This window comes from Pipistrellus kuhlii, unplaced genomic scaffold, assembly GCF_014108245.1.
Source record: "Pipistrellus kuhlii isolate mPipKuh1 unplaced genomic scaffold, mPipKuh1.p scaffold_m20_p_14, whole genome shotgun sequence".
NCBI lineage: Eukaryota > Metazoa > Chordata > Mammalia > Chiroptera > Vespertilionidae > Pipistrellus > Pipistrellus kuhlii.
This window is the reverse complement of record NW_023425449.1, coordinates 40310918-40383006: the sequence shown is the minus strand read 5'-3', so window position 1 is coordinate 40383006 and position 72089 is coordinate 40310918. Positions and strand designations below refer to the sequence as shown.

Sequence of the window (72089 nt, the reverse complement as noted above, 5' to 3'; positions counted from 1 at the left end):
GGATTTCCCTACCAGAATTCTATGGACCTGACATTCTTTTTTTCCAATTTAAGAATCAACCAAAAAGGATTCCATTAAAAAACAAATATGCCTTGGAAGAAGCATTATCTGACCTGAGTTACCTTATCATATACAGAGAGAAAAACTTGAAGTAGAAGAAGGAGGAAAGTGAGAAGAAAAGAGAGAGGGGCAGGCTCACAATATCTAACCATCCAACCTCTAGACCTGTGCTGTCCAATATGATAGCTTCTGTTCACAGGTGGCTATTTAAATTCACTCAAGTTAAGCAAAATAGAAAACTCAGCTCATTCATCATGTTAGTCCTATTTCTCAGTAGCCCCATGAGGCTAGTGGTCAGTGCCGACACTTTGATCACTGTAGAAATTTCAATTGGGCAGCTCTAGTGAGTGACTCTTACAAGACCATATCATGGGCTTCAGAGGGGGTGAGCTTAAAGTAAGAGCTGAGCATAGTGTACTAGAGAGTTGTAGTATTATGTAGCCTTTCCTAGCTTCGACATGGAAAGATTAAGAACCAAGAAGCAGATATTTGTTGCAGACTAACTTATATGGGGAGAGAACAGCATGGGTCACAGAGAACAAGATCCAGACACGAGGAGCCTGACACAAGAGTCTCTTTCTTAGCAAGGCCACATGAAAAGAGTTCACAAGAGGAGAGTGACATTGACATTGAAACTCACTTTGTTCTGTAGAGCTGATCACTCTAACCATGGGTTGTGCACTATATGAAGTTCTCATGGCAGAGTGGCCTCAGCCTCTCATAGATTTCCTTGGACATCTTTATAATTTCCAGGTGATAGAACATCTCCATATATTTTATAGATAGGGTTGCTGCTGCCTGACCATAGAATTATATGAGAATCAAGACTGTGGAGGTTAAATTTAAAAACAACAACTAAGCAATCTGCCCTGGTCAGGAGTTCAGTTGATTAGAGTGTCATCCCAATATGCCAAGGTTGTAGGTTCGATCCCAGGTCAGGGCACATACAAGAAGCAACCAGTGAATACATAAGTAAATGGAACAACAAATTGATCTATTGATCTCTCTCTCTCTCTCTCTCTCTCTCTCTCTCTCTCTCTCTCTCTCTCTCTCTCTCTCTCTCATCAATCAATAAATGAAATCTAAGTAGCCGGAATTTGAACCCAAGTCTATGTGACTCAGAAGCACAAACTTTCAAATCACACCATGCTGTCTCTATGATGAGGAGAAATTATTAGGGAAGATTATTTCAGTCAGAAATAAGTTCAGGGAAGGCCACGTGGCAAGACCCTCTCTATGGATTTGGTGACGTCGGGAACTCATGGCTTATTCATAGTTATAATAGGCTCTGGACATCTATAGTTTTGCTAGATCTCAGGATCCCCTCCTGGAACTAAAGAGATTGGACCACATGATCTTAGGCCCCTTTCCATTCTACACAATTGTTTAACGCTCTTGGTTTCTATAAAGCATCCAGTGTGAAGCCTTTCTAAGTGAGGGTTGCTTTATTATCTAGAAAAAAAAATGGTTTTTATTGGTACCTGTTATTTTAATGCCAAGAAAGGACACCAGTACACATCAGCTAGCCACAAAATTGATGTAAACTCACTTAAATATGCACTCAAGGCAATTTCTTCATTGCATGTGAACCCTAAAAGGATTTTTTAATTAAAAATAATTTTAAAAATAAGACTATCATCAGTGTTTCTCAGATGCATCACCTGAATAGTTTTTGCATGTACATGTCATCTTCATGTCCATGTCAGGCTCTGCCCCATCAATTCCCCCAAGCTAAACATGTTTATGCTTGAAGCTTTTTCATGAATCCCAAGAAAGCATTTGAAGAACATTAAAAATCTTTGCCAAAAACTATAACCATCACCAAGGTTGGCCATAAACTTTCATTGGGAAAGTGATATCATGTATCTATATTACATTTTAAAAGCATGAATAATATATTATTCAAACATAAATGAAACTGTACTATATTATCAATTAGTTCCCAGTTTCACTGTAAGATTGAGAATAAAATGTCAGACCTCAGCTGGTGATTTACTTTTCAAACATCGTTATTCACAAGCCTAAATGCAAGCTGGTAACAGTTGCCAAAGCAGTTGCCAAGACTCTTTTACACTGGGTTTAGTATAGCCACACCAGGAAAGTGCCTATGAGGAATTTAATTAGCAAACGCCTCTTCCTCTTCAGCCCCCAATGGATAGATTTTCCTTTTACTCAAAGTCCCTAAAGAATGAGGTTCAATGGAATTGGGGTAGACACAGACATATAAGATAAACACACCCACCCACAGATGCCAGTAATTACACAATAATGAAGCCAGTTTGGGCGTTACAGAGAATCTGCCTCAATAGTTCATACATGTTTATTGAATTAATGTGAATAAATATGTAGCTAGAATGTTCTAGATATAAATAACAGATACATATAGGTACACAAATTATATATTTATTTGTTTATTTCTTTTCCTTCTTTCCTCTTCTCAAAAATAGGCAGTTTATTTTATTTCATTTTTTTTAAATAGGCAGTTTATAAGAAAGTTTATTGAAACAGTAAATTAGCCTCAAAGGGAAGATGACTCAGATATAAAATTGAAGGCATTTTAGAATTGTTAGCACTATACTTTTCAATTGATTCTGAGCTTCCAGGTAACCATGACAATAATGAATAATAATAAATTGCATGGCTTACATTATTCCTCTTCAAAGGGAATGCTTTTACTCTTCTAAATTCTAAAAACAAATAAATAAAAACCCACATTATTTGAGGAGGGGTGTTGAAATCATGTACATTTCTAACATTACAAAAGTTCTAATATAAGTGCTATACTTTGAACTTAATGTTCTTCGCATGCTTTACCCCCCCTTCCCATTTAGTTATTGCTCTTGTGCCCTGCAACTTATCTATTAGTTCCGGTAGATTTTTAATAAATTCCAGCATAATTCACAAGCTATGCAGGTAGCTTTCCTGCATTGATAATAAAGCCAGCTTTACTTCATCCTTCCAATCTGGAAGCACTTTTCTTTTTCTTGTCTAATTGCACTAGCTAGAACCACAGTTCGATGTTGCATAGAAGTGATGAGATCAGATATCCATGTCTTGGTTCTGGTCTTAAGCAAAAATAATTCTAGCTCTCACCATTCAATATAATGTTAGTTGTAAGGTGTGTTTTCATAAATGCTCTTTATCAGGCTAAGTTCTTTTTGCCCTAGTTTGCTGAGAGTGTTCACCAGGAGGTAGTGTTGCATTTGTCTCTGCTCTTGTACAGCTTTCTCACATATCTGCATCCATCAGCACTCAGCTGAAGACTAGAGAGGGGACCCTCTGCAGTGTTCAGGGTTCTCTCTGTCTGCTGCTCTCTGTGTCCAGTGCTTTACTCTGAAAACTCTAACCACTTTGGCCTTCTCAGACTCCCAAGTCCATTTCCCCAACGCAGGGAGAGCACCAGGAACACAACCTGGAAACGCTCTCAAGACAGTAATCCAGGATAGGGCTCTCCTGTGTTTCCTATCACGCAGGGGTCATTGTTCTTTGTTGTCTGATGTCCAGTGTCTTAAAAGCCATTGTTTCATGTATTTTGTCTGATTTTTAACTTGTTTCTGTGGGAGTTTATGTAGTCCTTGATATTCTATCTTTATTGGAATCAGCAATGTCTCTGGGGAGCTTTCATACATGCACATCCTTAGGTCTTCCTCTGTGCAGAAATCGTGGGCTAGCTCTTCAGAATCCATGTATTTTCAAAAGTTCCCCATAAATGTATTGACTCCTGGCTTGTGAGATACAGATTTACCACTTATTTTATATCTAAGGAAACCTGAGCTGTGTGGGGTAAGTTTCAGAGCATGACTAGGACCCTGGAACACGTTCTCTGTGCCGTTAGCCTTGACTTGAAGCATAGGTTTGCCCATATGTACAATGGCCATGTTGGCTACCTTAGCCCTGATGCTGGGAATGCTAACTGTATGCATTTCAGTTATGCTTAACATCTACATATGCAAAAGACTAACTGTAATAGCAATGAGGTTGCTCGGTAGAAATTGGACTTTCTTGCCCTATTGTAAATATTACATACCTTTAACATATGAGGAGAGGACAATGTTATATATATATATATATATATATATATATATATATATATATATATATATATAATCATTATCTTAAAGGGAAAATCGTCAGAGCTCTAGTGCAGCTCATATTCAGCAAGACTGCAATCCTTTTTGTCCTTTATGTGTTACTGGATGCCTAGCCAAGATAGCACACCTCACACATGTATTTCCCAAAGATGTTGGTTACACTTAGACACACTTTCAAGCACAGTTTGGTAGTCACCTGCTCCATGATGTCTTCTCACAAAATTCTAGGTTGCTTTCATTGTCCCCACTCCCAAAAGTTTATTGTGCATGGCACATAACAGTATTTTAGCCTTCTTCACAGTGCACTGAGAATGTGTATTTATATTAATGATGCTCATATCAATGCATTCTCATGTGAATTTCCCCAGGTACCCAATTTCTTGGAGAGTATTGATCTGATATATCCATTACTCCTATTCAGTTGCTCTGGAAATATTCAGAAATCTAGACTATATGGTAATATATATATTACATAATATGAATATATAATTTTGAATACATTCATGATTATGTAATTTAAGTATGCATATAATCTGAATATAAATTTATTTCTTCTCCGTTATTCTGTCTGGGAATATATGAGAAACAGATAACCGAGTTATATTAAGTTTAATTAATATTAAACAGCATTAAGTTGGCAAGTCCTCTGTCTCTTGTGCTGCCAGATTTCTGATCTCAAACTGGCTTACAAGGCTGTATATGTGGGGAGTCATTTCTATTTTTGATTCTTCAGTGATGAACACATCCTGATACTACAGCTCCAGTTTCTTAGGATTGTCCGTGTGTCCTCCAACACACCATTGGTTTTTAGGGAGTTAAGAAAAATCACCTCTGGCAGGGCCTTATCCCTCCATGCAAATGTTAATTCACTGAAATTTCATTCCTTTGTTCTTCAGTTCATATGCTAAATTATTTATAGCCTGTCAAACTTAATGCATAAGCAAAAGAATAGAATTTTTCTCTTGTTCAATAGTTTTATTTAATCCCAAGATCCACCTAACTTTCTGCCCCAATTATTGGCAGTCTAAAAGCTACTCACTCTATCTTCCCCATGGCCCCGAAGGTAATCTCCTAAATAAAACAGCAAGTGTTGGTATATTTTCAAGGTCTAGACTCCTTAGTGTTATTTATATATAAAATGTCAAGAGGAAGAAGAAAAGCAGGTTTGACACATCAGAAACGAAATTCCAAAATGGGACCTAAAGTTAGAATGGGAAATAATGTTCCTGTTGCAGTGTGGAGAATGTTTCTTAAACCCAATCACAAACAAGCCTCCAAGGCTGCTTCAAAACCAAACAAAGGCTGCATGTCAACCAAAGGATGACAAAACATTGGGACTCTTGTGGTAATGCCATGGAACCCTTCTCCCCAGGTGCAAATGCAAACTATTGAATAAAAATAAATGATGGAATTCATTGCTTCACTTTCATTTCCTCCATGACTTGATAATTCCAAGAACCTCGGTTTGCCTCTCTTAAATACCAAAACAAATGAGGTCTTGGATGCACAGATTTATCCAGAAACCCATTAATAGATTATGAAAAAAGAGGCAGAACCTTAGAGGCAGGCACCATGTGGCTCTCACATATTGAAGCTTTAACAGTTGTTATGGTCAAGAGCCCAGAGAATGCTGAAATCAAGAGCTTAGAAGAAGAGAAGAGTCTGTGATAAATAGAATAGCCCAATAGAAATAGTGAGAGGGGAAATTCTGAGCAGATTCTAAAAAGACCTTGTGACTCAAGACCTAGTTGACATGAGTCCACGTGAAAACCTGATTCCACCTCATTCCTAAGAAGAGGACTAAAGAAAGTAAAGCGCAGAAAGAGTGGCCTGGGCTCTGTAATTATGCAGGTAGTGGTTGCATGGTTGGGACCCAAGTTTGAATTTTAAATAGAGAGTATGATTTTATGATCCTAAGGTTCCTAAGGATCTTAGGATAACAAGTAGTTATGAAGCTACGATTTTCCTGTGGTGTATCCTGCTTCTTCCCCTGCCATTTTGAGAATGAAAGAAACTGATGGAATCATTAGCAGTTGCCTCTGTCCCACAGATGTCTTTGTCACCTTCTTCACCAAATCACTCCACATCTTGTTCTACTTGGTGACTGATGGGTGGGTTGTAACTGACAGAAGAATCTAAATTACCATCTTGTCAAACACAGGTTTAAACTAGGTCTGCATGACTTCACCACTTTAGGGCAAGGGTTAAGAAATATCTAATTTTATTAGATGGAAATCTGCAGAGGTGATGAGAAGGACAAAGTTTTAATTATTCAAAGCTGGATCTTGCTGAGACAACTGAAGCACCTCAAGGTTTTAACACCTTTTAAAAAATCACTTATCTTCAGGTTTGTGTACTTCGGTCTTATTTATGGTTGGACAAGCCCAGGCTAGCATCTCAACTTTGCCACCAGCTATGTGACCTTGGTCTAGTTATTCATTTTGAGGATCTCAAATTTCTCAGTGAAGATATCTTTCAGAGATTACGTAAAAATTAAATGAAATAATACAAATGCAAGGGTTTAGTGGAGCCTACGCTCTACTATAGTTTTTTTTTTAATATATTTTTTATTGATTTTATACAGAGAGGAAGGGAGAGAGATAGAGAGTTAGAAACATCGATGAGAGAGAGTCATCGATCAGCTGCCTCTTGCACACCCCCTACTGGGGATATGCCCGCAACCAAGGTACATGCCCTTGACCAGAATCGAACCCGGGACCCTTCAGTCCCCAAGCCAACGCTCTATCCATTGAGCCAAACCGGACCTGGCTCTACTATAGTTTTTTTTTTATTAATATTTCCTAAATGTAAATGATTGCTTGAATGGGCAGTCAATAAATGGGAAAATCTTTCTTTTTCTTACACATCCCATTTCAAAATCATCTAAACATGAAAAATAAACACTGTATTTATACTTAGATAAGAATTTATCATTCTTAAAGTGAGACATTATCTCCTTTAATCGTCATAAAATCTTTGAAATACAGTTTAGGCAGGGTTGATATTTGTATTTTATAAGAAGAGAAAGTGAGGCTAAAGGCAGTAATATTAATTATCCAAATTCATATAGTTAAAAGATGGAAAGTAGGACTCAAGCCCAGGTCTTCTAACTTTAACACCGAATTTTTTCCATTTTAGAAAATCACCAACCCATATACTACATATTTGAACACTAAACCAACCCATCTGGATTCAATGAACCAAGTGTTAACACAATCAAAATAGATATTTCCTTCCTGACTAAACTTGATTAATTGCTCAATCTATCTACAGTATCATTTCTGGAAAACACAAGAAAACACAACTTCATATGAAGTTGTCAGAAAAATTCAAGCTCAGAAAAAGCCATCTTTTAATCACCTTCTGTTGTGTTCGCTCCAAGATGGCTCCTAGTGGAAGAAAGATTAGGACATAGTCATTGCATCATGTCATTCTCAATGTTCTTACCTGTTGATCAGTATCTAGAACAATTTCACATGAGCTAAGCTGTCTGTGGTCAGGTTGCTGATGAAGGAGAACGTTTTTATTAGACACCAAAGAGATGGACTCAAAATTCCAAGAACACTTACATGAAATGATATCCTGAAATCAAGTAGTAAAATTAAAGGAAGAAGAGATGTATTAATATTTACTGAATGCCTACGACATGCTAAGCACTAAAGTGAAAACTTTAAATCAAATATCCCACTCAATCTCCCCACATACGTAAAAGGTTGATATTTTTATTCCCATTGTATAAGTAAGATTCTGTAGCTCATAGAATTTAGGTAACCTGTCCAAAATTAGTGGCTGAGCTACAGTTAATACCCTGACTTGTCTGAATCCAGAGTCCAATGTTTTATCATCTGATTAGGAATTCTCAACTAGCAGTCCATTGAGCAGGACAGGGTTCTCAGGAAAGAAAAAGCACAAATAACCATATCCTGTTCTAGCACCAATATTCTGATTCAGTACAGCTGAAATGGAGCTCACAATTCTGTTGTTTTAACAAGTTTTTGAGGCTATTACAAGGGACATCTAGGTATGAAAAACGATTCTGTGCTGCCTACTCTGTGGGGGGGGGGAAGACATATTTCTTAACAGCGGTAGAACTCGGTGTATTTGTCGCTTAGCTGGCATAATGAGTATGGATTGCTCCTTGATACCTAAAGTACAAGAAAGATCCTATTCCTCTGTATTTGCAAATCAAATTTTGTCCTTTTAAACTCTCCCTTATCTGTGTTAATCAGTCATTTGTATAACCTCAGCTCATGCTAGAAGCTCTCAGGATTACTAAAAAATTAGGAAGGGACCTTTACTTCAGGCCACTCACAGTCATCAACATTATTCACTCAATCTATTACATGGCATTGGTTCTTCCCATTTGCACAAACCACAGAGTCACCAGCCCTTCACACAGACACTGTGGCTCCCAGGCTGTTGTCCCAAACTCCTATTCTTTTAAGATCATGACACTTCCTGTGTACTCCTGGGAGTAGTTCTACCTAACTCAAGAGACCTAGAGGTCCAATACTTCTTAATCTTATGGGAGCTCCCTTAATCTCCTCCATATCTACCAAGTAAAGTAGCCCTTATATTCAACCCTTGGACCACTGTCCACTTGTCTTTTTCTGCATTTTCTCTTTAATATGGGAATGTAATGGTTAACTAGGATGCATAAAACATTTTAGGTCCAAGAATTATCAAATAGCATTTTTGCCTTTTATGGAAATAAAATCAGTTTAAAAATGCATGAGTTAGTCTTCTCTCCCCAAGGACGAACAACTACTTCCTCAAAGCAACAAAAACAAAACAAAAATTTGAGTCTTCCTATTCTGCTCCATTAAATTCTCATTAACTCACCTTGCCATGCTGTTTATAGACTCCAGTGTAAAATGAGATGGTATTCAAATCAATATGCATATGTTTGGTCATAACATGTGCCTAATACAAAATTAGCAGAATATGATAAAACAAAATAATTACAAAACATGGCCCCTTTCTCATATGGCCTGAAGAGCCCTGTTATGACATGCAGTATATGTAGAATGACCCTGAACTTTCATATATTGAGGATCATTTCTCTTTTCTGTAATTTACTACCATGAGCACTCTTTGAATCTAGGATGTCTACCCTAGGGGGAAAAATTAAAACATTGATGTTGTGGTATAGTTATTCTCTTTAAACAACAAAATAAGGTGTGACAAGGTACTTTGAAAACTATAAAATATTATACCAATGTGCCAGAAGTTCTAAAAAATAAGAAAAAGTAGAGAAACTGTCATTGCCTTCTGTAATAACCTCACCTCTGGCTTCTTTTTATCTTTCTACCCTAATTTCCTCTTTGTTGCACTGTCTTCATCCACTTGGGTTTATCTTTAATTGTGTTTTATCTTATTAAGTTCAGTGGTATTCAAAGAAAATGCTTCACATCCTATCTGTAATAACATGAGACATTAAACCAGCAAACATAGGAGTCTTATTTATAGATAATCTATAAAGTGACGCCATTTCAAGTGCTGAGTAAGGGTATAAACCTTTCAAAGAGTCAAAGATGGGAAGGTTGAAAAGGAGATTAGGAAATGCTACATTAAAAAAAAGGTAAATTAAAGAATACCTAGAGAAAGGGGTAAGTTCAGAACAAAATGGCATATGAAATAGGCAGTGGAGTTGCCTGGGATATTGGTAAGCAGTAAAAGACAAAGCTCTACTTTCAAGGAGGGGAGGCATAATTCTTTACTCTTTAAGTGTGGGTTGCATATAGTGACTTCCTTCCAAAAGGTACAAGTTGGAAAGCAGATAAAAAGAGTAACTTTTAGAGTTACTTGGAGAAACTTGGCAAGCAATACCTAAGCCAAATAAATGAGGTTAGCTTCAGTAGTGACAAGTCATGTTTATAGAAGACACACTTCATCTGATGTGACAAAGATGACATTTTGCTTCCTCTGTGGTCTTCCTCCAAGAAACCCATAACCCCAATCTAATCAAGAGAAAAGCATTAGACAAATCCCAATTGAGGGGAGCTACAAAATCCCTGACCTCTTGTCCTCAAAACTGTCAAGGTCATCAAAAAACAGGAACATCTGAAGAACTGTCACAGCCAAGAGGAGCCTAAGAATATAGATTGAGTGTAATGTGGCATCCATGATGGGATCCGGGAGCAGAAAAAAAGACATTGGATAAAAATGAAGGAAATCTGAATCAAGTAGGAATTTTAGTTACTGACAATATAACTATATTCATGCATTAATTATAACAAATATGCTATAATCATGTTAGTAATTTAGGAAACTGGGAGAGGAGTATGTGTGTACTCTCTTGCTATTTCATAATATTTTTGTAAATCTAGAACTGCTCTAAGATTAAAAGTTAATAAGTAATTAACAGAGGGTTGGGGGTTTTTTTGTTTTTTTTTTAATGGTAACTCTGGGAAATAGAGGCTACTGAATGTCAAAGGGCTTAGCCCAAGGTCATTCACCTAGTTATGGCTGAGTTAGAATCAGAGCTGAGGTCTTCTGACTTCTAGTCCTTGCAGGGAAAAGCAAAGAATCAGAACAGGAGGAGATAATGAAATACTATGCTTATAATATCTTCTTTCGAATAAAAATAGGTACTTCAACCTGCCCACCCTTAGGATATTCAGAGAATACAAATGAAGCTCAGACAATGACAGCATGCTAACTGATGATAATGCCAATAGGAAGAAAATTAGAATGTGTTTCTTTTTCAAGTTATACAGGTTCTTTTGAGTTGGCTTACGCTACACTAAACATTCCACCCTCAAACCCTATAGGAAACAGTTATGTTATAGATATGAATTCTCTGTTTTTGCAATCATGTAAACGTTTCAAGATTTATAAAAGGCATTGAGTTCATCGAGAGAGCAGTGTCGCTGCCTCTGGCGTTGGGTCTGATGTTAGTTCCACATGCAGGGGCTCCTATCATGGGCCATGCGCTTTGCCAGGGCTTTTTTGTTCAGCCCTCAAAATAATGCTATGGAGTCAAAAACATCACACCTGTTTCCAAGATTGAGCAAACTTCATTGCCAAGAGGTTAGATGATTTTTCCAAAGTCATACATGTGAATTGGAACCCAGGTTTCCTTACTCAGAAAACCATAATGCCTTTCTATGTTTCTGACATTAGATGAATCACTACATTTGTTTTTCAAAAGCTCTATGATGCTTATCATGTGTGAGCATGATTCAAATTGCTTTACAAATATTAATTTTTTAATACACCACTTATGAGGAAGTTGTTATTAATGCCTCAATTTAGAAACAAAGAAACTGGCTTAGCCTTCTGAGTCTCTACCTCTTTTTCTATAAATGACTTCAAAGAGTCCCCTATAGCAGCGTTTTTCAACCGCTGTTCTGCGGCCTGGTGTGCCGTAGGTGCAGACAAGACAAGAATTTTATAATTTTTCACTCTATTGTTTACTTAATATTTCATAATAAAGTAATTATAAAATACTTTCTTTGTGTTTATTTGATTCCTATTCAAGAGAATTACTTTATATATAGTCAATATAGGCACAGAGTTAAATTTTTTAACATTTTCTAATGGTGGTGTGCCTCGTGATTTTTTTCATGAAACAAGTGTGCCTTGGCCCAAAAAAGGTTGAAAAACACTGCCCTATAGCCATTGCAGTCACCAATTCAACAACAAGCAGTATGTTTCCAAGTCAAGCACCCAGCTCTGTGCCTGAGACAAAGACTACTTTGAAGCCTGAGCAAAATCTTTTGCTGTGGCACCTTAACCCTCAGGCCAAATCATTGAAACAAAAATTCATCAAGTTTTATTTGCCTTGGGAAAGTTATAGCAGACAGATGACACCAGCTGACGTTGCTGAAAATTGCTATTTTAATACATATTCATTTGAAAGGGTGCCTGAAAATATAATAAAGAAGTGAAGTGGTCCAAAAAGCTTCTGTCAAAAGTCTTTCATCTTTTCAGTTAAAAAGAAAAATGAGAAAAAGGAGGGAGGAAGGAAGAGGGAAAACAGAATGAGAGACAGAGAGAGGTGGAAGGAAAGAAAGGAATATAATCATATTTGACCTAGTAAAACCCTTCTAAAAATTAATGTTAGACTAAATCAGCAAAATACCAACAAGTGTAATATAATAGACTTACTGTCATCTAAACCTGGGATCAAATCTCTCTTCCATCCCTTAAGACTATTGATGAGTTCCTTAACCACTTTAAGTATCTGTTTCTTTACCTGAAAAGTCAGAACAACTACTTTATAAGATTTTGTGTGATTAAATGAAATAATCTATGGAGTTTAATGTGTGCCTAGCACCTAGTAGGTACTCAGCAAAAATTAATCCTTTGCCAACTACTTCCTAGATGTCTCAAATAATGGTAGATAAGTGCAGGGAGGGAAGATCTGAGAACATAATAAAAAATGCAAATGGAAAACCTTACATTGAACCAGCACAGCAAAGACTAGTAGTTGACTGGTCATTCTCAGAACACAATGGAATCAGATGACCTCAAGAATCGTACAGAAATGTGCATTACTGCACTGAAGGTAACATTGGTAATCCCAGCTGACAAGTTCCAATTCAGATTCCTTAAAGCAATGAGCAGAGTAAATGGAGGCTAAGATATTCTAATCAATGTCAACCCATAAAAATAATAAGTATGTCTTGAGAATTTCCTTAGTGGCACTGTTCAATCATGTAAAATATCAACACCTGAGTCTAAAAAATCACACTGTTTTACATTGATGAGACATGGGCTGTCTCCTACTGCAAATGCCTGAGACTGCCATCAGGTAGGTTTTCAATAATTAACCTACGTATTCCAGAAAATTCTTTTCTCTTTACAACCTTCAGTCAGCATTCCTTTCATGCTCACAACATCAAGCAGAGTTTGCTACTAAAGTTCTAGGTTCAAATTTCTGATGTTTTAGTTACTATACAAGCTCTATGTGCCTTTGTTTTCTCATTTAAAATATAGAGTTAAGATTATTATCTTCATAGGTTATCGAATGAGCTAATAGTATCCCTATAAACATTTGTTACATAATAGGTGGTATGTACCAATTCATTTATTCACATTATTGTTTATTGACATCTCTGAGTCCCATTCCGAATGCTCCCAAACAATTCCAGCTGGAACTCATAGGGAACTTCCAGTTTATTCGTGCCTCAGTCACCATATAAAAAAAATCTATCCTTCTGATACAGTATATAGTTTCCTAATCCAGATGGTTCTGATTAAGTCCTTCCCCAAGAGCTTCTCAGGAAACTCTGTACTTGGGAATCTGAGCAAGAGAAAAAGTTCTACCCAGGCTTTTCATAGATTAAGAGCTGGAAATAAATGTATTCTCACTGACATTGCAAAGGGAGGCATGGCTATTTGACACACTGGTTGATAATCAGGGAGAAGAGGCTGGTAGCCAAGAGGACTGATTTGCAGGTTCTCAAGTTACTCAAGTTAACCCAAAGAAAGATGGCCACAAGGGGAACTAAGAAAATTAAGACATTAAACAGCAAAGTGGAAGTGAGTAAACAGGTCTCTTCCATTGTTGAGATTAACATAAACAACATGAGCATTCTGGGTTTTGAATAGCTTATGACTGTTCATGCATTCAAATGGCATCCTTGAGATAATTAAAAACATCTCAAAAACTAGTGAGTGAGTTGTCAAAGCAGATAACTCAATAGAGATGTCAGCTCTCTGTACAACAGAGCCATCAAAACAGTGACTAAGATTTAAGACAGAACGATTTTCATTTTCCTTGGCCAATTGGTGGAATGATAGTGACTTTCTAACTCGTGTATACTCAATAAAGTGTAGGCTTTAGAAAAGAGGGAGAGGCTGGAAGGGAAGGATACTAAGCTGCTTGAAGGATTACATCCCAAAAAAGTCTACGGTGAACTATTGGAGAGACCTTTTCCTTCTACACTAGAAATCACTTTCAAAAAATGCAAAGGTAATGCATGTTCTTCCCTGATTAAAACTCATCACAAAGGTCACATTTCACGAAATGCATGGCCTTTTGTGACCTATCTTTTCATCATCAAATGTCCAGTTTTTCATGAGGCTTGCAGACAATTAATTGTCACCTTTTCCTCTCCCTCCAAACCTATCATTTATTATTATCTGCCCTGTGTGTTTCTTTGGGATATTTTTGTGAAATATATCCTGGTTCAAGGCCCTCAGTAAACTCCCCTTTTGTGGCAGAGAACTCCAGGCGGAATGTTTTCTGTTGAGAACCAGGAAGGTGTCTTTTGTTATGTTAGTTAATGAGGTAACTTTGGGAAATCACATAAGGATGGAGGCTGATTTTCAGTAGAACTAACCATGTGACTGGAAGGTTGGAACTTTCAGTCCCACCCCTGACCTCCCAGAGCAGAGAAGAGCTGGTGGTTGAATCTATTACCTGTGGTCTATGATTTAATCACAAATGCCTCTGTGATGAAGCCTCCATTAAAAAACAAAATGTGGGGGTTCTGAGTGTCCCTGTCTGTGACTATGTGGAAGTTCTGTGAGAGTGGCACCTAGAAAGGGCATGGAGGCTCCATACACTTTCCCATATACCTTGCCCTGTGTCTCTCTTTCATCTGGTTGCTCCTGAATTATATCTTTTTACCATAAATCTGTGATCTAGTAACATGTTTCTCTGGGTTCTGTGAGCTGCTCTAGCAAATTAATCAAACTCAAGGAGAGGGTCTTAAGAACCTCCAATTTGATCGTCAGAAGCACAGGTAACAACCTGGGCTTGTGAGTGGTGTCTGAAGTTGGGGAAGGGAAGGCAGTCTTATCAGATTGAACCCTTACCTTATGGAATCTGATGCTATCTCCAGGTAGGTAGTGTCACATTGAATTCTATTGTGGAACCTCCAGCTGGTATTGGAGAATTACATTGCTAGGCAATCTCACAAGGCTGATGGCTATAAGTGTGGGGTGTGCAGGGGGTTGGGAGAAGAGAAGGTAGAAGACAAAATTCCTCACTTAGCTTCCCTACAACCATTTGCACTTCTGTGCCTTTCAGTGTTTAGGTAGATTGATTTCTGCGTTTTCTAACATGACTATGCCAAGAGTCAGGGGTCAAGGGTCCCTTGTCTTATGACACTGAGTATGATAATTGATACCATTTCAGTACTTGTTATGATTGAATCTGACTTTAATCCTCACTCTGAGATGCTGTGCTGACTCAAGAACCAATCAAGGAATGTGAAAGAATTTGGTAGGTTTGCCAGGACATTCTACATCTTATCTCACAAGTTACTGACAGCCATGGGGAGTGGATTGAGCCACGTAGGGGTGAGTGACAGGGGAGTCCATTTAATTAGTAGTAACAAATTTCAGTAATAGAAGACATTTATGTAATAACAAAGACTGAGTAGTAAGGCTCTATAGCTGTGGAGTGCTGGAAAGAGTAGGAGAAAGAAAATGTCCAAGACTTTGTACATGTTTTGATTGGGCAGTTATATCTTTCAAAACTGCCACTGCTTATGTGTACAAATGAGATCAAATAATATCTAGGGTTCCAACAACTGTTAGCCTATCCATTAAAGGAATCATATTAATATGAACCATACTAGGTATACCGGTTAATAACGGCGAATTTTGTAATCAAAGAAAACATGATAATTTCAAGAGACACATCAGAAGTGCTTTATTCAAAGTAATGTCCATCACTAGCTACACATTTCCCTCATCTTTCAGGTCATTTGTGGATACTGTCCCAATAGAACTTTTGAGGCAAACCATTCAGAGACCCAATTTTCCACTTCTTCGTACATTTTAAAATGCTGCTCAGAAAGTGCATGTGCCATCGATCAGAACAAGTGGTAATCTGAAGCAGCAAAGTCTGTTGAATATGGCAGGTGGGGTAATACTTCCCAGGCAAGATCTTTTAACGGGTCTTTAACTGGTTTTGAAGTGTGTGATGGTGTATCACCATGAAGCAAGATTACTTTGCTGTGTCTTCTGGCCCATTTTGGTCTTTTCACGATCAAAGCATGGTTCAAATTGATTATTCATTGTTGGTAATGATCAGTATTAACAGTTTTACCTGGTTTTAGAAATTCATAATACTCCACATCTTTCTGATCCCACCAAGAAAGGCATTATCTTCTTTCTGAAGCGATTTGGCATTACAGTCAATGTTGATGGTTGACCTGGATCAACCCATGATTTTGTGCATTTGGGATTTTCAAAATAAGTCCACTTTTCATTGCCAGTCACAATTTATTGCAAAAAAGACTTTCTTTTGTGCCGTTGAAGCAACATTTTACTGATGACTTTACAGTTTTCCATTTGTCTTCGGTGTTGATTTGACACCCATTTTCCTTCCTTTAAAATCTTTCCCATTGCTTATAAATGATCAGAAATTGTTTGATGAACAATGTTTAATATTTCTGCAAATTGTTTTTGAGTTTGACATGCATCTTCATCCAATAATACTTGTAATTGTTGGTCTTCAAACTTTTTTGGTTGACCTGGATGTTCTTTATCTTGCACATCGAAATCATCACTTTTAAAGTGTTTAAACCAGTGTTTACAAGTATGTTGAGATAGAGCATGTTCACATAAGCTTCTCAAAGTAGATGATAACTTTCAGTAGCACTTTTCTTCAAAATAATGAATTAAGCCGGAACCGGTTTGGCTCAATGGATAGAGCGTCGGCTTGGGGACTGAGGGGTCCCCGGTTCGATTCCGGTCAAGGGCATGTACCTTGGTTGCGGGCATATCCCCAGTGGGGGGGGTGCAAGAGGCAGCTGATCGATGACTCTCATCGATGTTTCTAACTCTCTATCTCTCTCCCTTCCTCTCTGTACAAAATCAATAAAATATTTAAAAAAAAATAATGAATTAAAACTTCCTGCAAATGCTCTTTTTTTGGCACAAAATTTGACATTTTAAGTGTAAAAATATGTATCATGTTAACATCTTCAGAAAATTTGACATATGAAGTTTTGAAGCTTGTTGTCCATACACCAAAATAGCATACATATCAAATTGCATATATATCAACATATGTGTAACTCCAGGTATTGAAAAAAATCCGCATTATTAACTGGTACAACTAGTATGATCTTTTTTTTAAAATATATTTTATTGATTTTTTACAGAGAGGAAGGGAGAGAGATAAAGAGTTAGAAACATCGATGAGAGAGAGAGTCATCGATCAGCTGCCTCTTGCACACCCCCTACTGGGGATATGCCCGCAACCAAGGTACATGCCCTTGACCGGAATCAAACCCGGGACCCTTCAGTCTCCAAGCCAACGCTCTATCCATTGAGCCAAACCGGTCTCGGCTAGTATGATCTTCTTAAAATCATGCTATTTTGTTTTCTGAAGTCTTTCTCATGCTAATGAGCCATCTCTCTACTAGGAAATGATGCCCTCTAAAACACAAGATAATCAGCTCTGCTATGGTTGTTCCTGACAATGGTATGGCATCTTGTTATGAGGATAAGGGGGAGTTCCGAGTGCATTTGAGAAATCAAAAGTAACCTACTTGTGACTTACCCAGCTCAAGTTGATACCACTATCTATCTTACATTAGCAGGACTTTTGTTGCCAAATGACACATGACTTCTCTTTTCCACTTGTCCCTACTTGATGATTGTTACCATTTATAATGAATGGCTTATAAACTCTTTGCCAAAGAACAAGGAATGATTTTCAAATTCACATTTACAAATGAACACACTGTAAAGATAAAGGGGAAAGGATGAGAGAACAAATGTTCGCATGATTTCCCTCCACCAATAATCCTAACGTCTCCTTTTTTCCCCTAAGTGGCCTCTTCCTCTTTCTGAGCATCCAAATTCTACCAATTAGGTGAGAATTATCTTGTAGCCTACCTCATCCATGAAGCCTTCTCTGATCATTCCACCACCATTCACTCCATCTGTCCATGGGAAAACTGGAGCAGACAAGGCATAGCTCATCACCTAGCTCTAGAATTTATACAGCCTCTTTTCTGTGTGACTTAGTCTTTTTTCTGTCCATATTGAATAAACTTGAATCACAAACCAGAATATAATGAAAAGGGAGTATGAGACACAGATTTGAATTTCAACTCCACTGCTTAGTATCAGTATTAGTTTAAATCAACTAAACAAACTAACCTGTACTAACACTGGCTCATTCAAATAGGGATTAATTTCCCTCATGTAACCAAGAGTCCAGAAAAGGTCACCTAGGGCTGGTGCAGCTGTTCCCAGATGTCATCAAGACCCTAGACTCCTCTTGTCCAATTGCTCCTCTCTGCTAAGTGTACTTGGATTTCGTTCTCATGCTTGTAGCCCATGGTTGCATGATGCCTGCTGACTTCTAGGTGATAGTGCTTCTTGGTTTTGTGTTTCTGTTATAAGATGGAGAAACCACTATAGACAGAGAGGTAGGCAATACAGGAGAGAAGAATGATATAATTTGAAGAATAAAGCAGACATTTATCTTTCCTCCATATGCATATAGAATCTTCTATACCTATGTATCACATTTAGTACATTATAATATACTTACCTCACCCACTGTACTGGGATCTGTATAAAATCAGAGACCCATGCAATGTTCAAATTTTATCCTCTGTGTTTAGAACCATATAGAGCACACAGTTCACATGCAACTGTTGACTCATTGAATTAAACATTTAAAAGTTTTAAAAGCCTAAACGCTTTAAATATCATTCTTAATTAACTTAAATAGGAAGTATCTAAATGTTATGCATTTTTTAAAGTAGTAATAATGTTTTCTACCTACTGTGTAAATGCATCTTTCTGTTGGTGTGGGTCAGAGGGGAAGCACAGATGTTTCTTGCCATAATTATGTTATATAATTAACAGACCTAGATTCAGGTGGCCCCTAGGACCTATCAGCTTGTCAACTCATTATATAAATAAGAAAATCCAAATTAATACATACACAGCCCAGGAGTACATATGCACAATGAGATTTTGAGACATCCCAAATTATCTTTAAGACTTTCTCCTTTATATGTCTTTCTTCTCCTTTGAAGTATCTGCTGTGAAAGATGATTAAAATGCAGCTTATTGGATTGGAAATCAAATAAATCAATGTTGTTTTCTTTAAAGCTAGATTTCTCGCAAGGAACAGTTTTTACAATATGTATTTATCTTTCATCATCTCTAGCGGATGGTTCTTTACAACTGATGTGTCAAGGGTCAGTGAAGAATGGGGGAAACTCTTCTTACTATTCATCTTCATGGGTCCTTTATTACGTGTTGCTCTTTGTGTTTTTTGTGTCCTTCATGGTGGAAATGACAAGCAGCATTACAAGAAAGATCTGTCTGTGGCTTGCATTCCTGGAGCACTGGGGGAAGGTAAAAAAAAAAAAAAAAAGTGCTATTAATGGAAAATTATCATTTTCAGAATTCTCCATAGATGCATTGAATCCAGACTAGCATGAGATTTTTTAAAAATAGTGATTAGTGAAAAGAATCTTTAATGTGAGCCAGTGCAGTACTCACTTTGGGGGAATTTATGATTTTGAAGATCTCTGATTCTATATCAAGGAGCTTCAATATTGCTAAACTACAGCAAAAATATCAAATAGACTTTCATACCAAGTATGAGGGCTTCAGCACTCCCATTTCAAGAAGGAAATATTACAATAAATAAATTACAAAAAAAAATTACAATAAGTAAAATTTGGCCTCTAGTCCTAAATACAACTTAGGGTTTATCTATTAAAATGGAGGGGCCTGTTGAAACTTTTCCAAGATTTCTATAAATAGAATTACTGTCAGAAAATCAAGCCATTCTTAAATCAACACATTAGAACTTATCAAAGTTCTTACTCAAAGTCAACTTTAAGTGGTCCCTTTGGGAAACTACAAACTTAGTCCCACAGAATTGTCATAATGAGGACATTTGGGCTTCCCTCTTTTGGAATTCTCTTTAGAGCATGAAATGCATCCTTTTAAGTAGCTTCTGTGGCAGCAACAAGATCTTCATGCTCAAAAAGGGGATTTATTTTTTATGTTTATTATACATTAGAAAATATCAAAAGCCACCAAGAACTGAACTTGAACAAAAGGCTGGATGACTAAGGGAGGGTCACAACTCTAGTCTGACTTTGACTTTGTGGACTGAGTTACTGAGCAATGTTATTAGAACCTGGTCAAAAGGTGATTGCCCAATGAGAAGTCACAGTAATAACCTCATTGAGAGAAAGCCAACAGGAATAATTATGTGGCCTCCTCAAGAGATGGACTTTGCACCAAAAAATGTAATCATAAGTTTGACTCCAGGCTATTCTTGTTGAAAAGCCTTCCTGTTCATTCATTCATTCACTAATTTAGCAGTGTGTTCATGAAGCATTATGGACCACCTACCAAGTTCTGACCAGAGTGGACATTCAAACCAATAGGACCCAGTCTCTTCCATGGAGTGTTCACAGTCTAGTTGGTGGTATAGAACTTTTAACGGAGTATTACAGGGGCAGGGAAAGCTCTTTGATAGAGATATGCAGAGGCATTATAACATGAGATTCTGATCGAGAGAGTCAGGTTATCATAACCTATTTTGAACCCTGGATACTTTTGGTGACGATATTCTATCCATGTTACACATCATTGCTAGGAGACTTAAGTGATTTCTATAGGACTCCACTGAGAGAGGACAACTAGAATCTTACACCTGATCTCTCCTGAACTTCACGCTATGTGCCTATTTCCTTTGCTCATTTGATTCACTGTAGCGGCAGTACATAAGTATAATAGTTTATTTAGTTTTATGAGTCCTTTTAGGGGATCATCAAACATGAGTGTGCTCTTGGGGAGCCTTAATACAAGTGAATAGTTTTTTTTCACAAAGCCTCCCTTCCTCCTTTAGTCCAAGTGGTTCGCTGCTTCCAAGCTACCCTAGAACTTGCAGCATAGTCTGTGACATATGTATGATTTATATCATTGTTTGTTGTTGTTGTTTTTTTACCTGCCTCATAACTGGGTACTTTATCAACCAGACTCTTAATTCTGCAGGGTCTTGCTTATATCTTATACTTCCTGTAGGTCCCACATCACCAGAACTGGGCATACAGTGCACTCTCAATGTATGCTTGTTGCAATACAGGGAATGTCTGGCTGTTTGTGCGAAAGTCAGCATGGTGGGGGGAGTGGAATTATTGCAATTAATCGATTGAATGTGTTAAGGAGGGACAAACCAGAACCTTTGCTTTGGTATAGAAGGCAAACAAGTTAGAAAGTAAAAGAATCAAGGGAGCCAAAACCGGTTTGGCTCAGCGGATGGAGCATCAGCCTGCAGACTGAAAGGTCCTAGGTTCGATTCTGGTCAAGGGCATGTACCTTGGTTTCGGGCACATCCCCAGTTGGGAGTGTGCAAGAGGCACTGATCGATGATTCTCTCCCATCAATGTTTCTAACTCTCTATCCCTCTTCCTTCCTCTCTGTAAAAAAAATCAACAAAAAATATATTTATATAAAAAAAGAATCAAGGGAAATTAGGCAGATATGAGAAGGAATCTTTCTAAAACCGAAAAGGGAAAATAATAGGATATCCATAGCAAAGAGACGGCAGAGATTATAGTGCATATTGCAGGATAAAAGGGGCAGTGAGAGGAATGAAATTACATACCAATAAGCCAGGTGCTGGCAGACAGTTGTGCACTCGATGCAGGGCAGGAATGGTCTCTGTTTTGACAAATCAGGAGGGAGGATGCCGAGAAGCATGAGAAACATGAACTGCCTTGGGCTCATGGCTAGCTTTGGAGCTCTTGGGCACTGTAATGCTATGAATGAGATAAGAATTGATTAACCGGAGGTGGAAAGAGGAAAGGGAGTTTCTGGTAGGTACACATTCTAATGAGGTCAAATCTGGATTACAGGGCAGGATATCACAGACCAGAGTGCATTTCAGAGGCTTCCACCCCAAGTGCAGACTGAGAGAGTTTCCCTGTGCCTATAAACATCATGTTATTCTCATGAAGCTCCTGTGTGTGTATGTCTGACCCTGCCAGCCTACCAATCACTCTGCAAGTGAGCCAGCATTTTTCTTCATTATTTAGGGACCTCACTTTAACCTAGTACTGATGTCCTATTTCTATTCAGTTCAACAAAGACCTACTCAACGTCAGGTACCATAAAGCAGATGGTCAATTCCCTGAACAAACCCCTAGATCTTCCCCAGAAGGTGGCCACAGATAGATCCCCTACACCACATCTCCTGAGGGTATTCTCCAGCAGGGGGCATGCGTGGCCAGCTCAGGGCACAGGCTAGTGCAGAAGAGTCAACTCCCAGGAGCCATGCTTAACAAATGAAAGGTTCAAGTGGATGGACAAATACTCCAGCCTCCTTGATCCTCAATGGGACAGGTCTGAAATTTGTTCTACAGAATTTGTCACATCCTACACATTCACATACCTTTTATTGCATTTCACTCTCTTCCTTATCTCATTCTGCATCGTTAACAATGTTTTCTGGGATTCATTCCCAAATGAACTACTTTCACTCTAACCCTTGACTCAGGGGCTTTTTTTTTTTTTTTTTGAGAAACACAGCTAAGACGTCAGTCTGGCATGAATGATAATAGAAAGAACACACAACATTTTTTGAGTGCTTACTGTAGCTAAAGACTACATACGTTCAAAGGTATGAGCCCCACTTAATCCTCACAACAACCTATCAAGGTAGGCATTATATTATCCTTATATTATAAGTGGGGTAAGTAAGGTTGAGAGGGATGAAATAGCAGAGCACTAGGTAGGAGCTGGCAGAGCCGAGTGTTTAATGGAGGACTGTCAAATTATAAATCATACCCCTTTCTACTGCAATAGACAACATTTCTGATCAGTGGTGCTGTTTGAGACCAGTGGTTTTTCAGGGTGGATGAGAGGGGAGGATGTAGCAAGCCAGAGAGTATTTCAGAAGCTTTCACAATCAGCCATTCGAGAGGAATCTGAATTGGCCATATCATGAAAGTGATCAGGGAAGAGTTGAATGCAAGACTGGGGAGTCAGGAGTGTCAGAACCTACTGATATACACTGGGAAGGAAGAGAAGGAAACTGACACGATGTCCCTAAAAGAGAAAGTTGGGGCAGAATTTCCAGGTGGGGGAACTGTCTCCCTCCCATGATCCTGAGGAAACTCTGGGCACTACAGAGAATAGATTTTGCAGATGAACGTGGGAGCTGCATTATTAGATAACTTAATGCTCTTTTGCTGGCTCTCCCAACTGCATTGTTGGAATCTCTGGCTAAGGTGCATCCTCAATGAAGCAAAAAGAAAAAGAAAAAAAAGAAAAGAAAAAAAAATAGTTCATTCAGAACTCATATTATGCTCTTCAGGGATGGAAACTCACCAGAGTTAGGGGCTCCATCTGGACGCTGACTCCAAGAGCCCCTTAAGTTCTCATTATGGATTGAGCAGAAAAATTAGGGACATGTGATTTCTATTTCAAAATGAGCGATCCTTACAAATCTTGAATTCTCATTCTTGGTAACAGCTGAGGTTGACTTAGAATCATAAACTTAATAATGATAATATTCCACAGGGAATATCCCAGGTCAGGTAGATGATTATTACTCCTAGATAGTATGTCTATTTCAGAACATGACTGAAGCCAGCAGTAGAGAAATAAGGTTTCTGAAGAGAGGGCCTGAAAAAATTTATGTAGGCAAGACATCAAAACTCCTGCCATGCATAGAAGGTATGAGGAAAAGGATTCAATCCTAACAGTGTAATTGGAGTGAAAGCCAAGACCCACAATTTAGCAAGTAGTGCAAATAGAGCATGACTTAAGTAAAGGATGACTCCTAGGTTGGATCACAGCAGCAAGATAATTGTTACTGATCCTCCTAATACCCTACCAGCCCCAATAGACTCAGTTACATAGACCCGAGGAAGAATAAAGGTTGAAAACACCTACAATTGCCCACTCTACATACCACTTTAGTAAAATCTCAGCTAGGATGACATGGCATTAACTCTCAACCCCATAGGATCCCTACCTCTATAAAATTTGTATGTTGTACCTCAGGGTAGGGTCCAGATCCGAGATCCAGTCTACCACTAAAACAAAAGACTATTATAGTTGAGTATATTCTCATATGAGATTGAACATTAAATAACTTATTAATTTCCTAATTATTATATATTTTTATTATCTCTTTTCTACCATGAATATTTCTAAATCCAGTAGTCCCACTCATTATTCCTAGTTTCACTTTCCACCTGTGGTCAACTATGGTCTGAAATATAAAGTGGAAAATCCCAGAAATGAATAATTTATAAGTTTCAAATTGCACACTTTTCTGAGTAATGATGAAATCTCGCAACATCCCACTCCATCCTGCCTGGAACGTGATTCATCCATGCTATACTGTATACATTTCCTACCCTTTAGACACCCAGTAGTGTCTCAGTTATCAAATTAACTGTCGCAGTGTCACAGTGCTTGTGTTCAAGTCACCTTTATTTTACTTAATAATAGTCCCAAAGCACAAGAGTTCTGATACTGGAAATTTGCATATGAGGAAGAGAAGCTATAAAGTGCTTGCTTTTGGTGAAAAACTGAGTACAGTATAGTAACTTATCTTGAGAGAGAGAGAGAGACCACATTTATATAACTTTCATTAGAGTATATATATTATTATTCTATTTTATTATTTTAGTGTGCCTAATTTATAAATTAAACCTTATTATATGTATGTTTTATAAAGAAAAGTGATATATTTATAGGGTTCACTACTATCCACAGTTTCAGACATCCACTGGGAGTCTTGAAGTGAAAAAGTCTTATAAAAATAGTAGCTACCATTTACTGAGTGCAACTTGTATGCTGGACTCTATACTAAGTCATTCTTTTCTCTTTTTCAAGTCTCACAACAAAACTCTAAAATAGAAAACATTATTTCTATTTTACATTTTCAGGAGCTGAAATCTGGATTATGTAAATAATTTGCTTGACATTACCAAAATAATAACCAATAGAGTGATATGTAAACCACACCCATTTAACCACATAGTTTTTTTCTTTCCTTCCTTTGCTACTTTATATAAATTATCATTCTGAAAATGCTACAAATACATGAAATTTTAATTAAATATCTATACCTTGTAACATTTATAAAAAAGAAATAAAGTTTATGTGTCATTTACTTGGGGATAATATATTGTTTTAATATGTAAACAGCCCACTATCAATGAAGAGAGAAAGTTCTTGAGAAAAAGTGCAGACAAAACTTCTCCATCAAAATTCTAACCTAAGACTTCATTGGAGAAAGCCAATGTGATTTCATTGAAATGGACAATAAGGAATGTAAAAAGGATTTGGTGTGGGATTTAGGTGGACAGAAACAGTGCATTCTGAATGTGTGCTTAACTTCAAAGAAAAAATTGTCAATCAGAGTTCAATTCCAAAAACATGAAAGAAAGCCGAAATACCATCTCAACAAATCTACAGAAACTGACATGTCCTTTTGAGAACAATCATCACAGTACAAATACCAGAGGATATAAGAGCCTAGAAATGTACATCTGAATGTCACAGGGACATTCATATTTTACAAAAGTCATCTCTAAAATACTGTCTCCCAAATGACAGAGTGATACTTGGAAAAGTGAAGGTCAAACTTTATCTCATCATCTCACATATTTTCAAGACCCTGGAAGTTAAAATAGATATAGGCCACAAGAGCTTTAAGAAGGGGACTAGGTTCTTTCCTTAGCTACTTGTCCTGAGAGCTCAACTCTGGGATCTCAAGGTCAAGGGAAGATTGTCAGGGATGTATCTAAAGAGAAGCTCTGGGCCAATAAAAATGTCTTTCTGGGCCACTGTTTGGGATCCATTGATATACAGAAATAAGGACAAGCCTAAAAGACATGTGATTTAAGTTATGACTATGGCATCTGCACTTCCAACTCCATATGGCATTGAGCAGATTAGTCACCTTCTTTATATTTGGTTTCCCTATCTTTGAAATAACCTGGTAATGTGAAGGCTGCCAAACTCACATAATCTCCATGAGGACCAATGAAATAAAGGGTGTAAAAGTACATTATAAAATAATATGCTTCATATGTAAAATAGTTTAATAACTCTTTTTGTTCCAATTTTTAAAAAAAATTTTAAACTCATTTTAATTATAATTCTAGATCACCATCAAAAGAACCAAATGTGCTTATAGTTGCTCAGGGTTGAGAGCAGATTTTTCAGGGAAGAGCCTGGGAGGGAGGCGAGCATGGGTGGGGACTCCTGCATTTTATTATTGCTCTTCAGCACCTTTGATTCTTTCAGTATTGCACATTTAATTCTAAGTTAACCATCCACAGATAGTTAAGTATCAGTCACATCACCTCAATTCCCCTTCCTCCAAATACATTTATGTCACTATTATTTTTTCCAATTGTTGACTGACTTTTACATTTAAATACTTGATCCTTTATTTTATTATTCATCAAATATTGATACTAGCTCTTAAGCAACTTTAAGATAAATACATTAGCTTAGCAACCTTGCCTTCCTTTTACTTTTCCTCCCCCACCCCAAAGTCCACTCATAAATTCTGTAGTTTATGTTTACATTGCCAAGATTGATAGCATTTGCATTTTGTATCAACATTGTTCTAAGTATTAACTACTACAGAAATAACATCCCTAAGACTCAACTCTTTTAGCATATTGGGGATTCCTAGGCATCTGTGATCCTCAACAAGCATGTAATCAAAGGGCAAAACAAAAAGGGGGTGGTATGTATGCTTGCCCTCCATGGAGTGTAAAATTTCTTAACCAACAAAGCTGGATTTCAAATGTGATATTGAAGGGAAACTTAAATGCCAAAAACATTCTTTTCCCTCAGAAGTTCAGGACAGGGATGTATGGAGCACTGTACATGAACAGTAAAACTCTACAATTTTGTCTAGTCCAGGTTGCTGGCCATGAATTCCAGGCATGGTGCAAAGTATGTTATTAAATAAGTCAGGAGGTATCTGTCTGCTCACCTACACTTTCTGTTGCACAGTAATGACGGGTCCATTACATACAGTACATCAGTTACACTTCCTGGTAGTTGGCTCTTCCAATCACTGCCTATATAATCTTTCCTGTAGAACCGACCCATCTAAAAACAGCCATCTCATCACTTAGTGAGTTATATGATATCTAATCACTGGAGTGTGTACCTGAAACTAATATAATATTGTATGTCAACTATTGAAAAATTAAAAATGATTTAAAAAATAAAATATAAATAAAAAGTTATCCTGGACTCAGTGAAAAACCCCCTAGCGTTCTCTTATCAGCCATAACTAAGGTTTTTCTAGATACAGCACCAATATAGAGCTGTTTAGTTGGCATTTGCAAATTTGTTAAGGATTAAGGATTTCATCAGATGTAATCTTAGCAAATTTATACATGTAATTCTCAGCTGCTTTGTGATCAACAGAAGCTTTTCCACCACAGATTATCAAAAAGCACCATGACATTTGCTAATTTTCTGCATCCAACTTTCTGAATATTCATACTCACCTTCAATGTTTACTTCTTCATGGAATAGCCTGGCTTATTTTAGGATTAGCAAGCAAGTCAGTGGCAAACATCCACTTTATTGTTCTCCAACCTAGGGAAGACAGATAGAGAGACAGCATTTCTTAATGGACTGCTGTTGTGTGCATATTATTTAAAAATATTTTAAATTATAAGTCCACCCATACACACACACATAAATACAAGATATACGGATATATCTTGCCCTATCTTGTGTGTATGTGTGTGTGTTTATCTTGGCCCACCCTATATGTGCTTATTTTTCTGTTTCAACTACAGTGTACTTTTTTTTTTTTTACTTTGTATTGGTTTCAGGTATACAGCATAGTAGTTAGAGAAATAATACAGTTTACAAAGTGTTCCCCCTGATATTCCCAGTATCCACCTGGCACCATACATAGTTATTACAATATTTTTACTGTAATCCCTGTGCTGTACTTTGTATCCCTGTGACTGTTTTTGAAACTACCAATTTGTACTTCTTAGTCCCTTCACCTCTTTCATCCAGTTAGTTCTTCAATCCCCTTCTTCTCTGGCAACCACCAGCTATGTATTTTAAGGCTAAAAAAAAAGAACTGTACAAAAATATTATACTCTAGTTAGCAGATTTTCAATAGGAATATGAATTGACTTAAATATTATTTAAAAAATAAGTATTGACTTTGTATTCTAAGATTAAACACAAAAGGAACTATACACAAATATTGTGCTCTCTTTACTAGGTTCATTTTTCAGAACGGCATATTTGGCAATTTTGAAACTACTTATGTGTGCTCTGGAATTGAGCAAATAACTTAATATATCATAGACAAAAGAGCCTGGTTGGTTACTGCTGGAGAAAGGAGTTATAAACAAGAAAAAAAGGGAAAACTCTCATGAATTCTGTGGCATTTCACTGGAATTGAATATATCAGTATAAACTCATGGTTTTAAAATACATATATGCAAATTGATATAGAAGTAGGTATAACTCTGCCCTCTGAGAGGATTCTAAGCACTGGCATCCTAATAACCAATGAGAAGCTCTTAATTTCCAAATGTCATCCTCCAAGACTTAGAGAAATGGTTGATTCAAGGGGCTGCAGCAGGGAAAGATGAATTACTTTGGTCACTGGGCTGGGGCTAAGGGACTTGCCAAATTCTCTTCACCATTATGTGCCCAGTCATTAGCATAGTACCTGCCTCTAGTAAAGACTCAGCAAATATTTGTGGCTGAAATCGGTGGATTTTAAGCCATGCTCAACACAAGATTTGATTGATGCCCCTATGACTGTTAATGTGATTAAGTTTTCCTTCTTCTTCTGAATCATGAGCATATCTCTAGCTTACAAATGTACCTTTGTCACTTCTGTTCTCCTGTAGAAAACAAGAGTCCTGACACCGAGGAGCATCATGCTGTGAATCAGCAAGTTGACAGTCGTTAACATGGAACTTAGGCATTTTCCCATTTTATTAAGTGTTGGACAATGTGTGCTGTTTACAAGGCTATCAGGAAAGCTGCCAATGTGTTTCTGACAATCTATTTCCATCAGCCTCATGTGGTTCTGCACTTATTAACACATCCCTTTGAGATTCGATTTCATTCTAAACTCCATCCATTCAAAACCACGTGAGTCGAATTCAACACTAAGACATTTCATCAAAATATTCCAATTAATTTCAACTAATTTCATTTCTGTGCTGCTATGAGCATCTTCGTCACCTCCCCATTAGGAGCCAGGGTCTCTGCTTTCAAATATTAAAACAGAGAAGCCAGAGTGGTCTCAGGGAATTTTATGGACCACATGAGAGCAGATAAGAGTAGACATGTGGCTCCTAAAATGTAACTCAGTGCAGTTTACATGGCATTTTCCCCACATTAACATCTTCCATTTCCTCCCACTTTAACCAAACCTTATGCCATTGCAACAATCTGTTTTCCATGATGAAAAGCTTGACCCAATAATTAACATTTTTCAGGCTCTTTGACTTGGTGTGTGAAGGAATTCTTAGCTTTTTTGTTTGTTTGTTAATTCTCACCTGAGGACATTTTTTCCATTGATTTTTAGAAAGAGTGGAAGGAATGGGGAGAGACAGAGAAAGCGAGAAACATCAATGTGGGAGAAACACATCAATTGAGTCTGCAACCGAGGTACATGTCCTTGATTGGGATCAAACCTGCAACCCTTCAGTCTGCAGGCCAATGCTCTATCCACTGAGCCAAACCGGCTATGGTGGAATTCCCACATTTTTAATTCCTCTATGTAGAAGAACAGGCCATACACTTACATTTCCTGCCCTCCCTCCCCCCAGTAGCAAAGTTCAAATTAACCTAGGCTACATCAGACACGTGCGGCTGGATGACAATGTGGTTTTAAGGGGAGGGAGGGAAGAAAGCATCACACCAAATTCACCACAAGTGACATGAGGGGTTCTGAGCCATCAGTGGAGGACATCCTGGAGACGTTGCCTCAGGTCCAAAAGCTGTGGTTTCCATGACTACCAGTGGTAGCAATAGGGTCTCAAGGGGGACAGTCCGGGAGGGCCATTAGGATACTTTCTTTCTATATAGTCTCCGGTCATTATTTTCTGACCTTCCCAGAGATTATTCTACAATGCTTAGACAGATGTATAAAGAAAGGGTTTTAGGAAATGCAAGAGTGAAAGCAATGAGGTACCAGCTAGGAAGCTATGTATTGGCATAATCAGGCAAGAGATTAACCTGGGCTAAGGTGGTACCAATAAAGCTGATCGATGTTCCTATGCTTGGACACTCTGAGTAATGCTGACTACTAAGAATATGGAAACAAAGGGCCCAATCCATTCTTGGAAAGCCTAAATAGTGGGAAAATTCTTCTTTAAGCAATTTGACAAGGCATATCAAGATTGTAGAAAATGCCCATGTTTCTTGGTTAGGAAATCCCCACTCCCAAAAAATGACATACATATACTGCAGAATTATTTGTAGTAGCAAAAGTTAGGCAGCAACCTAAATTCTATACAAACATTTTAACCAAAAAAAAAGAAAAAGTAAGTGCGTTGTGGCATTAATTTTGAGGGTAAATAAAACCTTTAAATCTGGTCATAGAGAGATGATTTTTTTTTTAATATGGTACTGTAACTCAGTGGATTTCTATGCAGCCACTAAAAAAATTAAAGTATGAAAAAACAATTCATCATAGAAAATGTTTGTATAGAATATAAACAAATAAAGATCACCATAAAAGGTGGGTTAGCTTATATCTGCTTTCTTAAAGTAGGTCAGAATGTGAGCAAGGTTTGAAAAGGAACATGGAGAAATAATTGCTGTGCTAAAAGGGTTGAGGGTGTTGTTGTATTTTAATTTTCCATGCATTTCACAGGCTACTGATTTCCATTTTGGCTTCTGGGATATTTCATGTTCCCTTGAGAGTGGTGCCAGACCCAGGAAATCAAATTGCTCTCTGGTAAGTAAAATATAAACTTCCCCAATAAATTTCACCATAACCCTAAATGAATCAGAGGAAATTGCTCTTCTTGGGCATCATAAGTCTTTCTACAGAGCCCAAGGCCAAGGATGAGAAGGTACAAATATAAATCTGGAGACAAATTTTGAGGCCCATATGTCATTTTAATGTATTGGAGCAAAGAATATACTCTTCCAACACTTGTTTCTCTTCCCATTTGTAATTTCTGCTTCTTGGTGGAGAAAAAAAAAAACAAAAGGAAAAAAAAAACAACAGCTCACTAGATAACCCCTCGCATTCTTCACTGGTACACAAACAGCTCTAACATGGCATAATAGAATCTCAAAGAGAAGTCAGTGAGGTCTATTGAATGTTTTGCCCCATGAAAATCTAAGTGTAAGATTTCGTGGGGATAACCCACACCCCTACTGTAAAATGATAAGAAACAAAAGCGTATAACCCTGGGGTAAGAGCACATGACACAGGCGGTTTTCAAACAGAATTGGGATGTTCCTAAAATAAAATCAAGAAGGGACGTGGCAAGACTCATTGTTATCACAATTGTCTTCCCAAATGCACTGCCTATTAAACTGGAGCTCAGGATTCTGAAAAATGTCTGGAAAGAATGCCTGTGGTTTTGAATTTCAGGCAGAGGCAGTTGAACACAACTACAAATGTAGTTGGCATATCCTGTGATGAAAATAACTGCTTTTTTTTAATAATAATAATAATGGGAATAGACGGATGAAGGGAGCATCCTGAGTGCCTTTGTCACCCCAAAGGAACAAGTGACAGGAAACAGTTTGGAGGGGGCTCTTGAGTTGGGAGCCACTCTGTAGGAAATTTCCTGTTTGCCTGGCTTCAGTGTAAGCTTAGAAGCTTCCACTGTACATACCACCTAGTGTCATAGACCCAGGGCGAACCCTGCTTTCCTGGATAAATGCTACGGTCCCTCCCCACATTTAGAGGAGACTAATCTACAAAAAAGTTTTAAAAAACAACATCTTAATAACACAATTGTCTGACGAGCATATGTGTGGTGGGAGTGTAAGTTCATACATGCTTTGTGAAGAGCTGCTTGGACATGTTTACTTAATATAAAAGTGTACACTCAGCAAGTCCGCTCTGAAATGTATCCTGCAGGTATGCTTGCACTTGAAAAAAATGACATATATATACTGCAGAATTATTTGTAGTAGCAAAAGTTAGGCAGCAACCTAAATTTCCATCCACAGAGAATTTGTTAAATAAATTGTGGTGCAGCTAATAGCAATGAAATAATATACAGCCAACAAACAAATGAAAAGGTACTCTATGTACAAATATGGACTAAATCTTTGAGATATATTGTTAAGTAATAAAAGCAATATATAATGTATATACAGTAAGACAGTATGAATCCATCTATGTGTGTTTGAATATGCATTTGAAAACTCAGAGACTATCCCTGGAGGCAGGCACAAGAAACTAGCAACAGAATTTATCTCTGGGAAGGGGAAGGGAAATGGGTGTCTGGGGAATAGAAATAGGAAATGGAGCTTTCTGTCTTGTCCCCATTGCCCACCCCCCATTCTGCTAAATTTTGCATTATTTGGTCCAAAAAAATTGATTCCTTAAACTATTGCATCAGGAAATTGGGACTAGACCAGGGACAGGGAATGGGAGGTTCTATTTTTTATTTTTTATTGTAAGCTTACTTCTATATCATTTGACTTAATGTGTGCTATTTTTATCTTGGTTTAAAAATTAACCATAAAAATAATTTTAAATATTCTGTTCTATTTAAAACACTCTATCCCGCTATTCAGTTGTTTGTGCCAAGTTTTAAGAGTAGAAAATATGTCACTGGAGCTATAATAGTGACAAAATATTCAGGATATTATGGGAACAAAAAGAGAGATCAATTAATTCTGCAGTCGGGTGGATGGTTACCAGGAAACGCAGGGGGGGAGGGAGGCTCAGGTTAAATGGGCCCATAAAGAGTGTTAAATTCACCAGACAGGCACCTACCCAAAAGCTTTGTAGGCATGAGGTGCAGCCTAGGCAAAAGCACGGCAATGCACAGAGCAGGTCATTTGGGGGAACCACAAGTGATCTGGTGGGTGCGAGGGTAGAAATGGCTTGAAAGGCATGGCTCAACATCAGCCGGAAAGGGGGAAAGTGAGTTGGAGGGAATATACCAAGGGCCTTGAATGCCATTACTCAGGAATATTGACCTTGTTTAATACATCAGTGGATCCTAAACCTAAGTGGTTATCAGAATTACCTGAGGGATCTTTGTAAAAATCCTAATTCCATGCCCTTCCAGCATACTAATTATATCTGACTTTCTGATGGATAGAGCTGGGAATCTAATTTAAAACTAACATCCCTCCGCCTCAGCCATCCCACAGACATTGGGGAGGCATCAGAATTCCACTTACAAGCACCATTCTATGTGCAAGGAGAAAGAAATGAAACCGGACATCGCACTAGGAGGTGATTAGGAATTAATCATATGTACAGTCTCACTTTTCGTACCTGTCAGGCTGAAAATGAAGATCTCTGTCCAGATTCTTAAAATTCTGAACTCATTCTTGCCAGGGCTGTGCCGAAGATGGGACAGGAATGGAACTGGGAAGAAAGTAAGAGAAGAGGAAGAGCTGCATTTTAATCTGCTCCCTTTCCTCCCTGCTCCTCTCTCCAAGCATTCTCATTGTGTTCGTGCCGTGAATGCCTGGTCAGGAAGAACATGAAAGATGCCAGGACAATCAAGCACATGTATTAAGGTTTTCCTTAGAAGCAAGGACTTTTTCTGTCTTTTGTTGAAATAGCAATAACTGCAACCTATCACAGCAAGCCATGTCCTGGGCAGCAGATTTTATGTGACCTTGAGGACAATGTGTTCAGTTGCTGTCATGAGGCCCCAGGCTGATGTTAATGACACAAATGATGCTTGCCAGAAACTGTGCTCATGAACTCCTCCAGGATCCTCCTCCCACTAGAAGTTTTGCTTTGTTGATTTCACACATACCTGCTGAGCACAAAGATATGCCCTCAAGGATGTCACCCTTCCCTATTGATGAAGAGATCTGTGGTTTCTTCATCCTGCCCAGCGTCATGTCAAAGTGATAGCAACCCCAAAGGCAGGTCTTCAGTAGAACAATCCCGGCTGATTTCATTAAACAGAGAATATTACATTTGAAAAGAACCTTCAGTATCATTTTGTACAACCACTTCATCTATAGATGACAGAATGAAGATGCAGGACAATAATTGATTTGTTCAAAGTTATACAGGGGGCATAGGGCCAAACTCAAGCTGAATTCAGACGCCCTGACTTGCACTCTGAATCTCGTAGGCTGGGTAAGGGCAATTTCAATCCCAACATTTTAACTAATCTGCCTGAATAGAATATGAGTGGGACTAGGCATTAGATTCACTTTATCTCTTGAGGGAGGTGAGGCAATTTGAGAACTTTAAAGTTACTGAGATGTGATATGCAGACACGCAGGAGGGATTCTACCTGTGTGTCACATACCTAATTCTACCAGTTATTGAGTGTCAATGATGAATGATAAGTAATACAGTAAGACTTTATACTTGAATATTGCCAATTATCAATAATGAAGTGGTTAAATGTGCTTATTCTCATCTGTGCTAGCTCCAAACCTATTGTCTATCCATATTCCTTTATCCCCTTCTCTCTCCACTGCATTGTACTGAGACCTTAGAATCATTCCCCCACGCAACTCTAGACAATGACTGTCAATCCATCTAAGATGACATCTGAGTGCATGCATTTTGCTCATTTGCCTTTCTACATCAAAACCTAAAATAGAATGGCTTCAAGGATAGAATAGAGAGGAAAATCAAGAGGAGTGTTCTACTAGGTAACACAAAAATGACTGGCTGTCAGACTGCCCAGAACCAATTCAATATGATTCACTAAATGTGTACTGGGTGACAGCATCACATGGGATAAGGGATATATTGACATGATTCAACATCTTCAAATGTTGCCACACCAGAGTAGGAAATATTTCTATAAACAGAAAAATGTTAAACACTATAGTAGTGATTGTAACTGAATAAGTGCCATGCCTTTGGTTAGGGATCATGACTATATTTATTTTCACTGTTGTATACCCGGCTGGTTGTATACTTCAGCACTAGGCATCATATGTGGCATCGACTAGGAACTCAGTGATATCTGTGAAATGGTTGAGGCAGATATAAGAATACTTTTTTTTTTCTGGATAAATGTACAAAAGCATTAAGGGAAAAAATCAATCTTTCCCTGAATCTTGCAAAATCAATAAGAGTTTTTCAGATGAAGAAGCATGCATGAAAAGAACTCTTATTTATAACTCTCCTCCAATACTATGATGAAAAACAAAATCAGCCATTTGTCCTTCCTTTGTTCATAGATAAGATAACAATCATCCGTGACCCAAATGATTTAGGAGTGCTGAAGGCATATATAATAAAGTGAAAGGAATAACTATGTTTTCATCATAGCTGTTGTAATCCATCTTTATTTGCGGTAGATACCCTAGAAATGTCCCCAAATCAATAGTGCCCCCAAGATTTCACCTGAGTACGGGCTCTCAGAGCCATCTTTTATTGGGCCTCTTTGTGGAGTACTAATTAAAATCGGTTAAAGTGACATGTCCTTTACTGGCTGGGTTTTCCCAGTGCAGAACAAAGAGACAGAAGAAAAGACTTGACGGGTAATAACGTGCTACTTGTTTTTACTCCAGAAATCGCAGATGTCTGTTTCTAATGGATGAACAACTGAAATTTCAAAGCACTTATTTCAAGCATAACTAAGTGCCTTCCATCAAGCTGTGGCGTTCGAGATTTGATTAGCATGATCTCTTCTGTGGTTGTGCTTGAGAGAATTCATTCCTCATCTATATGAAGAATGTCTTCATTCTTCCTTATCTTTGAACTTCAATAAGCCTTTGATAGCCCCTGCCCCCATCTTTTCCCCTAAGTGACAGACTCTTTTGTATGGTATATTAAGATTGTGTGCTAAATTGTGTGTCTACAGTGAGACTGTAGGTCCAAGGCAAAGATAACGTGTTTCCTTTATGTCACACATAAAAGGAAGGAAAGAGGACAAAGAGAATAAAGGAGAGGAGAAAGGAAGGGAGGAAAACAAGGAGAAAGAGGAAAAAGGAAAGAAGAAGAATGAGATATGCACATGTTATAGGTGGCAGGAATAGCACCAGGTGTCTGACTGGGAGGGGGGCAGGGGACAGAACAAACCTGGGTTCAGCAACTTCAGTACAGTACTTGGGTTCTGGCTAGGAAATAATTCAGATCAAGATGCAAACTGGAAGAGAACATGTGTTGAGTAAATTACAGAAGTGGAAGCAGTAATTCTTAGAAGAAATGGGCTTAGGAAACAAGTTATGGCGGTATAGGAAGGGCCCTTGGAGCTTGGGTGTGGGGAAGCTAATGGTAATGTGCCTGGGGTGGGGGAAGGGGAAGGAAAAGGGAAAGGAATGGGTGAGCTCCCTAGAGAGAGAGACTGGGTCCTCCATCCCAAGGGTTTTAAGGGCGGAGATTTAGGAGAGGTTCCTGGGAAAGGTCTTAATAGAATATTCAGCAGTTTTTCAGGTGTGTCCTTTCAGGCCTGGTCTCCACTGATTGACCAGCCGGCAAGGGGTCCGTGAAGCCGGTCCTAATGTCTGCAATGGCTGGTTTGGTTGCTTATCTGGACCTGGAGCTGAGATACAACTGACGCCTAGCTGTTGTCACGAGGGAGGAAAGGTCAGGGGGTCCGAACATCCTGTGGAAGTTGCCCTGTGAAAACCCCTTCTCAGGGACAGCAATGGGCCGCCATATTTTATAACATCAGACTCTGACTTTCCCCCCATTCCTGGAGCATGAGGGACTGAGTGGAGTTTCAGCATCTGAGGCAGGGCCATATTCTGTGTGAAAAGATTAAGCCATTCAGATTATTTTCATTATTTTCCCTAGAAAATAAATGAGAAAGTTAAGTGTGAGTCATGAAAATTAAAAAATGAAGAAATTCTCTGTTAAGCCACAGAATAGAATGCATTTACAATACATGTAGCCCAAAAGGACTTACATATGGAATACACACACACACACACACACACACACACACACACACACACACAGGCTGGGACAAAAGTAGACTTATAGTTGTTCATATGGAAAATAATACAATAATCTCTCTATTTAAAGAGGTAATATGCAAATTAGGCCAGGATGCTGTTATGGTCATGACCAGCTAAGGAAGAGGGGCCAGGCATCAGCCAGAGGCAAAAAACAAACAAACAAACAAAAAAAACAGGGAGGCCCAGAGCCAGAAAGAACAACATGCAGGGCAACCCAACCCCAGCCTCAGTGGCCCAAGAGCTGGGCTCCTAGGACCAAAGCGGAGACACAATACACAGGGGGGCCCACCCCAGCAGACACAGCATGCCAGCAGTCCCACCTCTGCGGGTGAGCTGCCTAGGAAACACCTTTTCTGACTGCTCATTAGCTAAGCTCCCTGTATGTCACTGGCAGTGTTCTTGGTAACTTGAGTAATCAGAATCCAAGAAGGTGATCTAGGGTTTTTCCACCTCATTCCTGGAAAAAAATAAAAAATAAAGATCCATGGCCAAGAAATGTCATATTGTTCCCTAGCCAGTTTGGCTCAGAGGGTAGAGCCTTGGCCTGCTGACCACAGGGTCCAGGTTTGATTCTGATCAAGGGCATGTACCTAGGTTGCAGGCTCCTTCCTGGCTGGGTCCCAGGTCAGGGCTCATGTAGGAGGCAACCAATCAACCAATCAAAGTGCCTCTTACATTAATGTTTCTATCTGTCTTTCCCTCTCTCTTCCATGCTCTCTAAAAATTAATGGGAAAATATCCTCAGGTAAAGATTAAAAAGAGAAAAGAAAAGAAAAGAAAAGAAAAGAAAAGAAAAGAAAAGAAAAGAAAAGAAAAGAAAAGAAAAGAAAAGTCATCCTATGAAAGACACATCTTGAAAATACCTAAAGAAAGTTGTCATTTTTTCGTGTGAAGGCACTGGAGTCCGTGTTGATGAAAAAACTTTGGCAGCTGCAGCAGCTGGCAGTGGCAGCAGTAGCAGGGTGATGGGGGTGGCACCTTCCCCTGATGATCAGCCCAGTCACCTCCCGCAGAGGAAGGCCAGACTGCAGCTTAAGCCCACTCCCCTGAGAGCTGTCAGTAGGACATCCCCTGAGAGCTCCTGGACTGTGAGAGGGGGCAGGCTGGGCTGAAGGACTCCACAGTGCATGAATTTTGTACACCGGGCCTCTAGTTAATACATAATAATATAAGAATAAACCTTGTGTTTCACATACTCACAACTATAAACCTACTTTTGTCCTACCCTGTATAGGAGAAAAAATCAGGCAACATGATAGATAGTCAAAAGATTTGCATAGGTACTTGGCAGAAGAACATATTCTACATAGAGTGACCATAGAATATATCATTCAAACTGAGACTACTTTTGAGGGTGAAAGGGGCCTACTCAGAATTATCCCACAACAACAGAAATAAGCCAGGCTGACCTAACCTGAGACCTACATTAGTATGATAATGGCTTTTGTCATAAAAGCCAAAATCCTCTTCAGATTTCTTTGGGTTAGCGAAACCCAATACTATTATAATATGGGTCTTTTGTGAAAGCCAGTGACATAACTTTCAGAAAGTGGGGGACACCTGTCCTGACCTTCTGATGATATTTTGGAAGGAGGATCAAAACTGGCATGAATTTCTTTTTCCTTCTTCACAATTTCATGTATAGAAAACTTGTTCCTAGATCTTAGCCACCTCAGCATACTGTTCTTCTTTCTTTATAAGTCAAGATCTTTCATCTTTTCATCTTAAAGGAAGCACTTTATGGCTTCTTTTGGGTACACCTGAATTGCCAGCATCACTGTTCTTGCACGTCGGGTCCATCATTAAGTAAAACAAGGGTGACTTGAACCCAAGCACAGTGACACTGTGACAGCTGATCTGATAACGACAGCTACTAAGTGACTAACCAGCAGTGAGTGTCTACAGTGTGGCAAAGGGATGATTCTCAGCCCAGGCAAAACGGGGTGGGACTCACAAGATTTCATCATGAGCTGAAACCGGTTTGGCTCAGTGGATAGAGCGTTGGCCTGTGAACTGAACGGTCTCAGGTTCGATTCCAGTCAAGGGCATGTACCTTGGTTGCGGGCACATCCCCAGTAGAGGGTGTGCAAGAGGCAGCTGATGGATGTTTCTCTCTCACTGATGTTTCTAACTCCTCTATCCCTCTCCCTTCCTCTCTGTAAAAAAATCAGTAAAAAATAAAAATAAAAGATTTCATCATGTTACAGTCTTCAATGTAAAACTTATAAATTGTTTATTTCTGAAATTTTCATTTAATACTTTTTGATCTTGCTTAACGACACAGAAAGCAAAACCATGGGTAAAGAGGACTGTTATAATCAGTTATTTCTCCAGGAGGAGTGAAAAAAACTTACATAGAAAGAACTATCAGGTTGAGCCCTGAAGAATGTCCTCCAGTTCACTGAGATACAATGAAGGACATTCCAGGAGAAGAGAACACCATGGGGAAATTGAGGGCATGCAAATGTATGCATAATTTGTCCATTCTTCTCTTTCTCAACCCAGTCAATTAAAACTGGAGAAAATGTGGGTGACCCACAGACCACAAAGTAAATACCTTACTAGTCTCCAAAATTAGCTGATAAGTTCTGTCCACACAAAGTGAAAAGGGTTGGAGAATTAACCAGATGCTACATGCTATGAGATAAAAGTAGCTGAGGATTAAGTACCCCTGCTTACTGCTCTTCAGAGATAGACTTTGGGTTGCGTTGCATAGAGCCCTAGGGCAGTGGTCAGCAAACTGCAGCTCCCGAGCCACATGTGGCTCTTTGGCCCCTTGAGGGTGGCTCTTCCACAAAATATCAGGTACCCTAATTAAGTTAATAACAATGTACCTATCTATATAGTTTAAGTTTAAAAAATTTTGGCTCTCAAAAGAAATTTCAATTGTTGTCCTGTTGATATTTGGTTCTGTTGACTAAAGAGTTTGCCTACCACTGCCCTAGGGTATGCCCCAGAGGGAACACCACAGAAGCCACCTCGGAGTGAGAGCAGAAAGGAAAACAATGTCCCATAGTCTACAGCCCTGATATAACCAGAACTTCTCCTCTTTTATCTATTTCCTGAATTTGTGTATTCTGTTTAAGATTTTACCAAGGAAGTCATTTCCCATGTAACAGGGCAGTTATTCTACTTTTTTTTAAATAAAGTTTTTAAAAAATTGATCTATAAAGTACAAATTTACAGAATAATCATACAGCCACTTATTGCACTCTGTGGAGACACAGTTTAATCACTGTTAAGTAAAAAGAAAATTTGGTTGATTTTTATTCCTTTGAAATTATAATCCACCTGATTCTAGTCTATGGTGAAGTAACACCTACTTGTGAGTCAGAGAAGAAAGCCCTCTATTACAGTGGTCTGGGAGATGAAGGAGCTTGTCCAGCGCTAATTTTGCTTACCTCTCCTCACTCTCACATCCTGCACTGAGGGGCGGATACTTTGCTCTGGGAACCATGAGCCTCTTCAAACCTGTCTCTTGGTTGCCATGCTGTTTTGGGCCTGGGTGTGAGGAATAAAACATGATCTCATGCTCTGCTTTCAGATTTCCCCATTTAGTCTCAGTTCGTGACTTTATTTGCATGTATTTACATTCTTTATTTCATTTATGAAATAAGTCGAGAGATTTTGCAGGCCCACTTAATGTGCTAGCATACAGGATGCCCAGGCCATTTCCAGATAGTGTGTATATTCAAATGATTCATTTCCTCTGTTCTGTCCTTCAAATCTCTTAGGATCATAGTTCTTCTTCTAGCAAATGGAATGTTATAATTTTTAGAAAAGCAATTTTATAAGTTCCTGAAGCAATAGATATATGTGTGTATGTCATTAAAATTGACCAGATATGTATATATATATATATGTTTGTATATAAATATGTTTATTACATATTACACATTATATATTAGATATATGTATAATTTGACTATATTACTTGTAAATAAAAGAGCAATCTTCAAGTCCCCCTCCCCCCTTTACTTCCTAGTTATAAGACCTTAGGTTCCTGGACTGTAAAGTAGGAGTAGGTGTTATATAAATCATATTGACAGAGTTTGTATAAAGATGCATCGTATTTGTATGACAGGATAGCATGCTATAATTGATCTTCATTTCCTGCCATTGTTCTTCCATGGCTTTGACCATGAACTGAGAAAATTAATTTTAATTAACTCTTGTTAGAATTGTTATATCCAGGTGAGTACTGTTTTTCCATGTGACTACCCTAGGTCGGCAAACTCATTAGTCAACCGAGCCAAGTATCAACAGCACAATGACTGAAATTTCTTTAGAGAGCCAAATTTTTTAAACTTAAACTTCTTCTAATGCCACTTCTTCAAAATAGATTCGCCCAGGCTGTGGTATTTTGTGGAAGAGCCACACTCAAGGGGCCAAAGAGCCGCATGTGCCTCGTGAGCCGCAGTTTGCCGACCATGGCACTAGGAACCGGAAATGTATTTCAGTCGTCTTTGTTCAACAAAATGTATTGGCTACCACTGTCTGGTATAGAATGAGTGAAAATTCAGATATGATATATCCCTTATAGTACTGGAGAGGAATGTAGCATAGGGCAAAGGCATCGGTTCTCCAGCCATACTTGTCAGAGTCTGAATCCCAGCTTGGCCATTTGCTGGCTGTGTGTCCTTGGGAAGTTATTTCACCTCTATGAAATAACTCTCACCTCCTTTGCTGTAAAATTAAGGAAATAATAGAAACTATTATTGTGAGAGTTTATGAGTTTTAACCACTGAAGACAGTGCCTGGCACATAATAAACATGACAGAAATAATAGCTCTTAGTAGTATCCCCTTGAGAAGGTGATATTGAGACAAAGGAGAGTCTTCAAAATAGTAAAAGAATGAATAAATGAGTGGCCTATATTCCACTCCAGGCACGAGTCTTTCCTTACATTCAGTTATTACCAGTGGTCAAGCTAACCATCTGTTTTTTTCTCTGTGCTCATTTCAGCTCGTCCAAGGCAGTGGCCATGAACGTGACCCCACAAAAAAGCAGTCAACGAAAAGGTACTTTTTAAATGATAATTCAAGTGTATGAAAACAGCTAGTTTTCAAACATCGCTGATAAGCATATAAACTGGTGGAGGGAGTGCTCTTCTCTAAACTTATCCCATAAAATAATCACAAATATGTCCCGGAATTTACATAAAGGACACTCACCTTCTCTGAGGGGGGTAGGACTTGGGTCCTGCTGAAGCCTGAGGGCTACCATTTATTGGATACCTGCCAAAAAAGCAAGACAGCTCAATGTACATTTTTGCCGTTGACATATCTCAAAACCTCTGCAAGGAAGGTTTAAATCTGCATTTTAAAGATAAGTAAAGCAGAAAACACAGTGGTTGACTTATTTTCCCATAGTTGTCCCCTGGTAAGTGAAAGACCTTGAACTTGAATCCAGGTCTGTGTGATACCAAAGCTGTGCTCATTCTAATGGGCCACTCTCCTCTGTGGCACACATGCCAGTTACTGTTATCCACATCCAACCCCGTGACTCTATGAGCCAATGAATCTGGGACTGTCCCTCTACTATTCACAGATGTCCCTCTCACCCGATCACCTGGAAGTCAACCCTTTAAAGAACCCCACGAAGAGGGCAAGTAGGTTATTGAAGCTCATCTGCCTATTTTCTCAGCTCCACTCTTTCCCTTTCTTGGAACCATCTTTTGGGGCTCCTCTGCCCACTATGTCTCAGTAGTTCTGTCTGGTGGAAAGCATTGGCAAGAAATCAGGAAGTTAGAAAAAGGGGGAGATCAGAATATTTCTGTTCTCCCCACTTATAGAGGTAACTCCAGCATGGCTGCCATGCCTCTGTAGTCCATCATCTTCCAGGCAACCCTCTGCCCTGGACACCAATGCCTGCTAACTGATCCTTCCTCCAAAATTCCAGCTACTGCCAATGGAGCACTGGTTCTTGGGTCCTACCCTCTGTCCTCTCTTAGTCTGAGCCTTGGACTGAAGGCGATTTCCTACAATTATGAATCTCCAATTTGTCTCACCTTCCTGTTTCCCACTCCCCACAGACCTCTTTGACCAGATCCTGCAATTGACTACCTGGTATGGTCCAATTCTCCTGCCTGACTGCCAACAGATGCAGAATGCTAGAACAATAGTTATGATGTAGGTAGTTTTCTGGGGGCTCTGATACAGATTTCCCCAGAAACTAAAGAATTGATGACAAAGAAGGAAGAGCACTGGGCTTGGTACAAATCTAGAGACCAGTTTCAAGTTCCTGCTGGGACTCTGAGCACATCGTTTGTCCCCTCTGGGTCTCAGTTTCCTCATCCAGAAAATGGACACATGGACACTTTCAAGTCTTATGAGATTAAATTTCCTGTTCTGGGTCTGTAGTTTTCAAAGGCATCACTGCGCCCTGGCAAGCAGTGCCTGCACTGCCCTCATTAACCTCTGAGACCTTCTGCATAACAGATTGGGGGCGGGGGGGGACACTGCTCCTGGTCTCCAGGGTGCAAGTGGTCTTGCTCCTGCCATTTCCTTTCTATCCAAAGCCCAGGCCCTGTGCCCTGCACACTCACTTGCTTCCTGCCTACCCACTCAGGGAACAATCACATGTTACCAGGAGCATCATGGTCTCTTTGCTGTAAGTCAAAAAATGACCATATAACTCAATAACTCATTATAAACAGTAGGGACCAGTGATTTTGCCCTGAAGATTTTCACTCAGAATTCAGCAAACTTGGGTATGGTAATTAGCAGGCATGTACCTTGCTGTTGCTCACTTGGGAGCAGACTGACTGGAATATCATAAGCATTGCTCCTACCGAAGGCCACACGCACACAAGCCCAGCAGACATGTTATTAACATGCAGATCCTGTCAGCTGTTCTGTAGCCATAAAGCCCCACTTCAGTTTCTGAGAAACCTCCTATGAGCTCCTGGGCTGACCCACTAGCTAGAAAGAGGCCCAAGTCAGGGAACTGCCCTTGAGAAAGACCCAGGAGAACAGAGCCTCAATTTATTTTTTAAGCCAAGCTCTCCTTCAGAAACCTCTCTTTTCCTTTCTAATCCAATACTTCAAATTAAATTATGCAAATATATTATGTGGTTATTTTGGATTTTTTCATAAAATCAAATGAAAGCAACGATGTGCTTTTTCAACAGTTGGTGATCCCCAGCTCCCAAGGGGTATGCTACATTTCCCCAGTGGCAACTTCATCACCCCCACCCATGCATGGTTGGAAATCACTGATCTGGAAGGAAAGTACTGTATCTTTCAGCTAAAAGAGAATTGCCCCCCCACACACACACACACCTTGGGCTTTCTCAATGTAGATGCATGGAGGAACCTTGAGGCAATGGAGACAACTCGGGCTCAGGTGGTGGGCACACCTGGGTCCAAGTTTCAATCTGAAGAAATAGCAAACCCCCACCGAATGGGTTTGTTGTGAGGATTGAATGAGACGGGTGAACTGATACATGAGGTCGATAACCCATAGAGGTTTTTCCTACCTGAAGGGGCTGTGTCAAGTGTTTTGCAAGCTCACCTACTGCTCACAGTGACCCTCCATGAGAGGTATGCTATCTCAGTTTACAGAAGGGAAAACTGAGGCTCAAGAAATTAAGTCTCTCATCCAGAGTTCTGAAGTTATTAAATGACCAAGAAGGGAATTAGAGCCCTAACCAGTTTTGCCCAATAGATAGAGCATCAGCCTGTGGACTCAAGGGTCCCAGGTTCCATTCTGGACAAGTGGGGGATGTGCAGGAGGCAGCCAATTGATGATTCTCTCTCGTCGATGTTTTTAACTCTCTCTCCCTCTCCCTTACTCTCTGTAAAAAAAAAATCAATAAAATATATATTTTTTAAAAGAAGGGAATTAGACCCAGATCTATAACACCCATGAATAGCATTTTGGACTAGCATGTTAGCATCCTTCCCTCTGTCAGCAAAACTACTTATGCTGACATCCACCATGATGCCATTATTTCTATAAGAGCAGTTATATTAGTGTCACATGCTGCCATAACAAAATAACATGTATGGGGTGACTTCAACAACAGAAGTTTATTTTCTAAATTCCTGGAGGCTAGAAGTCTGAGATGAAGGTTCCAGCCAGTTTTGTTTCTGGGAAGAGCTGTCTTCCCGGCTTACAGACAGACTCCTTTTTGCTGTGTCTTCATGGGAAGAGAGAGTGAGCAGTGGTGCTTTTTCCTATAAAGACACTAATCCTATCAGATCATTTAACCTTAATTGCTTGCTTTGAGTCCCCAGCCACACTGGGGGGTTAGGGCTTCAACTTAGGAATTTGCAGGGGAGGTACATGCATTCAGACCATAAAAGCAAGAATATTGTATTAGTTAGCTCACCATTCTATCCCCTATTCTTAGTACAGCCTGAAACAGAGTTGATTGACACTCAGAAAATATTGACAAAATAAGTGAATGAGTTGATAAATGAATGAACACAAAATAAACTTGAATTAATATAGGACACTGATTCTAAACCTTTTCACCAGTAGGAATTCATTTTATTAATTTCTTCCCATGGGCCCCGCGCTTTGATAAATTTCATCTTCCAAGCTGAGACTAGTAACAAATTGTTTTTTCCCATGTTTAATTAATCAAAGACAGATAAATTGCTAACCAGTACTTCTAATCAGCATGAAATATGTAAGCACTATAACTTAGCTTGAGGAGTTTAATTCCAGGCTAACACAGATACAATAACCTGTTGGCCCAGGTGCCCTTACTGTAAGCAAATGAACAATGAATTACTCTTAAGACTTCATATTCAAAACTAATGTATGAATCTGTAGGTATCTGGGGAGCCCATTTGGGGAAACACTCCCCTAGTGTAAGCAATATTATACAACAGAGTGGCATCTTATCGAAGATTTGGGTTCCAATGTGAGCAATTAAGAAAACACATGCATTTGGTCAAAATTATCTTTGAAAATGTATTAAATCATCCAGATTCAAAGTTTTGTATATACAGTCTTCTGTAGGAATAAGTGTCTATAAATTTGCAATGTGTATAATATGCAGCACATGACCAAGTAGATTTATGCTTACCCCAATTGACTATTGTGTTATACCCCAATTGAATTGAATATTCAAGATGCATGTATGATTGAATTGAAAGTCAGAAGTGCATGGCATATAATGCCATCATATTTTTCACATAAAGACGATAATGCACATAAATATTTAGATTATAAAGAATAACTAAATAAATACCAATGTACTTTCAACCAGGTTGAAGCAATAGAACATTTCCAAGAATTTTATATTCCTATATTGCCCTCCCTACTAGCATTCCTCCATCTACCCTATCCTAGCTTAACACTGTCTGAATTTTGCTTTGTTTTTCAGCTTCATCACATGCTTGCATTACCAAACAATACATTACTTAGTTTTGCTTGTATTTGAGCTTTATGTAAATAGTATCATATGGTATGAGTTCATGTGATTTACATTGTGTAAATATGTTTTTCCCTAACATTATGTTTCTTTGTCTGTGCATGTGTCTCTAGTTCATTCATTTTTACTACTTTATAAGAAGTACACTCTTTTGCTGAGTGTAGTCACTTTTATCTAATTTACTCATGAAATGCATCAACATGAGAGAAAAAAAAACAATCACTAATTACTACAACCAACAACTCCTAATCTAATGTCATTAACAAAATAAGGAGATAACCAAGATGGCAGCATAGGTAAACACCTATATGTGCTGTTTCTCACAACCACATCAAAATTACAACTAAAAGGCAGAACAACAACCACCCAGAACACAGGAAAGCTGGTTGAGTGGAAGTTCCATAACTAGAAGGGTGAAGAAAGTACAGTGAGACTGGTAAGAGGTGCAAAGGCATGGAAAGTGCTGACACCTGAATGTGCTGCTCTTTTAATCGGGAGGGAGATACAAGCTCCCATTTGCTCTGAACTCCAATTTTGGGCAAGATTCTGGGGGACCCAGACACATATGGGGAGAAACTGGACTGTCTGGAATCTGGCTGGAAAGAGAGGGTGGCTTTCTCTCAGAGGTGCTCAAAGGGGTCATTGTTCCTGCATGGGGCACAGGACTAGGAGACCTGGGGACCTCTCCAGTGCAGGGCTGACTGGCAGTAATTGCTATTTGCTCTGCCCTGGGTGATTCCCAGAGATTTACAATCCCACCCAAGCTGTGTGCATAAGCTTTGCATATGAATGGCCTGTCCTTTCTCCACCTAAAACCTTTCAAAGTGCAGCTGGGTCAGAGAGCCCCAGGGCTTCCAAAAAGAAGGCCCAAGGCCCCACAGCAGCAGCCAGCCTTGCTTCACAGCTGGTCCTCATCTGGGCACTTCCTAACCCCATACAAAGAGGAGGAATCTGCAGATGTCTCTGTAGCTCCTGCTGAGCAGCCCCAGACAGGATCTCCTTGGAGATCCAAGAGCCAGTTTACCCAGTGGCCAGAGTGAGACCATACTGGCTTATAACTCTTCACATCCATAAGAGACACACTCAAGGGACAGACTCAGTGAGCACCAAAGTCCCACTGAAGCAAGTCCTGCCCCATAAGGGTGTCTCCTGAGCAACAGATCTTCCAGTGTAGATACAGCTGGTCATCATAGCCAGTTGGTCTTGAGATCAATACCTCCCAGTGATACCAACAGCAATCAAAGGTTAACTACAATAAGACTGTGCATACAGCCCACAAAGGGTTGCACCAAAAGTGTCCACCTCAGGTGACTGGGGACGCTGAGCCACTGAGCCCTATAGGACACCTATCACATAAGACTACTCTGTCAATTCAAGGAGACTTAGCAGATACTCAGTACATAAAAGCAAACACAAGGAAGCAGCCAAAATGTGGAGATAAAGAAACAAGTCACAAATGAAAGAAATGGATGAAAGCAAAATACTGGATATAGAGTTCAAACCACAGTTATAAGGTTACTCAAGAATCTTCTAGAAACCTTTGTGAAATTTAGTGAGACCCTCAAGGATATGAAAAAGGACCAATCATAAATTAAGCATACACTGACTGAAATAAAGAATAATATACAGAGACCCAACACCAGACTAGAGGATCCCCAGAATCAAGTCAAAGATTTGAAAAACAAAGAAGCAATAAACACCCAACTAGAAAAGCAAAAATAAAAAAGAATCCAAAAATATGAAGATAGTGTAAGGAGCCTCTGGGACAACTTCAAGCATACCAACATCAGAATTATGCGAATGCCAGAAGAAGAGAGAGCAAGATATTGAAAACCTATTTGAAGAAATAATGACAGAAAACTTCCCCTACCTGATTAAAGAAATAGACCTACAAGTCCAGGAAGCACAGAGAACTCCAACAAAAGAAATTCAAAGAGGACCACACCAAGATGCATCATAATTAAAATGCCAAGGGCAAAAGACAAAGAGGGAATCTTAAAAGCAGTAAGAGAAAAATAGTTAGTTACCTACAAGGAGTACCCATATGACTGTCAGCTGATTTCTTAACAGAAACTATGCAGGCCAGAAGGGAATGGCAAGAAATATTCAAAGTGATGAATAGCAAGAGCCTACAACCAAGATTACTTTATCCAGCAAAGCTATCATTTAGAATCGAAGGCCATATAAAGAACTTCAAAAATAAAAAATAAAAAAAGCTAAAGGAGTTCATTACTTCCAAACCAGTATTATTTGAAATGCTGAAGGGTGTTCTCTAAGAAGAGGAAGAAGAAGAAAAAAGGTAAAGATAAAAAATTATGAACAACAAAATGACAACAAACACATATCTATCAACAAGTGAACCTAAAAATAAAATGAATAAAAAACCTGATGAATAGAATAGACTGGTGAATGTAATAGAATCAGTGGCATGGAAAGGGAGCAGACTGACAATTCTGGGGGGGAAGGGGTTGAGGGGGATGCAGGAAGAGATTGGACAAAGTGCTTACACCTATGGACGAGGTCAGTGGGGGATGGGGGAAGGCCTGGAATAGGGTGAGAACCAGGGTGAGGGGAGCTACTGGGGGGAGAAAAGAGGAGCATCTGTAATAATCTGAACAATAAAGATTTTAAAAAATAAAATAAATTTTTATTTTCTACTACCATCAAAGTGGAAAGCAAGTGGGCAACCCTACTGGACTGCTCTCTTCTAAAAAGTAATTCAGGGATTTAGGCTCTTTCCATATGTGACACCAAGATCTTTAACATTGGACTTTTGGTAACCATAGGAGAAAAGATGGAACTCAAGGTTCAAGGGTGGCTGAGAAATGCCTCCGATGTGCCCAGAAAAGGACCTGAAGTTGCTGAACAGTGCCATGGTATTTAAATGCTATAAAAGGATTAGATATTGGCTTGAACAGACTTTCAAAGCTATCTAATCTAACTTTCCTTATTTTCTCATTGGGTTAGTATTTTTTAGCACCCACCATATGCCAGGCAATGGTCAAGTGACCTCTGTAGCATCTTTGATGAGGAAGTGCCCATTCTCTGCTTGAATACTTCCCAAGTCAGGGAGCCACTGGCCCCAAAGAAGCAACTCTCACATTTGCACATCAAATAGACTGATTACTATTTGTGAAGCTCCTGTCAAACAGTTCCAAGGAATGACATGCACAAGGGTGTGTCTATGCTTGTGCCTAAAAACATTAAGACAGGACCCAGGTTTTCAAAAGAAGCACCAGCACAAATAAATCTCACTCCCAAAAAGTAATGCTGCAACTTTTCTCCACTCAAACGTACTTTGAACTCAGTGAATTTTTATCCTTGTGACTTATATCTTCTATTGCCTTTGAGTTTGGTTAGTTGAACTATGAAATCAAATGACCAATTGCTTCTGAATGTATATGTATGCATCTTGTGGAAACATTTTAAGGATAAACAACTTAAATTCAGATGTACTAGTTCTGTTTAGGTTAGAGGTTGGCAAACTTTTTCTGTAAAGGGCTAGAGAGTAAATAATTTAGGTTTTGTGAGTCTTTATGTTCTCTGTTGCAAGCACTCCACTGTGCTGTTATAGCTTGAAAGCAGCCACCTCTCATCTGAGGCTTGACTGGGAAGGATCTATTTCCAAGGGTATGTAGGCTGTTGGCCTAATTTCGTTCCTTGCAGTTGTAGGACTGAGAACATCAGTTACTTGCTGATTGTTGTCTGGGGACCACCCTCAGCTCTTAGAGGCTGCCCATAGCTTCTTTCCACCTGGGTTTCCCACCATGGTGCTTGCTTCTTCAACACCAGCAAAGGACCAGAGGCTCCAGCATGATGGACCCTAAGTCTTATGTAATTAATCACATTCATGTCGTCATGAATATCCCTTCTCAGCCCCATGTGGTTGGTTAGAAGCAAGTCACAAGTCCTATCCACACTCAAGGAGAGGAGAATACACAAAGGCAACCCCAGAGATAAAGATCTTGGAAACCTCTGAAGAGTCTGTCCAGCCCCCATGGGCTAGTGACAAATCACCATGGGGGAAAAGTACTGGTGATATGTGGTTGTGGCAAACAGTAGGAGATTTTAAAATGTCAGCCTACAGCTTGCCATAAAATATCTACTTTTGTCATTGACCAAATAAACTAGTAAGTGAAGTGACAGATTCAATCCAGGGGCTTGGAAGTCTTAAAGTTGCACACTTAATATTTGTGTACTTTAGATATGTTCTAATGCAATGAAATTGTTCTGGGTTTTTTTTTTCCCTTTAAGTGGAAAAAAAAAATCATTTCTTTTTTCCCATGACCAGTATGCTGGTTGAGTAACCAATTTTTAACACTATTAAGGCCTGATTATTTTCCTTGTTATTTTAAATAACAAAAGAAATGCTAATGTAATTCTTATTTAGCCAAACAAAAATCCCAATTTCAACATATCTTTGCCCCCTGAAGAAACTGAAAAAGTCAAGCATTCATTTTAATGCTTGATCTCTGCAATAAGCTAACAAACAAATGACATATTTTGATTGAATTTATCAAATGTTATTATTTTTTGCTACCAGCTATGTGGGGGTAATTATAGCGCTCTAATTCAGTAAACACATTCTGATGTAAACAACAGTGGAAATTGCATTTTTGAATGCTCCAACTGTGCTCACAACGTAATCAGAAGCAGTAATTTTTCATTCAGACTAATAATTAGAAGTAATTAACTACTAGAAGCAATTAGAAATAGTAATTTCTTTCTTAACATATTGTAATGAGCTGCTTTTTGAATGCATGTTTGAATATTTAGCAACCAGTAATCACTTTTAGGGGAAAGAAAGAAATGAGGCTGTTTAGTTAACAGTCCTGGATGCCTGGCACATGGGTATGTCTGGCCATACATGTGGAGGGTTGACAAGTCACTGTGCAGAATACTCCTGAAGATGAGAGTTCTGTGACACACTTGGAATGACACTGTCTCAGGATTCCATATTTATTCCACCATTGAGTGCGTATACATTGGGTGTCTGCTAGGTACTATGTCATCTGTACTAGGCACTGGTGACATAGAAGTGAACACTATAGGTATAGTCACTCCTCAAAGATAGTCACACTTTAGAGAAATTTTCATTTTTTATTTTTAAAAATGGAGATTTCCTTGGCCCTCCCAAGACCCATTGTCTCAAAATGTTCTGAAGGTGGGATATCTTTTGCATTTGTAAAAGATATCCAGTGATCCTTTTGTCTATAAAGTTAGAAAACTACTGAATTAGAACATTGAATAATGGTTTATTCATCTGGTAACAGAAAATGAGAATAGCAGCTGGGTGCAGGACAGGCTAAATTTTCTTAATATAATGATTTTCACAGGGAGTGTATGACTTAGAGCCCTTGGAGATCTAATCAATAGAGACAGGTGTTGGGTGGGGAGTGAATTTGGCTGTGAAAACATTAAATTCCTACTTTGGAGATCACTTGGAAAAATTATTGACATTCTGAGCTTCAGTTTCTTCTTCTAAAAATGATTAAACTAATTCCTCCCTTGCAAGGTTGTCTTAAGCATTAAATAGAATTCAGGGTGGAACTTTGAAGAAAGTACAAATCTATGCATAGAAAACTTATGTGCCTTTGGTTTGATGTGTGTTTTTGTGAATTCTCATCCATGCTTCATCCATACTATTTGTAAACATCAAAATCAAGTTCATGACCATGAAGTCTTCACAAATAGAGTTCTCAATGCCTGAGAGGCTAGTTACCTATTTAATTTGTTGCCCCTCCACCCCCCCCCCAAAAATGGCTGCAGATATCAAGCTAATTGCTGCCGGGAGGGAACACAGGTTAGGCCAGTGGTCAGCAAACTCATTAGTTAACAGAGCCAAATATCGACAGTACAACAATTGAAATTTCTTTTAAGAGCCAAATTTTTTAAACTTAAACTTCTTCTAATGCCACTTGTTCAAAATAGACTCTCCCAGACCGGGGTATTTTGTGGAAGAGCCACACTCAAGGGGCCAAAGAGCTGCATGTGCTTTGCGAGCCGCAGTTTGCTGACCACTGGTCTAACTGTTAGGCCATGCAGACTTTCTCTCTTCATTCCTCAGTATCCCAATTTTCTCCTGTTGGCTCCAAAGCTAAGCATCTCTCTATCCTTTCTACCCCTCCCCCACCAAAAAATAGATTATTTTCTGAAAAGCAAAAGTTACATTTATGTATTTTTGAATGATATGCTAACACATAGTCCTTACAAAGTCTTTTTTTTATTATTATTATCTTGTCCTAGAACATCTCATTGTTTTAATATTTACTGGACTTCTAAACACACAACATGAGGTTGGATCTACTGTAAAAACACCCCTTAATTAACTGAATAATAGCATCACTTCATCCTGGCTTGGACTGGCTTTCACTTCCGTTTCTTCTAGCCTGTGTTCTTTCTCATCCTGGAAGTATCTGTATGGCCAATCAGCTAGCATTTATCCATAACAAATCTTGCTTCTGAGAGTAGTTGAGTTATTTCATCCAGAAATTCTCTTCGTCCTCTTCCTCTGTCTTTTCTTGGCACTATGAATGAGTTTAATTCCACTACGAATGAGTTTGACTGGTTTCCTATGAAGGCAGGTTAAAACACCCACATGTGGTTAGATTGATCTTATGAAGCAGAGTCTAGTGAAACTAAAGGTGAAAAAGCAAGGGGAGCAAAAGGAAAAGGTCTTGCCTATACCAAGCACCTTCAACATGAGAAGCACTAGGCTAAGCACATTAGACATTTTTCCTCATTAATTTAAACTCTGCTTTACACCCCAGACCCCACAGGCTTCCATTTTAATCTCTCTTATGGGGTCCCCACCTTTGGCTGCTCTTACAGTGGAAATTCCATTTTTCTGGACCACTCATCCAAGGAATCACAGAGCAAAGGGTGTACTTTTTAAGAACACAAACTAAACTCTCCATCACTCAACCCCTAGTAAAAACGCATGCACTATCACTTACTGGCCCCCTTGAGCAAATACTATATAAATATATGCTAGAAGGTCAGTTGCATCCCATCTTTTTAAATAGTTAAATTGCTGACTTTTCTAGGATGATTCTGACTCCACTCAAAGTCATCCAGAGAGCTGGAAGGGCCCTTATAGATTATCTAATCTATTATTCATATCCCCACTTTAGGCATAAGAAAATTGAGGGCAACCTGGCATACAGGCAACCCCATAACTTTTCTATTTCCTATGCATCTGCAGGTACTTAAAGAGGTAGAAATTTTCCCATAATCCATCATCTGATATTTTTATATCCTCTATTTTAGTTGTTTATATTGATTTACCTGGTTGTTTCATTGATTCTGAGGACTACTCCATACCTTGTTCTGAGCAGAACTGAGATGCATCCAAAGCACAGCAGCATTCCAACAGCCAGAGAGCAAAATTGGCCTGGCCTGGCCTGGCCCTTACCTAAAACCACAGTCATTCTTCACAACACTATTTCCATTCTTCAGAGACATTCATCAAATACTACTATGCAGAGCTCAGGAGTAAAGAGGAAGCAAAGATCATTGGCTTATCTGTGTCTTTACAGTAGAGAAGTTGAGGCCTAAGCTAAGTACATTATTTCCTCATTAATTTAAATGGCAGTACGGAAACACTGTCATACTCTTGGGCTTGAGAGCCTATTTTCCAAAAGTTTCCTCATTGAAGGAAAGAGGAGTCACTCACTGCCTGTCAAAGCCAAGGGTCATTATGTGTTAGAGAAAAGAAATATGCTGAAGCTATTTCAAAAGCACCTGGGGTTTCCTTGGGAAGGTCTAACAATATGGAAACTCACAGAAAGCCGAGCACTTAAACTCAGATAGCTCTCCCAGGGCTGGAGCTCAGAAGCTGAGAATTTCAGGTACTCTTTCTGTCTCTCAGTCCACAGGTGGTCTCCCTGAACTCTGCTTCTCGCAGGCACCAGCTATCTTCTCTGGTCACAACCCAAGTCCACACCCAAGGCTCAGGTCCACATGACTCCCAGGTGAGCTTTTAACATACTAGCACTGCTGTGTCTCTTCACTCGTGGTACAATGATTTACCTTCAGTTATGTGTCTTTCTCTGGTCCAATAGGCAATGGCTGGGGATGGGTGTTGAGGCACATATGGCAGTCAAGTCCAGGGCTTGGGTAGGAATTGATTAAACTAGAATGGAAGTTGGCATGGAAACTGATTGTTACCCTTGATGCAGCAGTATAAGTGTATTTTCTGAGACCCCTCATTCATGGTTTCTCCTCCCCTCTCTCCTCAACTTCTCCTTTTCCTAAAATACCAGAGGGTGACAGAATCAGGAATAGGCCCAAAATAAGATTTTGAATTTCTCTAAATAAAAAATAAATTTATGATTCAGGGAAAAGGAAAAGAAATTGTTTCCCCTAACACATGAGCTTGCCCAGAGGTGCATGTGTGTGTATGCGCGTGCACACACACACTTCACCTACCCCAAGGAGTTAGCATATACAAACACATTGGTAAACACTCAACAAATATTCACTGAATAAAAAGTGAATGAATGAGCCGAAACCGGTTTGGCTCAATGGATAGAGCGTCGGCCTGTGGACTGAAAGGTCCCAGGTTTGATTCCGGTCAAGGGCATGTACCGTGGTTGCGGGCACATCCCCAGTAGGGGGTGTGCAAGAGGCAGCTGGTCGATGATTCTCTCTCATCGATGTTTCTAACTCTCTATCCCTCTTCCTTCCTCTCTGTAAAAAATCAATAAAATATATATATTTTTTTAAAAAAGTGAATGAATGAACAAATAAAATTTGTATGTTGGTGGAGATGTGAGTTCCTATAGGCAGTAGTATCTCAAAATTCTAAAGAAACATTTTGCCCATGTGTAATTAACTTGTTATTCTTCCATTAGTATAAGTGAAAAGCATCATAGAATAAAGAGCATGGATCCTAGAGACAGTCTTTCTGAGTTAGATTAGTATGACCCTGGACAATTTACTTAACTTTCTTGTGCCTTTGGTTCTTTATTTAGAGAATGGAGATGAACGTACTAGTATTAGCTGATAACAATGGATGAAATTGAAGAATTAATAAAAAAATAAAAAAACAAAAACAAAAAACTTCCAGTAAACAAAAGCTCTGGTCTAGACAGCTTCACAAGGGAGTTTTACCAAACATTCAAAGAAGAATTAACACCTGTTCTCCTCAAACTATTCAAAACCAAGAAGGAACACTTCCAAGGTCTTTTTATGAGATCAGCATTATCCTAATTCTAAAACCAGATAAAGACACTACAAAAAAAGAGAGTTATAGACCAATATCCCCAATAAACACAGTTGCTAAAATCCTCAACAAAATATTAGCAAATCAGATCCAGCAATATATTAAAAAGACCATACTCCATGATCAAGTGGGATTTATTGCAGGGATGCAAGGCTGGTACAATATTTGCAAATCAATAAATGTGATACATCACATTAGAAAAATTGAAAGACAAAAATCACATGATCACATCAATAGGCTCAGAAAAAGCATTCGACAAAAATCCAACACTCAGCAAAGTGGAAATAGAAGAATCATATCTCAACATAATAAAAACCATACAAACCCACAACCAACATTATACTCAATGGGCAGAAAATAAAATCATTTCCCCTAAGAACAAGAACAAGATACAGATATCCACTCTCACCATTCTTATTCAACACTAGAAACCTGGTGCATGAATTCATGCACAGGTGGTGTCTGGCTGGCCTGCCCCTATTGGGGCCGATTCAGCTGGGCCAGCAGGACGGAGGGCCTCAGACAGTTGGCAGGCTGGCCCCACCCCCTGGTCAAAATCCTGGTTGAACTCCTGGTCAAATACCCAGTCCAAGGGACAATTTGCACGTTAGCCTTTTATTATATAGGACTAGAGGCCTGAAATTCATGCATGGAGGAGAGGGGATTGTCCCTCAGCCTGGCCTGCACCCTCTTGCAATCCAGGACCCCTCGGGTAGGGTCCTTAGGCCTGGCCAGCGATCAGGGCCTATCTGGGCTTTCTTTTCCCCAGCTGCTGGCAGCTGGCCCTGCCTCCACCACTGCCATTGCTTGCCATCTGTGGAGTGCTGCAACCCCTCGACCAGTCACCTCCCTCTACAGGTGACAGGTGTAGGATGTGATCACTTGGCTGGCCTGGGCCCCCCTCTGTGGAGCAATGGATCGTGGAGTCCCTCTATCAATCACCCCACAAAGGGTGGCCTGGGCCTGCCTCTGTAAGGCAATCATGGGGCGATGGCAGGGCCCTCCAACCAATTGCATCACACCTGCCTTGGCTAGCCTGGTACCAGAATGTGTCATAGCATGGTCTTCTGGAAGGTTGTCCAGATGGTCACTCTGCTGATTGGTGGTCTGGTCTATTTTCATATTATGCTCTTATTGTTATAGATATTACTGGAAGTCCTAGCCACAGCAATTAGACTAGAAGAAGTAAAGGCACCCAAATAGGAAAGAAAGAAATAAAGCTCTCATTATTCACAGATAACATGTAAACACACACACACACACACACACACACACACACACACACACATTCTAAAGACTCCACCAAAAACTACTAGATTTAATAAATGAATTTGGCAATATAGCAGAATACAAAATCAACAACCAAAACTCGATGGCTTTTTTATACACCGATAATGAATTCTCAGAAAGAGAAACTAAACAAATGATCCCATTTACCATTTCAACAAAAAATTAAGAGACATGAAAGCATGGTCCAAACTGATGAATCTTAGAGGGACAGGAAGAGATTAAACAAAGAATTTATATGCATACTAGAGGCCCAGTGCACAGGTTTGTGCACCAATGAGATCCCTCGGCCTGGCCTGCAGGGAATGGGCCAAAACCAACCCAGTACACAGATTTGTCCAGGGCATATTTGGCCCATCTAACCCAGTTTCGATTGGCCAGACCCCAGCAGCAAGCTAACTTACTGGTCAGAGCATCTGACCCCTGATGGTCAGTGCACATCATAGCGACTGGTTGAATGGTCTAATAAATGGTGGGACACTTGGCATATTAGGCTTTTATTATATAGGATATAATAACCCATGGACACAGACAATAGTGTGAGGAAGGAAGGGGTCGGGGTATGGAGAGTGAGTCAAAGGGGGTTGGTGGGACATATGTAATACTTTGGATAATGAAGATAAATTTTGAAAAGAAAAGAAAATAATTGTATTAACCTTAGAGAATTGGTGTGAGGATTAAAAGAATTAACATATGAAAATTTCTTAGAAGACTTTCTGGCATAGGAAGTACTGTATAAGAATTAGTTATTATGATTAGACTAGACAAGTGAACTTTTCCCTAAACTTAATATAATTCAACAAACATTTATTGATATATGTACATCACAAATACAAGTGTGAATCTGTCTACCTACCTATCTAGTGTAACCTTATGATATATGATAAGGATTAGTCAAGGAACCAGAGATAATTATATCTATGAGGGAGATGATTATATAAGCAACTAGCCCAAGAGGTTTGAATTAAAAAAAAAAAAAAAGCTACATAAAAGTGCCCATAAATTGATAAGAAATTAATTCTGGCTGGGAATCTACACATTTATGGATCAGAAATGTCAAACGTTAGGAAAGTTTGCCAAGGTTGTACAAGAACTGAAGTCAAACGTGCATTGACATGAGCCCATTCATAATATGAAGCAGAGGTGAGAGACCAAACGGAAATGGCAAAGGCAGTTTGTAAATCCTGACCTGAGAATCAGAGGGCCTTGTCTATGAGGTTCAGGTTGAATCTGATCCAAGGAAAATAATGCATTCCTCTCCAGTTAGGATTCTGGGTAGAGCTACTTTGGCCGAGACAGGCCAGGTATTAAAAAGAATGAACAGCACTTCCTGGCCAAGGATAATAAGCTAGCAATGCCCTCTCCCAAAGTTCCAGCTGTCCCAGACTCCCACAGCCTTTTCTCACCCCATTTGTTCAGCAAATTCCATTTGTAGCCATCAGCTGCCAAGAGATGTATTTATCCAGGAGGTGATACCTGTGGAGGAGCCCTTTCTCATCTCCATACTCATACAAAGACATTGTCTCAGGTCTCCTAGGATATAGCTGAGTTCTTTACTTTCTGCTTGGAGGCCATGGAGGCCAGAATAAATCATTTTCCTTAGACTAACTCTCCCTGTTGGGCTTCTTCATGGATTCCAGAGTGAAGTTCATATAAATAAAGACTGAATTTCTGGTTGATTCTCAAAGTCATTTCAGGACTGCTACATTCTCATTGGGCATTGATCTGCTATGAGCATTTGCTTTAAGTGTCTTGTCTTGAGCTTCAAAGCTCTGCCAGGGTCTGAAAGAAGAAACCACAGTCTAATAACTACATATTTAATAGAGGCACAGCTGAAAATGAGTTGGTTTTGAGAAGAAGTTGTGAACATTGTTACAAAGTCTGACTCAAAAACAAATACCATGTAATGAAAAGTGTAGCTTCCAGAACTCACACACGCGCAGCGCTATCAATGACCTAGATATGTGGTTTAGCAAATACCTCCCTCAAAGGGCTAAAATGAAAATTAGACAACCTTTGTAATGTGCCTCGCTCAGTAGATGATCCAAAAGGTTGCCTCTTCCTCCTTGTCTCTCTTTTCATAAATGAAATATTCAGCAGAAACCCAGGACCTACAGAATGGAGATGTGGCTGTGGTGTGAAGTAGGGTAAATGTGGTACATTTCCATGCATTACTCATTCAAAAAAATCTTTATAATTGTCACCTCAATGGTAGGTTCCTACTCAGTGGTTTTTCAGATATAGTATTGGATGTTTTGAGGTATACAAAACTTAAAAAAAAAAACAAAAAAAAAAACAAACAGACATCGATTCTACCCTCAAGAAGCTTAAAGTCTCATACATGCTAAAAAAAAAAAAAAAAAAAAATGTACACATTTAAAGCATTAAGGTGAATGTCGGGTCATAATTTGTGACCTACCAATAATTGAGTGGGGGTTTTAGGAAATAAGAAATGATATGCAGTTGCTACAGATGAGGAAGGACTGATGGGCTGGAAATAGAGACACACAGGAAGTGTGACAGCACCTGTAAACTGTCCTTAGAGGACTGAGTTAGGGTCACTGATATAGCTTCCAGCTAGCAGTGCATAAAAGCACAGCTAAGCTTCCATGTTTTGAGGACCTACAATAAGTCAAGTGTTGTACTAAACACTTTTCGAACATTTTCCCATTAATCTTCTCCCTAATACTGCAAGGAAGATACTGTATCTCCTGTTCACAGAACAAGAAACCGACTCTGAAAAAGTAAAGTACTTGCCTGAGGTCACACGGGAGCTGAAGCTAGAATTTGATCCAAGTTTGTCTGAGTCTTAAGTGCCTGCCCTGAATCGCTGTGTTAGGCACAGAAGAAAGAAAATGCAGGATGTGGACAGCAAACAGGGAATAGCCCAACCTGACTGGAGTTTTAGTCTTTCAACATAAACAAGAGACACAAGAAAAAAGGAAGGGGTTGGGGGGGTGGGGGGCCTGGGTCTGGAGGAAACCTTAAATTTTAGCTTAAGAGTTTGGCCTTTGTTTTGTATTTCACGATGAGTTTAGGAAACAGACCCCAGAAAGATAGTCCATATATTTTCCATTAAGGGAAGCTTGAAGCACAAAAGACAAAAAAAATGAGTAAGGTGTCTATAATGAGAGTTTTCTATCAGCAAATGGGTCAATCATTTTGGGCTAGGCTAGGCTCCAGTTACAAATAACTGCAAAATATTCATAGTTTAAACAATATTTTAGTTCGTATTGCACATTCAAATATTTGCTGAATGACAGTGTATGGCACTGAGTAGCAGTAGTATTAATAAAATTAAAAAGCTAAAACATCCTTTTATCATCTGCCAAAGGGTTTTCTCAGAACTTTTAGGACTTTTCATTTCCTTTTGAAATCTTTCAAGAGTATTTTTTGATGCAAAAGAGAGATGATAAGGATATGAACTAAGCACCCCTCAGCCCCCACACCTCACTGAGATGGGAGGTCCTTTAATGCATTTAGTGCCAAAGGTTGTCATTTAACAAGCATTGAAGGAGCACCTACGATGCTCCTGGTTCTTCACTAAGATCTGCGATGCAAGGATGAGTACAGATAAAAGGTCCTCATGTAGAGAATATCTCAAGTCAACAACCTGAGTGCCATGACTTCAAGGAGACCATGACCCAGTAGAAAAGACAAGACATACCCTGATGAGTGTATGAGTACAAGATGCATATACGTATCACAGAGCACTACAGATTGGGAGTGCTGCTGATACCCAGAGGAGGGTGAGATCCCAAAGCCAAAATCCTGGAAACTAAATACGAAATGTGATTGGTGCCGATGGAAAACCATTCCAACTCTGCCGAGCCTGTGTTCTGTGTTTCCCGTGCCAAGGCTGCTGTGAAATGGGTCAGCAAAAACAAGTTCTATTGCCCACCGTATGAAAGCCTCAGGCAACTCTGATGAAACACAACAGACCAGGTTTAAACATTCCATCTCCGCGAGTTGTCTTTCCAGAGTGTACCCAATTCATCCTGGGTGAGGTGAAAGACATGGTGGGGTTTCTGCAGGATGAAATCATTCAAAAGGAATCTGGCCACCACAGGAGAGAGATTGCTGTATGAATACTTGATTCAAGGGAACATGGGGCTAGTCATTAATAATTCATTCATCATTTAATATCAGAGACATGGAAGGTGCCCTATTGTTGTATTAGTTTACATACTAGAGTGATTGAGATGTCGTGTGTTATTGCCCCTGTCATAGTTCTTGTGTTACACAATGACAGCACAGCTCATGAGGACTGAGATGACATACCGCTTCTGCCACCCCGATCTAGAAAATAATTGGGGAAGAGCTAGACCAGCCCTATGGGGAGGAGTTGTAATGAGGAATGTAGACTAGGCATCTGTTTTCGTTTGGGTTCTTCCAGAAACCGTCTCTGAGATCTGGGACGTAGTGCAAGTAGTTTATTTGGAAGGTGGGAGGGAGGGGGAAATAGTAGCAGAGGAGTAGAAACCAAGAAGGAAAGGCAGCCAATTAAAGATGTGTTATTAGCCAGCTCCCATGATGGGCATCTGGAGTTCAATCTCATGGGCTCACTTTGACAGTCAGTGTAAAATACTTTCTACTGAATTATCACATCCAGCAATGAGGGTGTTTATACACAGCCTCCATTTGTCATTGTTCCCTAAGAGTGTAATTCCACAGCATTTTTCAATCCATCACATGGGCAGGAAAGGCATGCCTCGGAGAGAAAGTTCTCACACACAGGAACATAGGGGTGGGAGGTGGAACTGGGGGATGTGACAAGGCACACGTCTTAGTCAGTGTAGGCTGCTTTAACAAAATGCCATAGACTGAGTGGCTAAGACAACAAGACTTATTTCTCACAGTTCTGGGATCTGCAAGTCCAAGGTCAAGGTGGAGTCCCCTTGGTTCCTGGTGAGAGCCCATGTCCTGATTTGCAGAAGGCCACCACCTCACTGTGTCCTCACATGGAAGGAAGACACTACATAGAGACAATGATTCCATCATGGGGACTCCACCCTTATGACCTCATCTAAATCTCCATCTCCAAATGCCATCACATTGGGGTTAAAGGCTTCAACATATGAATTTTGGAGGGGCACCAACATTCAGTCCTTAGCAACCTGGTGGTGCCTGCCACTCAGTCACAACGGCAGGCTGCTCATTCTGTCTCTGCTACCCAGACAGCCAGAAGGGAAGGGAACCAACATTGACTAAGTACCCACTACATGCCACACACATGGAAGCTGTCAAACATCGGATCCCTATGATAAAGGCATACATAGCCCACTGTTTCCACCTGAGTGAACTAGATGTCCAAGGAGTAAGTGACTTACCCAACCCAATCCAGCCCCTGACACTCAATCCTCTCCAACCTCAAAGCTGGCACCTTTCCAATAAAGGGCCTTGGAACTTCCCTGTGCAGCCGCCTCGAGCAATGCTAGCTCATTTAGACAATGTGCAGGCCTAAAGTTTAACTGCTGCATTTCAAACATTCCCAGTTTTTGCCTCATTTCCCCTCCCTAGAATGTCCTTCTCCTTTTATATCTACTCATCTATGTTGGGCTGCTGGGACTCTAAAGACAGCCTTCAGGAAAGACTAAGATTCTGACAAGCAGACCCAGGCATAGACACATCCCGCATGTAACAATAGCATGGAAGTGGTGCTGGTTCTTTGAAGGAGTCTCTTTAGTAATACACACACACCACACACACACACACCACACACACACACACACACACACCACACACACACACACACACACACACACACACACACACACACACACACACCCACACACATACACACACACACACCACACACACACACACACACACACACACACCCCACACACACACCACACACACACACACCACACACACACACACCACACACACACACCACACACACACACACACACCACACACACACACACACACACACCACACACACACACCAGGGTTGGAGCACCACATACACCAGCAAAAAACAAGAAGTGAGAATGTGCACAGATGCTCAGGAGAAACTGAGAATATCCTTGGGCTGTCACTGTGGAGGGAGAGTGTCACAGGAGGGCAGACGCCAGCGCAAAATGGCCTCTGAAAGCCAGACTATTGACTTCAGTCTCCTTCTGGGGACAGTAAGCCACTCCCGGGGATTGCTGAGCAGGGAAAGGATCCCACACTAAATGGCATGTCAGGGGGATTAATCTGGCCGCCATGAACCAATGGGAGAACAGAGGATTGGAACCAGAACACAGGAGCAAAATATGAAAAGCTTCTTGAAATGTCCCTTGGTTCCCCAGGGTTTACATTTTTACTGATTCATTTTTCCCTTTTCTATTTTAAATTGGGGATAAGCCAAGCTAGCTTTACTCACATCTTGAGCTGGGTTTCAAGTACTTACTTTGGGCAAAAGACACTCAGAACATTTCTTCTCCTGGCTTGGTGAAGTGTAAAATCTAGCCAAAGCTCATTTCTCTTCCTTTTCACTCATTACTCTGGCTCATAGAGATTTTAAAGAAGTCTTTCTTCTTATTATCAGAAAGTGGCTCTCCTCCTGCCACCCCATCTTTATAGTAGTAAAAAAAGAAAGAAAAAAATCTGGTGCTTAGAGAGCCCAGATGCTAAATGTAGAAACCCATTATCTCATCTTGCCAGGTGAGTCACAAAACCTTCCCTGGGATAGTGGCTCACAAAGCCTGCTTTGGGTGCTAACACACACACACACACACACACACACACACACACACACACACGCCTGCTTTCTGAATCTGCCTCGTCTCTGAATGACATGTCAGGTCTGCCTTTTGTCTAAGTAAGGGGTACGGTTCTCAGTCCTAAGAGCCATTAGGAAGACATCTCAACAACCTGAGAAGAACAGGAGTGTGTTACTCCGGGCTTTTTCAAACTTTTCATGAAACTCTAATTTGAAATTCCATATACATCCATCCGGGTGCCAATCACTGGGGCTGCAGCTGGTGGCCAACATCACCCTTTCATGGCGGATGGAATCCAGCCAGTGTTTTGGTTGGAAAAGCCCTTTAGTGCAAGAAGAACATGACTATCCAATGAAGACTAAGAATCATTTTGAATGGCAATTTTCCAGATTAGCCAAAGCTTTAAAAAATGACCTAAACTGAAACATGAGAAGTCACTGGTATCAGAGAAATCAAATCAATTACATTGGGCATTTTCAATGAGCACCCACCGCCTCCCTTCTTCAACTGGCTCTGAACAAAATAAAAAGATCATGCGCAGCAGGTGGAGAATCAAACTATCACCCTATCCATCCTAACATATAAGTCACCCGATCATCAAGGTACTGGCTTCCAAGTTCCCCTTCTGGTCCACACAGGAGAAATCAACACATAGTACAGAAAAGCGAGAGGGCCTTCATGGAACCTCATTGTCTGCTAAGCTGCGACCCTATCCTCACAGATATGTTTGGGACAGATGCATTTGTAGTTTAAAAGTAATATAAACATCTTATTTGAGCAGCATGTGATTGAAAGTATTTCCATTGTTGGTCAGTGTGAAAGATGCAAATGTAGTATATCGATGTGATCTTGAAGGATGAGAAGTTAAGTCAAACCAAATTCTTCAACTCAAGGCAGAAGAAGTTCAAGAGGTTCTAGTACAGCAGGGTGGAGAACGTGCAGCCCGTGGGCCATATGGGACCCAGGAAGTCATTGGGTCTGGCCCTGCCAAGGCATTAGGGGCGAGTTAATTAAATGTTTGACCAAATATAGAAGGCTAGTTTTTAAGTTGATAATTTTGTATGGCCCGAGAATGATGTCATAAATATCCAAATGGCTCTTGGCAAAAAAAAAAAAAAAAAAAAAAAAAAAAAAAAAAAAGGTTCCCCAACCCTGTTAGGTAAAGAGTGGCCCCTCCAGAGGGCACAGGAGGCTGATGAAGGCTGCGGAAGAGACCCAAGCTCAGTGGCTATCAGAGGATGCAGATACCCAACCACGTGGGCTTCAGCAGTGACTTTGCCTAAATAAGCAACTCCAGAGGATTTAAAAGACAAAGGCATTTCGATCCATCTATTTTCTGGACAGACCTTCTTGCAGTCCATTGTAGCATCTAGCAGATGCACGGCAAAGATGGATCTGTTACTAGACTTCTCTTTAAGGCGCTACAAATGTGTGTGGCTAATTATACAACCACCTGCGGTGGTGCAGATGGCAGCCCGTCAGCTCCAGCTGGAGCCCTCGCTGCAGCGAGGAGATGCCCAGCAGAGGCAGCTGCTGGCCTTGGCGGCCGAGGTCTGGAGTAATCTGGTCTGTTTTCCCTCTTCTGTTTCTAAACTGCAGCTTGGGTGGACGAGGTTGCCCGTGCTTTAGAATATTTCTGGAGGGGTCTGAGTGGGATGGCATCCCTGGCATTTTGCAGTTCTGGAGCCTGGGTTTACTTCCTTTCAACTCAGTGTTTTGTGGGGGAGAAGGGCATTTGACCAAAGGAAGTTACTTCATTGGATTTCTTTTTTCTTTTTTTAAATTCATTTCAGAGATGAAGTGAGAAAGAGAAACATCAATGATGAGAGAGAATCACTGATTGGCTGCCTTCTGCCCGCCCCACACCGGGAATCAATCCTGTACCCAGGGCATGTGCCCTGACCGAGAATCGAACAGTGACCTCCTGGTTCCTAGGTTGATTCTCAACCACTGAGCAACACTGGTCAGGCTCATTCAATTTCTTTATGACTTATTTTATTCCACTTTATTGAGCTCTGAAAAAATATGAAAAGGTAATTATTTAAAAACAGATATGCTGTGTTGTTACATAATAACAATGGCTAGAGGCCTATACTCTTTGGGGAGGAAATGAAGGCACAGGCATGGATTGACAGGAAGAACCCAGAATTGTGTCCAGGCACTGAGTCCACTGGTGAATGTTCCATCACATCTCAGTGATCTTTGCCCCTTGAGAGCTTGCTTTCCATGCCCAGGAAATTCATTGATGTTTGAGAATGTCTCCTGGATTATTTTATGAAGCCATAAGTGTGAGGGGCAGTAATATGGAGAACACACGTTTTATCTGAGGCACAATTCTGAAAATCTGAGTCCCGTTACAGACTGGCTTTTTCCACTTCCAAGGAGGCTCTTCTCCCTGTTTTGTGGTCAGATCTACAGAGCAAAGCTGGATGGCAGCCTACCCTGGTCTGGCTGTGAAAGACAAAAGAGGTGTTAATTTTATGTGGACCAAAGGCCCCACGTGATTCTTTTGAGATATTAAAAAGCAGCTTGAGGTTTATTGCTTCTCTTTGAAATGCTTGTTCCAACACACAGCACACAGCTTTTTGAAAACATGATGAGGTCAGACATCTGCCCAGGCCATCCTGTGGCCTTGGAGAGCAGTCTGCACTGAATACCCTCTGTTAATGAACCCCTGGAGAGATTTATGGTTTACCAGCCAGAGTACATGGGAGGCTTGCCAGTAACATTAATTTCTGGTTTATCTATTCTTTATCACATTCCTCGGGTAAAATGAGACATTACTCCTATTAACGTTATCATTCTACCACACTACCCCATTTCAAAACTTACTGTAAAGCTACAATAATCAAGACAGTGTGACAATGACATAAGGATAGACTTAGAGACTAAGAAAAAGAATTCAGAAATTAACACTTTACTCGAGGTCAAATAATTTTTTAAAAAATATATATTTTATTGATTTTTTTACAGAGAGAAAGGGAGAAGGATAGAGTGCTAGAAACATTGATGATGAAACATCGACCAGCTGCCTCCTGCACAACCCCCACTGGGGATGTGCCTGCAACCAATGTACGTGCCCTTGACCAGAATTGAACCCGGACCTTTCAGTTTGCAGACCAACGCTATCTCCACTGAGCCAAACCGGTTTCCGGTTTCGGCCAAATAACTTTTAACAACATTCCCAAGGCAATTCAATGGTAAAGAATAGTCTTTTTTAACAAATGGTGCATGGAATGATTGGATATCCATAAGAAATAACAGAACTTTGAAAACCTATGACCTTTAGCACATGCATAAGCAAAAATTGACTTTTAAAAAAAATAGATGCTAGACCTAAATACTAGAATTATAAAATTGGTGGTGGTGAGGGGGTGGGCCTTAGTCTTCTTGGGAACATTTTGCAGGAATTCAATGCTTTTTCACCCAAAGAGGCTTTCCTGAAGGAAACAGACAGTACAGAGGCAAACTTTTGAGGAGCAAAACCACAGAAGGCATGAGGACTTAGCAAATATTGCAGCAGCTTGAAAGAAATGAACGCATGGCAGAGTGGGAAAGAGGAAAAGTGGGGGTGCTTTTAAGGTGCAAAGGGAGAAAAGGTGAGGCAAGAAGTCCACAGATGAGAAGTTTTTGGAGGGTCAAACACCTGCAGAAATTATTCAACAGAACTTTAAAGATGGAAAAAGAATGCACATTTATTTTATCTGCCTTACACTTTACATATGATAGCTCAGTTATCTTCCCATTAACCCCCTAAGGCAGTGAGCATGATTGCCACTTCGCAGATGAGCTCACTGAGGCCGGTAAGTAATCAGTGCAAGGTCACACAGCTAGAAACTAGAATCAACTCAAATCTAAGGGTGCCTGACTCCACCATCGCCTGCTTTTCTCAGCGTGCTCATTATAAACGCTAACACCCAGAAAGCAGGGAGCACAGTGCCTGAACCCTCAAAACTCCTCTCCGTCCGTATTATCTGACACTCCATTTGCCCATGACTCCGACACGTAATGTCTCAGGAGTCAAGGCCACCCAGCAGCTGTGCCTCGCAACAAATTCAATCTAGAAATGTTGCCGCCCGAGGAACATGGGACAGAGCGGCTCCCCTGGAGAAGAGGAATCCCGCCTGCTCACGAGGATCTGCAGCCAGGACTTCAGAGCCCTTTGGGAGAACACCTGGACACCGAGGAGGGGCCCCGAGGAGTCCGCACCATGAACACACAAAGAGGACCGGTGTGGGGGGCAGTGGCCACAGGGAACAGCCCCTGCTGTCATGCCGCTGCGGTATTTAGCCTAACTTCTTCAGCAAGTCTGTATGCTTTATCCAGTCATTCCCGCTAAAGGCCAGCAGACATGGAGGAAGAAGGCGGTAGAAATGACTGTGTGGCCTGCAGGTGGCAAGACAGGCATGTGGTGCCAGCTCTGCCTGCTGTCTCCTGGGCTGAAGGGAAGGACTGAAGACTTAGATGGCTGGAGGCTGACTTTGAACTTGGATGACTAGCCCTGCAGGGTGTTTGTGTGATAATGATAACCACGCATGCTCACTGAACATGTGCCATGTGCCTTACTTGGGTTATCTATTTATTATTCGCAATCTTATGCAAACCCGAAATTATCCTCACTTAGATGAGGAGCTGAAACAGTGAGAGCAGATAGCAAGTTTAAAGTGAGGTCTATTCAACCTTAAAAATGAAGCCATTCCCTATAGCTCAAGGCATATCCCCGTCACCCCCAATGTGGTCTGATCGTGCATATTTTTGCTCCTCTCCTCCCAAAAGACTGACAGTGGTTGTGGTTTATAAATAATCAAAACATCTCTCTTCCTTTTCTGGCATTTCTTTAGTGTTTCTGCTTTTAGAATATTCTAAGGTCACTCTTGCAAAGTGCATTAATCACTATGGAAATAGTCAATTCATTGATAAGAGTGGAGATCTTTTATTAATAAGGATACAACAGCATATGCGACCTGTCGTTAGTAGCTCTGCCTAGAGAGATACCCTGGAAACAATGTACAGCATCCTAGGACTGCGGCCTCCTGTGCAGCCTGCTGCAGCGTGTGAATGTGGGGCAGCCGCTCCTGGCCATGGCCCAGCAGTCCCCTGAGGGTTGTTAAGTACTGGTCTCCCCAGCCCTCATTTCCAGACCCTGCCAAGAGCTCAGCTGCCTGCTGAGCACAAAGTGGTCCTGGCCCTCCTCACCCAGGGATCCCCGAGGGCTTTCAAGTGGCTTGTGAGGTGGCCAAACAGTCTCTGGGCCTAATTAGCTCCCCCACCAGCTGGAGCCCTCCCTCCCCAAACCCCTTGGCCTTCACACAAAAGCTGCAAATTGCTTGCCGACCTTTGAAGCCATCCCAGGAAGTTCCTGGCAGCCCACAGACAGGGCTTCCTAGCTGCGCCTTCAGTGCCCGGACCCTCTGATCAAAAGCCCGGGGAAAGGCCAGAGAGCAGCCCCTGAGGGGCAGGGCTTTGGAGAAGCACTGATGCCTGAGGTCATCGGAGCCAGTTGGCAGGGAAACAGCAAGGAGACTGCGTGCAGAACCTCAGCCTCTAAAGTCCACTGAGTGGACTGGCCATTCAGATACAGGTGATCCCCAAGGCTCTGGATCCTCTTGAATTCAGACCACAGAAGGCCCTGCTTCGGTTCTGAATGCAACCCAACAACACTCAAACCCAGAACATCCCCCTTCGCCCTTTCTTCACTCTTGTTCCCAAAGCCCAGACTGTTGTTAAAAAATGCCACAGAAATGTGCCAACCAAGTTGGCATATTCATCCCAGAAGGCAGCCCACCATTGTTGGGGTCACTTGGTATCTGTGGGGCACTGTCCTCACCATGGCACCTCTCAGAAGGTCATACCCCCTTCTCTTTTACCGAATCAGAAAACTCATCTCCTCTCCCACAAGTCAGCTTTAAGGTGCAGGAGAGTAGTTAAAGGCATAGACTAGGGGTGTCGAACTCAATCAGAGAAGGGGCCAAAATCTAAAATCCAGCCTAAATTGCGGGCCGAATGGTTTACTGAACAGTCATAAACTGTCATTGTGATGGAAACGCAGTGGAGTGCAGTGATGACAGCGCGGTGCGGGCCACATTGCAAGGCCTGGCGGGACGGATTTGGCCCGCGGGCCTTGTGTTTGGCACATGTGGCATAGACACTAGAATTGGGTCTGAAACCCGGCTCTACATGGACTTGCTATGTAATGATGAACAAATCGCCTAACAGAGGAAACATGCTTGATGGTGGCCCTATGAAGTGACATCATCTTTGCAGAAGGCAACTTCACAAATGGTGACAGGAATCATAAAAAAATGTTTACAAGAATATCAATTTGGAAAATTTATACTGAGAAATTAATTCTAAAGGAATTGTGATCTGCAAAGATGTTTATAGCTGCCCCAAATATTATCATTGAAACTAGAAGCAGCTATTGCTCAGAGACTGACTAACCTACTCCAATACTGTATACATGGGGGGGGGGGGGGGGGAAACAGGGGAGGATGTTGTCTTTTAAAACCATAAGATAGAAATAGGCAGTTGGATCTTGATTTGATTTGTGCTACAAATGGCTAAGTGTTCTTTGCCCTTATTTCATCCAGCTGATAGAAAATTATTGTAGTCCTATTTGGTGGCAGACTAAGGAACCGTCACACAGAGACAAAACACAATGGTCCCTGCCATGACCATCTCAACATCCAGAAAGCTGCTCAACACAAAATCGCTCTATTAGCAAAGAGGAAAGCAAGGATTGCTCTGAAAATACCAAGATGACTGGAGGTGAAAAAGATGTTTTTGGAGGAGGTATCACGTGACCTAAAAGGAGAACTTTCTCAAGCAGAGAGGGGCTGAGAGAATAATGGAAGGCTGATAATTTATGCAAAGGTATGTGGTGCCTTCCAGGAACTGCAGGTGGCTCCATAGAGCTGCATGGTGCCTTTCTGGAGGGTGGATAGAAGTTAAGGCAAGAGAGGTAAATAAGCCAAATCAAAGAAGCCAGACACTTTGTCAGCTGTGAACTGTAAACAGAAAGTTCTGGAAAGTCCTGAAAGACTTGAAGAAGGAAACTGACTGAATGACAACTAGCTGCAGACAAGATAATGAATTAATGATGTTTAAGTGATTATTTGACATGAATTGTTCTATAGAGTAAACTAGAGGCCCAGTTCATGAAAATTCATGCACTGGAGGGGGTGTCCCTCAGCCTGGCCTGCCTCTTCTCACAGTCAGGGAGCCCTCAGGGGTGGGAGGTGACCTAGCAATCAGGGAAAGGCGATACTCCATCTCACCTCTGCTTCTGCCACTGCCGGCAGCACAAGCCTCAGCCAGCTCTGGTTACCTGAACCTCGGGCAGCCCTGGGCAGCTGGGCAGCTGACATCTGAGGCTTGCCTTTGCCTCGGGCCAGCCCTGGTCAGCTGGGGAACTAGAGGTGGGCCTGCCCTTGCCATGTGCCTGCCGCCCCAGTGGGGCTGAGGGGACTGGGCACCATCTTGTGGCTGTGGGCACTGCCATCTTTTAGGGTGTGGCAGTCAATTAGCATATCCCCTCCTTAGTGGCTGTGGGTACTGCCATCTTTGCGATGGTGTGAGGGTCAATTAGCATATTCTCTCTTTATTAGATAGGATGTGTAATTGATGAGGAAAAAATCAAATTATTCTTAAAGGAGATTCATCTCCTCCTATCCCTATGAATATTCTTAAGGCCTGTATTGTTTGTCTTGAAATAAAAAATAAAAAAATACATGTATTCGACCATGCAGCTTACTTTAGCTACCCCTCCCCAGTTTGGGGATGTGTGGCTGATGCCTCTTATTCCTACTCTTCCATGTCAAACTTTCTCCTGAATTCACTTCAGTGAGACTTCTGCTCCTGTGATCCTACAGGGCCAGTTTCCTTAAGAATCTTGGTCAAACAAACCATTGATTTACTGTTGCTAGGAAACAGGAACCATGTGAGGTTCTAGGATGGAAGGGAATAAGGTACTTTGAGGATATGTGGTGCCAGGGGTAGGACAGATAAAACACAGAGATCAATGGGGGCTCGCCTGCTCTGAGGAGAGCTGGATAAGATGAGCTCAAAACTCTCACTTCCATTGGCTCTCAATGTTTAAATCCTCCCCACATTTCTAAAAATTACTCCCGAGGTCTCACTCCAGAATCATGACTTTCTCTACCTCCTGTACTGCCTACACTCGGTCAAGGGGGACCACTCAGATGGGACTCTCCACCCCTTTTGTGAGACTTATTCTCCCCACCAAGAAAGAAAAAAGGTCACGCAGCACTGAAAATGTGCATACATTATGAATT

The 72089-nt window shown here is 40.2% G+C and overlaps 1 long non-coding RNA gene across 1 annotated transcript; it reads left to right on the top strand.

Annotated features, from left to right (window-relative positions):
• The first annotated feature begins 30960 nt into the window (after window positions 1-30960).
• On the top strand, window positions 30961-54541 carry LOC123652346. Its single transcript, XR_006741616.1, has 3 exons — window positions 30961-31047; window positions 42147-42202; window positions 54440-54541. It is a non-coding gene; the product is annotated as an uncharacterized LOC123652346 (long non-coding RNA).
• The last annotated feature ends 17548 nt before the right edge of the window (window positions 54542-72089 follow it).